Here is a 70,794-nt window from a genome sequence, read left to right as displayed (position 1 = left end):
TAGCAGAAACTAAAACTGAGTCAAAGAGAAAATGGCAACCTTCTTTAACTGGTTTATTCATGACAATGGAAACAAAATGACAAAGGTTCACTTACAGTAATTAAACTGAATCCGACTGAAATCACCGTGGCACATAAAGATATTGCACCCATTGATAGACACATTTTTACTCACCTCAGAACAAGCTAGATGCCTGAAGTTGTTGAACCAGTCCACATGGGCCCGGCAGTGATCAAAGGCGTGGATGAGCTCGTGTGTGACCACTCGATTCATATGGGACTGCTGGTGGATGTTGTTCTGACACAAAACAATCTGCAAGCGAAAGCAAATATCTAACTGCTGACAAGACAAATTATCTTAATCCAGCTCAATCTGCAATATCTTTTTTTTATACTACCATTATCTTTCTTACTTGAGAAGAAGCTGCATCGAAGCCACCGCTGACGGTCCCGTCACAATCTTCACAGGAGAAATGTCGCTCTTTAAATACTTTGCTGTGTTGAGTAGAAAGTAAAAAGTCTTCTTGGTGCAATTTAATCTTTTTACATTGCTGCAACAATAATAATAGTTTTAAGTATCCAAAAAAAAAAAAAAAAATCCAGCTCAAATTTGAATTACTTTTAAACTGTCAAAAGTGTCAAAAGGTCCCAATGTAGTTTTAACACACTGAAATCACACATAAAAGAATAAATTGCAATTCAGATGGCACATAAATATTAAGGTAATATTAACTGCACATGGTGATTTTTAAAGGGACCACTGAAACCGGAAGTAGACATGTTATTTGGAGTATGTAGTTTCAGTTAAGTTTTTAAAACTGTTCATTCAGGTATCACGAAAATTATTATTATTGTTAATTAATAATAGAAGTAGTGTTAGCAGTAGTAACATTTGCACAATAATTTTCGGCCAAACTGTGAAAATTAAAGTAAAAGGTATAAAAATGACAGTACAGGTACCATTTGTTTTACACACATACTAACCATCCTGAACTTTTCATGGCACTGAGAAGGAGTTTGGCATAAGGACCTAAAGGGGACAAAGACCGGTTAGAGCTTAATGTAGTCAGCATTCACTGACAGAAACAACTGCTAGCTAACCCTGAGCAAGCTAACGTTAGCTGCTTGTCAGACAGCGGCTTAAACAGTATCGTTGCACTGGTATTTTAATCACAACCACACGGAAAGAAACTTCTGTATTATACAATGTATCCGCTGTTCACTGTTGCCCTTATGTCAGTCTCTTTAAAATGGTTAACTAGAAAACTCACTAGTTTCCATTGCGAACTGTAACATGACCTGACACTTGTGGTTGAAAGTGAACAGGCTCTCCGCGATGGATCCCTTCTTGTACTTCCCCATGTTCCTCTCCGGGAATAAGTCGTATCCATATTCCCCCTCTTGCTTAGTCTGGTCCATTGTGAGAAATGTTGCGCACAATTTAGAAATGTTAGCATTAATTCCCACTGGTTAGCTACCACTAGCTCGCAAGAGAGGTCATAATTGTTTTGCAGATCACGTGGTAGCTATACGTCAAAGGTAATAAATACATAAAATAAATCATAAATAAATATAAAACTCAAGAAATGCATTATTTTAATGAAATATTAAAAAGTAATAAAATCTTATCTGTTTACAATTAAGTTTAGTTAAAGACTAATATACGGTATAGATCGTCTATTCAGAACGTGCAGACAAGTTGTCAACTTGAAGCGGGTTGTGTTGACCAAAACCAGTCTATGACCAAATCAAACCGAACACCGACCCACAAAACCTGGAGAAGACAGTTCCCAGTACAATTACAACAGTTTTCAACTCGACAAGGTAAATAAGCCTACCAGGGGCCATCTTTTATGCGGACATTTTTTGTTTGAATTTTGTGTTTCGAGGGCTAGCCTGCCCTATAAACACAGCCCGTAGGCTGTACAACGTAATAAAGACATTACAGACTCAGGAAAATGCAATTATACATAGTCCTAGAATAAAATCGATGCTTCTTTAATGTATGGCTTCTTTTGTTGTTTGCAAACATCTTTTACAAACTGACAAGTGAGTTAAAGGCTTTTAAAGTAATATCGACTGTTGCATAGACGATCTTTGATTACGCCCAGCGTAGGATCAGCAGCGCCAAGGCTACCGTCATGGTTCTGAACATATAGAGGAAACAGTGAATAACGACACATTTTGTTCTAGTACTTATCCAAAGTATCTACAGCTACACTTTGTAACGGTCTTTATCAGTCGGGAAGAGAAGTGACAGGTACGTTAAAAGGGTTGGGTAAGTACAGAGTCCCTTTTATTAACTTTATTCTCTCTTAACGTTTGGCGTTTCTACTAGTGAGCTAGCTGCTAGCCGCAAACGCACGACAGTGTGATTCTTGTGTTTTCCTCTTGGCTGCAATACGGACTCCAAGACAACAACGACAGCAACAAGTGTTAAGAATTTATCCAAAAACAAATGTCTTTTTTACAGGGAATAACATGTCAGGGGGAAACAAAGCCATTGAGTTACAGCTTCAGATGCGGCAAAATGCGGAGGACCTGCACAGCTTCATGAAGGAGCTGGAGACCTGGGAGACAGACATGAAGAAGAAGGATGAGGCGTTGAGGACAGGAAGACTCCAGGAGGTTCAGGTTTGTTCTTGCTGTATATGTTCGTCCACTTCAGGAGCAGGTAATGTTCTGGATATTCTTCAGGTGTCAGCATCTTTCTGTAATGGGTTGTAGAGGAAACTCCCACCTGTGCGCAACAAAGACTACAAAACAAAGATAAGGGAAAAGAAGAAGAAGATGGAGCCTACTGGAAATGGTGACATCAAAGCACAAGACCCCAAACAAGCATCAAGGATAAAAGCATACGACTATCGATCATGGGACAAGTTTGACGTGGTACCAAACGCATTCTTATAAAATATACTAAACATGATCGGTGAAGTTGTGGAGTAGCTGACTAAAGATTTTATGCTTCTGTGTGCGCAGGACAAGGCTCTGGCAGAGATGGATAAAGAGGAAAGTCCAGCAGAGTCAAATGATTCGGATTCAGAGGAAGCTGCAGTTGATAGGGAGAAAGCGCTTGCAGAGAAGGAAAAAGTAAATACTGCATGAGAAGTACCGAAATAAATTAAAAACAAAGTGAAAATGATTCCTTTTTCCTAAAATATTTTATTTATTTTCAGGGTAATAAGTTTTTCAAAGATGGGAAGTATGACGATGCCATTGAATGTTACACCAGAGGGATGAGTGCGGATCCTTACAGCCCTGTGCTGCCCACCAACCGAGCCACTTCCTTCTTCAGACTCAAAAAGTAAAGCACAGATCATGTGGCTGCTGTATTGTGCTGGTACCATGTTGGGGACATTTTTTGTTTTCTTCCCCATTTAAATTAATGCAACTTTGCTCTTGTAGGTATGCTGTGGCAGAGTCTGACTGCAACTTGGCGATCGCTTTGAACAGCAATTACTTCAAAGCGTATGCACGAAGAGGAGCAGCACGGTTTGCACTGAAGAAATATGAATCTGCATTAGACGGTGACAAACAGATTGGAAAAAAGATTAGATTGTCTCAATCTTAAATGCATTGAGGTAATAACATGAATCTGTTTCTGGATAGATTATGAGATGGTTCTCAAGCTCGACCCCGGGAACATGGAAGCAAAGACTGAAGTGAAGAAAATTAAGGAGGTGAATTTGAAATGATCATTTTGGGTCAGCCTAATTTCTCAAATCTTCTTGTCTTTTTGATCTTTTCCACTTGATGGTTTCAGGCCCTCGGACATGAGGCACCGACTGCCCAAAGTGAAGCCACACAGCCACAGGAGGCTCCCACAGTCGACCCTGAGCAGCAGAGACTGATTGACGAACAACAGAGGAGGCAGGAAGCAGTTCTACAAAAAGACAGGGTAAGCTTTGCTGTGTTTTTTGCCACTTATGCTGCAGTGTCCCAGTTGGACTCATCAGCTCGCATGTCAGAGGCTGGTAAATTTAAAATGTGCCACTATCAAGAGTAATTTTAATGTTCTGAGAATGAGAATTTGTTGTCTTGTATTAAGTCTCAGTTTGTCCACAGAATCACTTAGTTTGTGAGGCGTTAGTTAGTTAGTTAGTTAGTTAGTTAGTTGCTTGTGCAGTGAGTTTGTAATTCATCATGTAGAGGCTCACTGCATTTCAACATCCGCCAAAGATAGATTTCAGCACTGTATGGGGACAAAGGGAAATGTTCAGATCCTGATATTCCTCAAATAATCTGTTTATTTGCATACACTCTTCCCAGGTGTTTTATGTTTTCTGAATGTGCCTTTCAGGGGAATGCGTATTTCAAAGAGGGGAAGTACGAAGCAGCTGTAGAGTGCTACAGGCGAGGCATGGAGGTAGACAGCATGAATGTCCTTCTTCCCGCCAACAGAGCCATGGCCTTCCTCAAGCTGGAGAAGTAAAAACAATACCATCATTTTTGTCTTTACTAGAAAATAAAACATCATTTCAGGTTTTCTTTTTGTTCCTCTATAGAAGCAATATTTCTGGCACCTTTAAAATCCGACTCTTCAAAAGTGGTCAATATCTGCCCTGTCTTTTTTTCTAACTCTTATTACAGTAACAAACCAAAAAGAAACTTATTTTTAATTGCAGAAATATTGTTTTACTCTTAAAAAACAGTAGGATACTTATTACAGACCTTCTCCTTTTACTTTTTCTATTTGTTGCAGGTATAAGGAGGCGGAGGAGGACTGCACTAAAGCCATTTATCTGGACACTACTTACTCCAAGGCTTTTGCCCGCAGAGGCACAGCCAGAGTGGCTTTAGGGAAACTGGAAGAGGCCAAACAAGGTGCTGTACAGAACAACACTGTCGTCTAAAGGCAAACAGCAGCAACAGCATTGTATCTTTTTATTTTAACTGATAGAGGTCTAGAAAGCTGTACCAGATCTAGCTGTCTTCTTCCTTATAGCTGTCTTCTGTTGGTTTCATTTTCATCTTTTATTTTGTTGAAAAATTGGTTGTAGTCAGGTCACAATTCTGTATATTTTCTAATTTATCTCGAACTAGACAAGGAAATATTCAAAAAGAGTTGAATTGCAGTAAAATAATGAGAACAAGAGCTATTGTTTTTATGTATTAACTGTTTTCTTGCAAAAAAAAAGTCTTTTTGTGTGTGCCTCAGATTTTCAGGAGGTCTTGAAACTGGAGCCAGGGAACAAACAGGCCTTGAATGAACTCCAGAAGCTCCAGATTGTACGTTTCAAGATCCAGTTATTAGTTCAAGTGCACATAGTTCAGTAAATGAAAAATATCAGCCTGGAAAACAAAACAGGAAAGTAATTATAGAAGAAGAAACATTGTTTACAAAGCGCTCTGTTCATAAGATTCACTTCTGCGTTATACAAATACTTTTTAAAACTCTTTTTACTTTAACCTTTGCATTCTTTGCTGTTGGTTGTTTGTAATGTTGTGACCTAGAGAAATAAGTTTATTCCTCTACTGTGTGTTTAGTCCCTCTGGTTAAAAGAATCTGCCTTTTTATAATAAATTAAATTCCAATCTAATGTCTGGATGACCTGCACACACATCAGACTTTATATGGTTTGATCTTCTAGACTTCACATCTCTTTCTTCTTGTGTTGTTAGGACCTGGGTTTCAGCGGAATTCTTCAAACAGAGGACAACTCACAGAGGAGAACAGTTCAGCCGATTGACAAACCAACACATCTGCGTTCAACTGTGAGTTGCTCGTTTTCTTTACAGATAAGGGCTTAAAAAAAGCGCCTCTGCATTTTGCTACACCAAAGGCATTAAAAGTAAAGAGTAGGCGTCTGATAGTAAAAACATCGACATGATCTGACTGCATTCCAGGTGAAAAGTTTCAGGTAGAAGCAAGATATCGATAAATGGAAGAACGCAGTTTCCAGCGAATTGGGGAATTTTGGTCGAAAATCAACTTGTCAATCCATAGCCTTATGGACAATCTCTTAGTCTAATTTGTCTTTTAAGTAAAAATACAAACACACAAAATACCGACTTCCTAAATTTAAACCTTTGCTTGCTTTTCTTCATTTCATTTTGTAAACTGAAAATTATTTGTTTTTTTGGAATGCATGTTGGAGAAAATGAGCAACTCGAAAACATTACTTTTGTAATTAGCACTTGTCCTTATATTTGACTAAGGCTGCAACTAACGATTATTTTTAGGAATGATTAATCTGCCGAACATTTTCTCGATTGTTTGGTTTAAAAAAACAGCTTTTACATTAAAAAACAGCTAAAGACTTCCCATCTAATATTTTAATTAATATTGGGCGGCTGTTGCTCAGGAGGCTAGAGCAGGTCGTCCACTAACCAGAGAGTCAGTGGTTCGATCCCCGGCTCCTCCATTTTGCATATCGATGTGTCCTTGGGCAAGATACTGAACCCCAAATTGCTGGATGTATCATCGGTGTGTGAATGTGTGTTTATAGAAAGCGCTGTTTGTATAGAAAAGCGCTGTATGTGTGTGAATGGATGAATGTGGGGAGTAGTGTAAAGCACTTTGAGTGGTCAGAAAGTAAGACTAGAAATGCACTACATAAGTGCAGTCCATTTACCATTTACCATAATGTCCTACAGCCCAAAGTGACCTCAACGATCATCTTGTTTTGTACTACCAATAGTCCTAAACCCAAAAATCAAAGTGAGTCAGCAGTGAGTTTTGTCTTTATAAAACTTTACTTGTAAATAACAGATAAATTAAAGTAACATAAAAATTGTCTCCCCCTCTTTACAAGCTTGAGTATTATTTGTCCAGCTGGTGGCAGGAGGGACATCAATGTAGATTGAAGATAAAGATTGATAAACAGTGTGTTTCTTGAAAAATATTTTTTAAAAACTGAATCATCATGTTGTCTGATTCTGAGCATCTGATACTCTTCAGAAACCTCTGAGGAGGATTAACATTCAGGAGGTCAGTGGAAAGGCAACGTCACCTGAATTGGAGTCAGGTGGGGCCAAGTCCTTTGTCCGGGAAGTGGTGAAGGAGACCGAGGATGGATCCTCTCCACTGTCGACGTCACCCAGCGCCAAGATGATCAAAATCGAGGTGATAGCAGATGCCCCCTTGCACGCATCAGATCAGTAAGTGCCACTGTCTGATTATTGGTTAAAACCATTTGACAATATTAATCATTACCTTTTCCATTTCATAATTTTGATTATTGTATTTGTTAGTGCTTTGCAGACATGTTAAGAACACAAATTGTGGCCTTGTATTGTGAAATTTGGTATTGATTATTCCCACCCAGTAAACAGATTAAACTTCTGTTCACCAGACTTTTTCCCAGCAGACAGACAGAACAACCAGCGCAGGAGGATACCACTTATCCGCCTGAACCGTCAACCAGCTCCTCCTCAGCAGTAACAGACCTGCCTTCTCCACCCACCAATAGCTTCCAGATGGAGACTGACCTCCGCAAGATCGGAAAGCAGCCTGAAGTGATTTACAGATATCTGAGAGTGAGCTTTGTGTTAGAAGATAACAGTAACAGACAGTGTTAATTATAGTATAATTATATGTTGCCATCACCACATTGATTGTCATATTAAAAGTGTGGGAGTGGATATGCAAAGTAAGGGGACATTTTCTATCCTGGGCAGTAGACTGGATGTTTATCACAATTTTTTAGAAATATAATCTTCATGTGTTTCCCAATTACCATGTTATTCCAGTCTGATTTTCAGATTTGATTCAAATAAACAGCAAATATGGCTTGAATCTGAAATCATAAATTTAATGGATAAGATTTAAAGACAAATTGTAATACTTATTATAGAAGTATAGAATTCTCAGCCTTTTTGTGTTTTGTTTTGCAGCAAATCAAGCCTGAGACATACATAAAGATTTTTCAACACTCCCTTGAACCTGACATTCTCAATCAGATCCTGAAGACACTGCATAAGTTCTACATAAAGTAAGTTTTTCATAAAAATGCCCATAGAAAAAATATGTATATCTGAACTGGTTTGGTTAAGTAAAAATTGTACATTTTTTTTGAAGAAATACATTTTTTTAGTTGTATTTCAGCACTGCCAAATTTACGGTTAAAGGAAAAGGCAAACCAAGTGCTTAAAAAATACAGGCAGGAATTAAAAAAGGCATTTTTCCTGATGAAAATGTGTAGTATTACACTGTATATATTAAGATCAGCTCTTGTGTAGGAATGAAGCGTCGGCGGTTACACTGGAAATCCTCAGCAGTCTAGCAAGCGTGAGGCGCTTCAACATGGCTGTCATGCTAATGTCGCCCCCAGAGAAGAAAGGTGGAGTTTCTTTGATGTACTGTTACAGATGACTCACACTTTCATTGTATCTTTTCCCCCCACACATTACATTGTGTTGATAATTCCTGTACTTTTCCATTCTCTAGTGCTTAAAGAACTGTTTGACTTCCTTCACAATGCTGAGCTGGAAGAATCCTCTGTTACAGCCTTACAGAAGAAGTACTGCATGTGACTCTCATTTTAGGCAACAGACTTAAACCTCAAACATTGAGAACTACTTTGGTTTTAAAGCAAATTAAACAATTTAGTTATATTCAATACTGTATAAACTTTGATTAACGTCACTTCCATAAAAATAGCAGTGCCACAAAAAAAGAAAGGCATCCTATTAAATCCTTACAAGGCACTGAATTGTGTGGAAGCTGGAACTTGGTACGCAGACAGTGTTGTACTGATGCTCTAATGATCCTCTATGAACCTATCATGTTACAAACATACTGGTTTGTTAACATGGAGCCAGATACCTACATCTTATAAGGGAATATACCCCAACTAGGAGGCATGTCCTATCAACAGAAGTGTGTAAGTATGGATTGGTCTCTGTGAGTACTCTACCCAATGTGAATGTTCCTCTCATTCCTAACCCTGTCAAAAAAAACCTGACACTGCATTGGCTAAACCTGTTTAGACTATAGAAAACACTTTCAGTGATAGAGGGGTTCAGTTTGAGATATAACTGTTCAGATACAGATTCTGGAAAACTGAACTACAAATAAAGGTGTATTTTGTAATTTTTGTGTGGGCTGTTAGTGAGTCAGTAACTACAAAAGTAAACATTGTTTTGAATTTAGCATTACTTAATTTTAGATGTATCACATGGATGATAATTTAACACTGGGTAATCAGAAACAGTACAATACTTCATTATTCACTATAATAGTGCATATCATTTGGCAAGACAAATGGCCATACATTATGGAAGAAAATGAGATTAACCTTGTGTACTTAAAACCCAGTAATTTGTTACTCAAAAACACAATCCACACATCCCTTTTCTATGCCGATCTAATTTTGTTCAGGGTCAGAAAGAGGTTGGAACCTGTCCCAGCATGCATTGTGCTAAAGGCAGGGTAATACCCAGGTTAGGCCCCCAGTCCATCACACTCCGAATACCAAATGCTTTGGGAAATATAGCCATCTGCAAGAGAAGAGCCGCTTACAGAAATACAAGCAACATCACCAAACCATGGCCTTTTTTTCTGGACTTTGATATTCCTGCATCTGTACAGGTTAAAGTTGCACAAAATAGGACTTTTATTTAGAGGTGAATTAAAACATACGTCTACTTCTCAAACAGGTACTGACATGCAAAAAAGCTAGTAAGCATTTGAAAGATGTGTTATTTCTAACTAACATCCCTGATATTAGCTTACCAGGCACCACCACAATAGTCTCAGCTGTTCTATTTTTCTTTTTCACAGAGTTAAATGCCACACAGGTGAGAGCAGCCTTGTATGGAGAAGTGACATGAGTGAAGAGTAATGAGGAATTTTTGGACAGCAGTATGTCATGGTAAAACCAGGTGAGGGAGCAGACAGGGAAGCAGTTAGTTGAACACTGCAGCTCTGTTGTGGATCCAGTCAGGACAGATCACCTCCTCACCCACCGGCCCTATGTTTTGTTTCAAAATTAGTATATCGACTGTCCCATCTGGCAAATGTAACACACAGTTGTCAATACCCTATTTTTGACTGGGCAATCAACACCTTCAGTCTCAGTACCATAGGGACTGTATGAAAATTATTGGGGTAGTGGGGGGGGGTTGAAACTCATGTTTCACTTTGTAAAAATGCAAGGCCCTCCCCAGGTTTAGTAATGCTTCTTTTGAAAACTCATCTCAACTTAGAAATAACTTCCACAACCTCCTTATAATATGTCAAAAGAATATGGTTATGATAACTTGGTAGGACTTCTTTAATCATGTACCCCAGTTTCAATCTTAATATCTTGATGGAGCTTATAATATGCACCACCAATGAACACATTAATAAAAGCTTGATACAGAGACAAACTTTCCAACTCTACTAATGGCGAAGTGTACCTGTATGAACCAGGCACAGGTAAAAATTGTATCTAAGTATCTATGTAACTATTTACTCCATTACAAAGGTAGGCCGAAATAAAATGTAGGCTGAGAAAAAAGTCATACTATGCTACCTTCAGCCAAATTAAAAATTACAATACCCTGCCCCTTTTCTGACCCCTCTGAATCACTAATAATTTCTGTAAAGTCCCTTAACGAAAAAGTTTAAGCTTTTGGGAAATACATTTTCTTGCTGAAAGTTAGATAATTAGCTTAGCTTAGCATAAAAACTGTAAGCAGGGGGAAAAATCTTGCCTGGCTCTGTCTAAAGGTAAAACAAATAAATTGCCTACAAGCACCTCAAAATCACTAATGAAATTGTTATTTCTTGTCTGTTTAAAATGTTGTTTAATCAGTACAAATACCAAAGTTTAAAAATGAAGATTTGTTTTTTTAAGACAAGACACCAGGAATTCTGTGCCCCCCTTCCTGGTCAAGAAATAACAGTGCATGGGGTGAAGTGCATTGAGTCAGTTTTTACATTTTGTGTTAGCTTAACTTTCTTTTACTCCAAGTGTGTTCCCTTTCAGCACCATCCTGCTTCAGTCATATATTACAAGCATATACACTCTCTTTGGACAGTTACACATTCTTTGTTCTTCATGCTCTAAACTTCAACACATTTAATTTTGAAATAAAATAATAGGTACTACATTAAAGTGCCAAGTCTCAGCTTTAATTTAAGTGGGTTTATATTAATATAGAAAGAAATGTGTGGGAAATATAGCCCCTTAAACACATTGTGCCCAGATTTCAGGGGTTGAAAAGTAAAAAATAATCATATTTAATATTTAGCGGAAAATCCTTTGCAGTCACTGATTGCTTCAAGTGTTTAACCCACAGGTATCAGCCGACACAGTATCTTCCCTGGTGATGCTCTCTCAGAGCTTAACTTCAGCCACCCTCAGCTCTTGCTTGTTTTGGGGTCTCTCTGCCTTTATTCTGGTCTTCACCAAGTGGAATACTGCTCAGTCAGACTGAGATCAGATGACTGACTTTGCCAGTCGAGGATATTCCACCTCTTCTCCCTGAAAAGCTCTATGGCGTTGGTTTGGCCATATGTTTAGGATCATTGTCTTGCTGAATAATGAAATGTTGTCCCATGATTTTTTGATACATTTGGCGGAATCACAGAATGCTCCTATATACCTCTGCATTCATCCTGTTGCTTCATCAGCAGTGAAATCATCAATAAATGCTAGTGTGCCAGTTCCAGTGGCAGCCATACATGGCAGCTTCAGGTAATGAGCTGTTACTTTTTTCTCCGTTAAAAATCGTCTTTCTATCATTTTGACAGAGGTTGATTTTTGTTTCATCAGTCCATAGAACTTTGTTCCAGAACTTTACCAGTTTCTTTTTGTATTTTTTAATTGCAGCCTTGCCTTTCTGTTTTTGAGGTTTACCAGGGGTTTGCATCTTGATGAATCCTCTGCGGTTATGGTCATGAAGTGTTCTCCTGATTGTGGACAAGGAAAAATGTCACATCCTGGAGAGCGTTATCATCTTGCTGTGCAGTCATAAAGGTTTTTTTCTTCACCATGGAAATTATTTTCAGCTCATCCATAAGACTTGTGCTCCTTGGTGTACCAGGTCATTTTTCCCATTTTCTAGTTTACCTGTACACACCTGTTTTTTTAGAGTGCAACCAAATTTTGATTTTGGCAAACCAACTACTTTTGATATACCTCTGATGGATCTTTGCATTTCTTGAGTCATTATCATTAGTATCTTTGTCACTTGCATGGTCACCTCTTTACTCCTCATATTGACAGACAACTCCATCTCAATCTAAATGGCAACTTTCAATCAACTCGGAGCCACTTGTGAGCTTTTTGTGCATTAACTACCGCTGAAACGACACAAAGCTGCTAAAGAAACATATAGAAGGGCTATGTCTGCCACACAGTTAAAGCTGAGACTTATTATAATATCGTATCCCTTATTTTATTTAAAATTTAATGTGCTGAAGAACAGAGACTGAAGAAGAAAAAAACTGCAACTGTCCAAATACCTACATTCTGGACTGTATACTTAGAAAACTCACTGCAGCCTGGTGGCAGCTGACCACCAAATTTAATGCCTTGCTCCAGGGCACTTCAGTATTAGCTTATAATGAAGAACACTTTTCATTCTCTTCCCAGTTGCAATATTTTAAAATCATTAATTAGCTCTGGGGATTCAAAGGTAATTAATTTCTTGAATATTTTGGACACCACTGCATAATGATGTGATTGGTATACTCACAGTTTACATGTATCGCGTTGCCAACAGACAGGATAGGGGTTTCAGACTCTACATCCAATACTTTGTGATTGAGGTTTCCAGTCTCTAGTAACAAACACTGGTATAGACCTCCATTTGCTCGCAGGAGAGGACTGAAACTCATTGTGGTGTTGTCAGGGTAGAAGTGTACTGTTTCTGATGCTAGCATTGGGTGTTTGTTCTTCAGCTGTGTAATGGAGGCTGGCATTTGTAGGCCAACACAACGCAGAGAGAAAAACTCACCTGCAACCGGCAGGGCCTGAGAGGAGGGACACACTGAAAATGGATCTGCACAGAGAAAACATTTAAAAAATCACATGACATCAAAACTGATACTAGTTTATTATACATATATATATTACAAGGTTCCTACACCGAAACATGTAACTCGAACTACTATATTATATGTTGAACGTCAGGTGGGAGCAATATCACACTCACCAATGACAGTGAGGTTCTTAGTGGCAGTGAAAGTGGCCTGAGATGCCATGTTTGTGGCCTCATGTCATAGGTTTAGTTATAAAGTTGTCATTTAATGTGATCTCCAGCTGATTGACATAGCTTGGTTTGTCTCCGCCAGGCAAGATGGGTATTTATATTTGGTCACCCTGGAAAGACTTCCTGATGTACTTCCGTGTAAAGTTGCAGGACGGAATGCATGTGGCCGGGCATGTGTACATGTACTGTTTTCCTATTGCCAATGTGCTGTCACCAGTGATGGTAATGTAAGATAAGCTTAAAGAACAAGAATTAAAAATATGTTTGAATATTTTGTGCTCATTTTACCGATAAAGTATATCACCTGACTGTAGTCAAAATGCAATTACTGGTTAATACAAGGGCTAATAATGCCTTCTGAAGTTTTTTTTAAGTTGGTTTATATTCAAATGTAGAGCAAATTTTAACCGAATTTTGAGATAATCAGCAAAATAGAATCAAAAACCAATCTCCTTCTGTTTCCTTAATGCAAATATTAGGACTGTGTTCATAGAAATAAACAACTGGTGGAGCTAATTCTCCAGTCGGATGCCATTAAAATATTGCAGAGGAAGAGATGATAATTAAAAGAGCGTCAGTACAACTTCAAATGGTGAAAAACAATGTAGAAAACATAATGGGAATGTGTGTAAAAACAGGTGGATGGAAACCCATCTTTTGATTGTTAATTCTTACAGCTAATTTCTCTCACATACCTGCCACCACAGGCACATGGTCGTAGAAATGTAGAGATTTGAGACCGTGTCCTGAGCTTTACAGATGGGAGTTTCAGAGACAACAGTATTGGCAGGAATGACAATGCCTTGTGCAGTACTGAACGTCTCATCTTCAAAGACAACAGTCCAGGTCTACCTGCAGAAAGGGTAGCAGGCAGCTGAAAAGGTAAAGTTAGTTAAAACTCCTGCAGTCAAAAAGGCTGGACTGCTGGTCTGTATATTTGATGATCCAGCTGAAAAGTTGGAAATACATTTGGTTGAAGGTATTCCTCCTAAGAAAACTCTTAAGTCCAAAATCAATTTTGTTATTACTGTCATTTGCAGCATATTTTGGGCAGTTACTGACATTCCCGAGCAGGATTAACTACTGTGCAGGTCAGGTTTTGTGTCGGATGCAGTTCCCCAAACTGCAAACTCAGCTCCAGCCTCTGAGAGGTCATATTACCACAGGTCCAAGTAAACTGGCAGGTCGAGTAGCGGCTGGCTGAGCAGTAGAAAACACAATTTTTCCACTGTCACTTATGTCAACGCCACTGATCATCACTGAAGATGGCCCGTCTTCGGTTGGAGATAGAACATACAAGATAGGCCTCTTTATAGATGTCATTAATTGACATTACAATTTTTGTTTGTTGATTCAACAAGGAAAATTGTTTTGCCAATAAAGAAGTTATATGCATTTAACTCATATGAAAGTTATAAAGAAAATATGAATATGTGTACATCGATCACATGTAAATTTAGACTATGATTCAGATAAAATACAGATGACAGAACCTTTGCACCTACAGAAAGATTTCATACTTACTTTCAGACATTTTAGTTATTGCATGAATTAATTTAATTGTGGAATAGGTATTTTGGCATTATTTTGTGTAGTATGATTTTGTTATAAGCTGACCACTGAAAAGGATCGGTGGTACATCAGGGTCTGGTGGAATGTCAGGCAACTTCAGAAGCTTTGGCAGATGTGGAATTGGCCTGTCTTGATGAAGAGGAGTTAGAGCTAGTGTGGGGGGTCAGTATAAAAAGTTGGACTCAGCTCCATGCACAGCAATGCCTGTGTAACCAAACTCCCAAATAGGGGCTGGAGTCTTTTCTTGTTTCCAGAGCTCTCCATGCTGAAAGGAACCGGATAGACAGATGTAGGGATACTCATAAGACCCTGAGTTCTGCTTGTGCTAAGACATTCCCCTAGAGAAAATGCAAGTCGCTGGGGGGTTGTGACTGTTGTCTTTGTCTTTGTGCCAAACAACAGCTCATAGCATCTGGCCTTTTGGAGTCTCTGGATGCAGTCCTGGAAAGAGTTCCACCACCACCACCATTGTTCTGCAAAAAACTACAATGTTCACACAGGCAGTGACAGAGAAATCTGGAGCAGGTTGATTGATGGGAACAGTCTAACTTCTCTGAATCCAATTCATGCTATGTCATTGGACTTTGGTGCTAGTCATGGCCTGTCCATAACAAAGACCATGTTTAAGCATATGGTACCAGACTACTTGGTACCAGAACACCGTAGCTCAAAGATCAATGATCGATTTCATTATTGTACTCAGATCTGTAGCTATGTCTGTCAGCTGATCAACACCTCGCTCCTTGGCATTGGGTTAGATCATATGCTGGCAAATGCTGCTGGATAGACCTCTCTAACCAAAACTGGTAATGTCCTGAAGAGGTCCCTGTCCAAAAGAAATTTTCTTTGGCCACAGAGTTGTCTGTGCCTGCCATGACAGCAACCCAAGAACTCACTGGTGGACACCAGTGTGGAACGAATCCAGAATTAGGCCTTGTCCTTCCTAGAGAACTTCTGCATCAGTAATTCAATTAAAATCAATTTTATTTATATAGCACCAAATCACAACAGAGGTTACCTCAGGGCACTTTTCATGTAGAGCAGGTCTAGACCGTACTCTTTATAGTTATAGTTACAGAGACCCAACATTCCCCCATGAGCAAGCACTTGGCAACAGCGGCAAGTGCTTGCCGCTGTTGCCTATGGCTACGTAACAGGTAGAAACCTTGAACAGAATCCCGCTCATGGTGGGCAGCTGTCTTCCCCGACCGGCTGGGTTAAGAGAAAAAGAGAGAGAGAGAGGTGGGGGGGCATAGCACAGTAGACGTATAACATGAAGATGTGTAACAATAATGAGACTAATAATAAAACTAATAATTATAATAATAGGGTGAATAACAGTACTAATATGACATATGCCATATGAATGCATACAGATGGAGAGGAAGAGGAGGAGAAAGGAACTCGGTAAATCATGGGAAGTCACCCGGCAGTCTAGGCCTATAGCAGCATAACTAGGTGGTGGTTCAAGCCAAGCGTGAGCCAGCCCTAACCTTAAGCTTTATCAAAAAGGAAGGTTTTAAGCCTACTCTTAGATGTGGAGAGGGTGTCTGCCTCCCTGACAAAAACTGGAAGATGGTTCCACAGTAGAGGAGCCTGATAACTAAAGGCTCTGCTTCCCATTCTACTTTTGGAGACTCTAGGAACCACAAGTAATCCTGCATTCTGGGAGCGCAGTGTTTTAGTGGGGTAATAGGGTACTATAAGGTCTTTCAGATATGATGGTGCCTGACCATTAAGGGCTTTGTAGGTGAGGAGGAGGATTTTAAATTCTATTCTGAATTTTACAGGGAGCCAATGCAGAGAAGCTAACACGAGAAATGTGATCTCTTTTCATAGTTCCTGTCAGTACTTGTGCTGCAGTGTTCTGGATCAGATGGGCTTAAACATCTGTTAGGACAGCCTGATAATAAGGAATTAAATTAATCCAGCCTAGAATTAACAAAAGTTTGGACTAGTTTTTCTTCTCTTTTTGAGAAAGGCTGTGCCTGATTTTTGGGCAGCTCTTGAAGTTTGTTTCATGTAAGAGTTAAAGGACATTCCCTATCAAGGAGAACTCTGAAATTCTTAACAGTAGCGCTGGAGGTCAGGGCAATGCCATCTAGAGTAACTATATAATTAAATAATGTGTTTCTGAGGTGTTGGGTGCCAAGTACAATAACTTTAGTTTTTTCTGAGTTTAACAGCAGAAATTTGCTGGTCATCCAGGTTTTTATGTCCTTAAGGCATGCTTGAAGTTTAGCTAACTGATTGGTTAGATCAGGCTTCATTGACAAATGCATTTGGGTATCATCAGCATAAAAATGGTTTATGGAATTTTTCCTATTAATATTGCCTAAAGGAAGCATATATAAGGTGAATAGAACTGGTCCAAGCACAGAACCTTGTAGAACTCCGTGACTAACTTTTGAGTTAATGGAGAATTTATCGTTAACTTGCACAAAATGATAAATAGGACTCAAACTAACTTAGAGCGGTTCCTTTAATGCCAATTAAATGTTCCAGTCTCTGTAATAGGATATGATGGTCAATGGTTTCAAATGCAGCACTAAGATCAAACCAGACAAGTACAGAGACAAGTCCTTTGTCCGATGCAATTGAAGGTCATTTGTAACTTTCACCAGTGCTGTCTCTGTGCCATGATGCACTCTAAATCCTGACTGAAAAGGATTACCTAAACTATTATCATTTAAAAAGTCACACAACTGGTTGGCAACAGCTTTCTCAAGGACCTTAAAAAGAAAGGGAGGGATAGATATGGTTCTATAATTGGCTAAAACATCTGGATCAAGAGTAGGCTTTCTAAGAAGAGGTTTAATTACAGCTGTTTTAAAGGACTGCGGTACATAGCCTGTTAATAAAGACATATTGATTATATCTAGTAAAGAGGTGCTAACTAAGGGTAAAACTTCCTTAAGCAGCCTAGTTGGGATGGGGTCTAAGAGACAAGTTGATGGTTTAGATGAAGACATTGTTGAAGTCAGTTGGCAAAGGTCGATGGGAGAGAAACTGTCTAAATATATATCAGGTGTTACAGCTGTCTCTAAGGTGCCTGTGTTTGAAGATAAATCAGTGCCATTCAGGGCACTATAATACTAGTATTAAAGGGCCAGAAGACTAGTATTAAAGGGCCAGAAGGATTGCAGCTTCTGTGCAGTGCTTCAGACAATCATTACAGCAAATAAACTTAACAGAGTGACTCAGCACTGCATCATATACAGTGACATTTTGTGTTACTTTAATATTCTATGATATCAAGCATGCACCATTTAAGCACCATCTTGCTACACATCTTTACAACATTTTGTTTCTACTCTGAGCAGCAGGGCCTTGCTTAAGGGAACTTCCATGTAAGCGTATGAAGATAAAAGTATTTCTTATTCTCCTTCCCCTAGTATACTCACAGTTTACTTGCATCTTGTAGCCAACAGACTGGATGACTGGATGCCCCCCCCCATTGCTCTTCGGCAATGTAATGGAGGCTGGCTTCTGAGAGCCAACACAGAGACAAACGCTCGCCCGCCACTGGCTGGGCCTGAGAGGTGGGACGCATTGAGATGGGGTCTGTGCACAGACAATATTCATAACACCAAACATGAATATGAATTGCATGACATAATTAGTTTCTTGTACCTCATACAAAATTAGGAGGAAGCAATATAACAGACTCAACAATGACACTTAGGTTTGTAGTGACATGTGGCCTCACATGTCAGAGGCTCAATTTTTGAGTAGTCAATTACAGTGGTCTCCAGCTGACTGGCAAATTCTGTTTTGTCCCCATATTGCAAGATGGGTATCAGGGTGTGGTCACCCGGGAAAGTTTCCCCATGTACTTCCATGTAAAGATGCAGGATGGGATGCATGTGACCAAGCATGTGAATGTGTACTGTATTCCCATCGTCACTGTGCTATCACCTGCAATGTTGATATGAGATAAGCCTGAAGAAGGAATTATAGAGAAGAATACGTTTGAATTTATCGTGCTAATTTCACAAAGTTACATCAGAACTTGAATGCAATCAAAGAGTCATCTAATAAAAATCTGATAAGTTTAGGTATTTTACACATGATTTGAAGCTAGACTATGTAACTTTTGCTGAACAGCAGCCTCTGTGGCCACAAGGGGCAACTACGGGATAATGGCACATTGAATTTCCCTTCATTTCCCAGGAGTTAGTTGCTTTAAAAACATCATAAGATGATCTGACTGAGAGTAAGTGGAATGAGACCATGGATTAGGTATTAACTTTTTGTTTTAGCTTTGTGATTAAAAAACAATGAAATGTTTATCTTTTTCATGCTAAAACATTGTGCAACAGTAACATTGGTCTTACCAGGACCAAGTGCAGCAAAATCCCTCAGTATACTGTAACTGAGAAAGGATGCATTTTATTGCTTTTTAGTAGAGTTTTTCATTTGTGAGAAGAATATTATGTAATTTAGTCTTCAAAAATAACATAGTCAGGCTTTAATCTTTAATCTTGTAATTCAAATGTAATCTACAGGTGATACAAGAGCTTTGGAGTATTATGAAATGGAACATAGTGGTAAGTAAAACAGAAATGTAATCCAAGTGTAATTAGAGGTAACTCCCCAGAGAATCCAATCAATGACTAATGACTTCAATCATGTACAATTTAACTGCCCAAAGACTAAACACACATTTTTGCCATGCGACATACCCAGTGTATTTGTTACTATTTATTAAAATCATTGATTTGAATTCTCATTTAAAGGTTAGATTCTTTCACATACTTGCCATCCACAGCTTTGGAATTGTAGAGATTTGGGACGGTGTCCGTAGCCTCACAGATGAGAGTTTCAGAGTTAACAGTACTGGGAGGTGGAATAACAGAAATGGTGTTGCCTTGTGTAGGTAAAGATGGTTGCAACACCAATAGTCAGCATGGGAGTACTGCTGATCTGTATGTCTGATCATCCATCTGAAAAGTTTGGAAAAAGATTGGTAGATGTTAATGGTTTTCTTTATTATCTGATAAAATTTGATTTTAGATGTAATTTTTTTTTTTCTCTTTTTAGGTGAGTTGTCTTCATAAGTTCTAACGAAACTCAATAACTTTCATCTTCAGTTTGGTCATTAATTCCTGTCACTTGAAGTTTCTTTTGAGTGACTTCCCTGTTGTAGGGTTTATCACTTTGCATTTCAGGATCTGTGTTGGCACTACCTGCAGGAGCTGCAGCGTCAGCTCTGGCCCCGGAGAGGTCACGGTTTCCAGCCAACTGCTACCCAGCAGTTGGCTGGAAACCAAAGGGGAAACCAAAGGGGAAACCAAAGGGGAAACCAAAGGGGAAACCAAAGGGGATTCCCACTGTCACAATGCTAAGCCCACTGATCTCCACCGCGGAAAGCACATCTGCAGGGGGAGGTTGAACAGACGAGACTGGACTCTTTAAAAAATTCATTGGTACAGTCTGTAACTATACCAAAACTTTTCAGCACAAAAGTTTGTTTTAATGCTGTTTTCAAACATTTGACAATGGTAATTATGGGTAAGAAGAAGAATTTAGAGGATCTTACATGAGATGTCCACAATGGTTCCACCCTGCTCAGCTTCACTGGTAGAAAGGCCTTTGATATAAGAAATAACATAATTTGCGTTAACATAATTAATTTTCTGGCAGCTCATACCAAACCAAAGAAAACCTAATCAAATCTTTAAATACAAATATTTAATGACAGGATTTTTATCAGTACAATAAAGAATATCAGAAATAAAGGGCATTTAACCGATAATTATGTTAAAATAATGATTGATGAGAGCAGATGATGAGCCACCAGGGCAGCCTCTTACCTTTCAGGCAGGTGAGCAGCAGCAGCATGCAGGCTGTGTGATGAACCATGGTGCCTGAAGCCAGTCTGAAACCATCCACACTCTTATAATACATGGAAAAAAAGGCCTTGCCCACTGTTATCAACCACTCATAAGAAACACACACAACAAATTACCTAATGTTCCTGACAAAGGGGTGCAACATGTTGGTTATCGCTAGGTTTATTCTCTGCAGACGGTTTGCAGGGTAGTAGCCGACGTAGCCATAGCTTGGTTTTGTCCTGTGGGTTGGGGTTGTTTCTTTTGTATCTGCAGACTTAATCCATGATACATAATGTGACTGTCTCTGTGACTGTCACTTTTCATATCTGCCCTTTGTGGAAGATGTAAAGACTGTAAACTCAGTTTATCACAGCAATTTGATAGAATACAACTCCAGCTGTCTTCAAGATCTGATTCATTTTAGTGTTTTCTTTATGGCTCTAAGTGTATTTACATTTTACTAATACTTGTCATGTATGTTGTAACTGTGCAAATCAAACATGCACTACTCATAATTTTGGTGTAAAATTCACGTGTGTTGCCAACCTAAATCAAAAGGAGCAGCAAGCACTCTTCCCTCTTCTCAACCACTGAGAAATTAATTTAGTTTACTGATGTTACAGCAAACAAAAGTCTGTTTTCAAACTGTCTTCTCTGATTGACATGTTGGGTCCATCAACATGTCAGCTTTAGATTTTTCATAAAATACTGAATTCATCAAAAGCTTTCGACACCTTGGATCATGATATATTTTTTTCTATCACATTATGGTTAGAATGGACTGACCTACACAAGGCTCTCTAATTATATTACTAATCTGAGACAATTTGCAAATGTAAATAAAGAGACTTCTGATATAGCGCAAGTTACTTGGTTTCCCACAAGGGTCCATTCTTCAACCCCTTTTGTTCCTGATCTATATTACATTTTTGTTTTTGTTTTTGATTTTTACAACTGATAACCTACATTTCTCTAAACTGAGTTCACTTTTTCAAAACTCTTAACACAGTTCTCTTTACCAACATACAGCTTGGCACAACAGTTAATCTCACATCCAAAATGTGGTAATGCAACCAAAACACTTCATGCACCAGATATCTGATATTTGTCTCCCAACTGGAAACCTTCAATCAGCTTTATTTATTGATTGATTGCCATTTTTGCATAGAGTAATTCCAAGTGCACAAAATTAAACTAAAGTAATTCCAGTAATGCAATACAAAACTATACATATCTACTATACATACATTTAAAGGATAATCACTGATCTAGAAACACAGCACTAAGACAGCTCTGTTGTCAACTCTGTCTTCTGCATTTAGCCACAACTTCTCACCCACATCATACCTTCTGTCCTTTCTTCAATAGACTTGGGAGAGAATCTTTTTATAGACTGATCCATCCCTGGCAGTCCTCTGCATGATGGACATCCAGCATTCATTATGTCCAAGAGGGACATTTGATCATGTGGCTGGTGGTCATAAACTTTCCACCTCCATGAGGCAAAGAATTCCTCTGTGAGATTGAGGAATGGAGAGTAAGGTGGAAGGAAAAGTCACACCATCCTGCAATGGACTGTAAAATGCTATGTGACCGGGAACATGGAATGTGGTGAAACAACACATCTTGGATTCACCTGCCCCCTTTCCTCAACTGGCAAAAGTCTTTAACATAGGTCATAAAGGATTAAAAATAGGTGCTCATTGTTGGATGTCCCAGTTCATGCATTTGTAATTCTGTAATTTCCTTTAAGAAGCAGAGTGTATAGCAAATATTAATTAATTAATTAATTAATTCTGTGTTATGTTAGGTTTTGAATATAAATTTAACAATTTTTCCGATAAAGTTTTGGTGATGGTTGAGTTTAAGTGAAAAAAACTTTTGAAAGATGTGGTCACCGAACACTTTTTGTGTCAAAGTAAAGAAATGTGATCCACAGTGAAGTCCACACTGATGTCTGTTGTGCTGACTGAGTGAAGAGTTTAGAGAAAGGTAACTCAGTATAGAGAAATATGTTAGCAATTGTAAAAAAACTGTAATGGATTGGTCACTGCATCTTCAGCTATGTTTCCATTACTTTTTGCTGATGATACTAGTTGTTTCTTTCATATAAACATTTTCCACATTTATATCTTGGGCAAATTCTGAATTAGCAGTTGCATATGTATATATCTCGTGTTCATTTTATTGTTGGCACATACTGTATAACTATTTGTAACTGTATTCTATTTTGTCTTTTTTTGTTTGCTTCTTTATGTTGTGTTAATGGTTTTCTTTATTATCTGATAAAATTTGATTTTAGATGTAATTGGGTTTTTTTTCTCTTTTTAGGTGAGTTGTCTTCATAAGTTCTTTTGTTTTTATTTGTAATCTCACCATCACAATCCTTTTTACAAATTTAATGCATTATTACTTTTTATTAGGTCAAATAAATAAATTAAACTAAAAATAAACTAAATGTGATATATTTTCTTTTGAAACCAGAATTTCAGTTTAGACAAATTGCATATAAATGAAGGAATCATGCAAAAACACTGAGGTATTAGGGATGGAGAGAGGGACAACTGATTGATGGGACAGGTGAAAGGGAATGGTTTTATTTCTTGTTTTCCAGTAAGTAATCTGGGGGCCTAAAATGCCAAATGTGTGGTATGATTGGAAAGTTGTACTGAAATTATTTAATTCGGGAAATGACATGAGACATGAGAATAACCATCCATTAAATGCCCACACCATCTAGGATATAAGAGCAGTCAATTGTTTTAACTGTGATTTCTAATGACTGTAAACTTTGACAAGTGACTCCCAAATTGTTCTTCAGGGTCTCTTTGTGATCAAAGGAAACTTGAGCCCTTATTAATTTTTCAATTACTGTCACAATGAGAAGAATTTCCTTACTGTCCCTTCCCCTTCTCTCCTATCATCTTCCCACCAAAAGTAATGTAAGTGATGCATGAGCAAATTAAATCTTGGAATTAAATTGTTGATGTTGGATTGATTGACAGGTTTTTTTGTTTTGTTTTGTTTTTAATAATCGAAGCAAAAATGAGTACAAGCCACAGTGAACCCTGGGCATTAACTCCTTACTGCTGTTCGCCAGCAAATATAGACAGTTTTTAATTGGGAACAATTTTCAATTTTTCTAATATAGTCTTTACATTACACATCTGAACGGAAGTTCCCCTGATTTTTACAAAACTTTTTTGGTGTGCGGTCACCATTCAGCCTGCCGATGGAGCCAAGGCTAAACCCGACCAATGTGATATACTGACAAGAGTTCCAGAGTAGAAAAAGCCTCTACACACACCCACACACGTGTTTTCACTTATTTTGCCTGCCTGAACCTCTTGTCAGTGCTGTGTAGTGTGTACGGACTATCAGAGCTTGGCCCTTATTTTTCCTCAAGGAGCACATGTGCCCCTAAATTGCAAAATTTAGAAACTCATAAAGAACTTTGGGGCCACAATGAAATTTATCACATCGTGTTTTTCCCTTAATACAGGGATCCAAGGAGACATTTACAAGAGAAATTATTTAATTTATTTGAATTTTGAAAAGTACATAGGGTTTTTAATTATTTCTGCTTCCAACTGTATTTATTAGTGATCATGTTTTTTTTTTTCCTAAACCCGATCTGAGTCATTAAATGATGGGTATCTGCTGAGTTCTATCCAATACTTATATTTACGTTACTAAAACGTTGATTAAATAGCCTATGTATCTGACACATTGAAATAACACATCTGTAGACTACTTGATGTCACACACCTTATTCTTATGAGCTTCTTGATCCCAAAACTTAAGGTCATGGTTCAAAAATATTAAGTTTATAAGCTTAAATCATTGATATGATATGAATGAAAGTTCAGTTGGGAGAATGCGATCCCTGATCATGATGTGACGCGATCCACTAGAAATAGGACGTATCACTCTGTTGGATTTGTTGGAACTGCAGAAACACTCGGTTCAATCGTGGTCTTACAGTGGTGTTACACAGTGGCGGTTCTTTTCTCACGAACTATCTTTGTTTGATGTTTATAATTTTAACCGGCGACAGCGACGCTCTGAAACGGCAGTAAATGACAAGCTGCAGCTGAATGTTTTCTACACGGCGTTGCTAATGATTATCAGCACTGGAGCTGAGTGAATCTGTATTTTTCCACCAAGTGACTGAACTCCGAGTCACTAGAGGTGTTACGGTGTAAACACCTCTATAACTACACGGGCACTCAGTAGAGCGCATATCTCTGCTAAAGCCAATATCAAAGAACATTAACCAGAGAGAAAAAAATTAAAACCATAGTAAATCATCCAGATCTGCCCCCAAATTTAATGGGTTCTTCCCTGGCCCATGCCCCATCCTTCCACCATTAAACTTCCACCGAGCAAATCGGCTCGGTACTTATAGTGTAATCCTGCTGATAAACAAACCCAACAAACACACGAGTGAAAACACGCCACAAGGCTAGTTGACGGTGGGGTTTCTATGCCGCTGTGTGTGTACTTCAAATAATGGCAACGGAAACCTAGCAGATCATGCTGGATACAAGAATTACTTTTATTGAGATTACTGCAACATAGACAAGAGAGACGACTTCGGCGATGAGGGTGAGTTCTTTATGTTTTCCGGCCATTGAGAGACATGGACGAGACATATAACCAAGCGGACCCATCAGCGTCAGAGATCAGCGTCGTAGCGAAGTTCACTTACATTTCCAGGGAGGTGCACGTTAGGCTATGCCGTAGGGTACGTGGCCAAACCATAAGTAAGCCGTACCTACAGCGTTGATTCAATGTATAAGTATAAATTGGTCCTTAGAGTGGAAATAATTACACCTTTATGATTTTTATTGGTTCATTAAGTTTAGTGACCTTTCGTAATTTCCAGCATAGCTCCACCCAACAGTCTGAGCAGAAATATAACTGAGAACACCTCTCTGTCTCTCAAGTATGGAAACAACTACAATGATATGTTGGATTTATTTAAGATTTAATTTCAAGTAGGAGACAGATTGTTTTGTACATAGGATTATAACTAAAGAAAAAGTGTCTGACTTTTGTTGTGTAAGTTATCAGTTTTATTTATGCACAGACATACATTTTTCAACATTTCAACTGTATCAGTGCAGAAGAATCTTACAAATAAATTCACAGATCAACTAATTCTGACATAAAATGTGTTCACTCCCTTCTCCATGCTTTGATATTTAAGTAACTTTCCACTTCACTTACTACAAAGTGCAAACAGGGTTAAGCCCACTGTCAACATATGAGACAATTGTAAAATAAAAATATGCAGAGTAAGATTGTCGGTGTGTGAGTCATTAATTCCCCACAATTCAACTGCCTTTCTTCGTCACAAATCACAGAACCACAGTAATTCAAAGAACCTAAAGATCTGACAGAGACTAACACAGAGAGACAAAGAGAGAAATTATTTTTATGATGGTAAGAACAACAAGTTAGTACCTACTACCACACCTAAATTTTGGTTAAAAAAATAATAAAAAATTAGACTTTCAGTTAATAACAATTACGATAGTATTAATAAGTAAAATGTTAGTGAATTAATATGGTGGGATCCACTAAACAGACAAATTAACAATAAAATAATAAAGCACCCAAGCAAATCATATTGCTGGGATCATAGTTCTCCCATGCTACTGTAAGAGCCTCACCTGCATTAGATAGATAGGATAAAGGCAGCAGGAATAATGAAGGCCAACAGCAGCACTCTTGAAGCCTCAACACGATTGGACAGGTTCCGATCTGGCCCCGAACAGAAGAAAAAAGAAGAAAATGCCGGTCGGCAGTAACTGTTAATATGATGTAAGATTATGTACATTAAAGCATATTATAGCTTATCTACCTTTTATTTGTACAGTTTTTAATGTTGTGGCTGTCCTCCTTGAAGCAGCATTTTGTGCTTCACACATGAGAGTGACAGATTTAAGAGGATGATCCACTGTTATCTCAATCACATTGCCTTTCAGGGCCTGACTGTCCACGGATGACACGTATCGACAAGATGGCAGACATTCAGCGGTACATATAAACTTATACACTTCTGCGATTTCTATAATGTCTATAATGGCCTTTGATCTGAACCTCTGATGGACCAGCTGAAAGAAAAAGATAGTGAGGATAGATCATTACTAAGAAAAAGCTCATGAAATGTACTTGATTAAAAAATGCAAATATAACAGACTACTTTACACTGTGTGTTGTCCTTAAATTAGTGCTAACCACGGAAACCCAGAAGTTGTTAGGAAAACACAGTACATTTAAAACTGATAGCTCAGTTGTGTGTAAATGCTTTCAGATGATCCAGTGCGCATTCAGGAAGCCATTCTGGGGATCCAGTATTTTTGGGGAGCAACAGCTAGTTGTGTTTATAAATATACAAATTGTCTGTCTTAGGAAAAACAAAGAGACATTGTTAATTTCAATCAGTTGCTGACCAAAAGTAATAATTTTTTCATTGATTAACCTGATTGATTTTGTGTGTGAGTGGTAGCTTATTAGCTACTTGTAGCTAATAACTTGTAACAGGTTGTCTAATTAGTTTAATGTGCTTCTTTGCTTTATTGCTGAGAGTTTGATGAGAAGATTGATACGTCACTCATGTCAGTACGGTAAATGAAGCTACAGCTGGGTGGCTTAGCTTAGAATAAAGACTGGAAGCATGGGGACACAGCTAGCCTAGCTGAGTCCAAAAGATGATAAGAAATAAATAATAAATCTGACTACCAGTACCTTAGGATAATAAACAGTAATAATCAAGCACATAACCCCCCTTAAAACTTCAGTTTTTTTTTCAGATTAAATGATATAGCTGTTTCTCCCTATTTTCAGTGTTTATGCTTAGCTAAAGTAATCGTGTCCTAGCTGTAGCATCATATTCACTGTACAGACGTAGCTTTGTATTTACCATACAGACATGTGAGTGGTCAGTGTTCTCATCCAGCTCTTGGCATAAAAACTAATAAGCATATTTCTCCAAATGTCAAACTATTTCTCAATGCTCAATACTGGACGCTAACATCAACATGCAGGGGCATACCCAGGAATCTCGGCCCCACTTACTCTTACTGGAAAGAGGCGGTCTCTCCAGGTTTGGGACCTTTCATCCCACCAATAAATATAGGGAAACTCTTGACTTACATATTACAGTTATGTTTCGAGTAGCAGTGACAAACAGCCAAGACACACTGTTGGTGGCTTTGCAGATGAGAAGTTTGGAATTTTCCATCTCCTGAGTAGTGACAGAAATCACGTTCCCTTGTCCACTAATCCATGGGCCACTATTTGTTTTCCAGGCGTAGGTACAAGTTGGCAGACAGTAGGCATGGCAGCTGTAGGTGTGACTCACTGTTGGATTCATTAAATCAGGGCCTGTGATGGAAATGTTGGCAGGTCCAGCTAAGGTGAGAAAGACAAATATGAACCATTACAAAGGCAAGATACAAGCAATTATTCCAAAGGGCTTCATGTGGCAATCAAAACAGTTTCCAGTTTTCAACAACCACATACCTAACACCTGCAATTGCTTTGTTGTCGTGGCAGTCATCTCTGTGTCTTCATTTGTGGCATTACATGTCACTGTTAAAGACTCCACCCAACTATTTACAGTGAAGGCTAGTACATTGCCCTGACCCTGGGCACTCTGTACATCCAAAGACATAGAATAGGTACACGCAGGGCAGTTGGCATCACACTCAACGCTGCTAGGCACACCCACTGTCACGTAGTCCAGACCAATAATTGATACTTTCACTCCTTCTGAAAATGTCACCAGTCACAATTACAACTATAATTTAGAGGGACATTAGTGTATAGTAGTATATTAGTATATAGTATTTCTATATTTAAGATGATACAGAAAGCACCTTTAGAATAAGATTTATTGTTTGATTGAATGCAAAATCACTTACCCTTATCATCATCATCTAGTTCGGGCTGCTCTCCATCTGAAGACTGTACTGGCTGAAGCCCTAACAGCCAGTGAAAAAATACTTCATAAACATCTAGTACTAAGCTTGAAAGTTCACTAGAAAAAGTAGTTTGAGAAAGAATGTGTGATGTGGTTGAGATTACAGGAAAAAGTACCCTGATTTGATTTTTTTTTGTCAAATATCTGGAAATTGAGTAATTCAGCGGTAGTGGAAGAAATGCCACATCTTTTACTTAAAGTCGGACTATATTACTTTTCCAAGAAGATATAACACATTTGTTCTGTTACTAGTGAAAAGTTAATTTCATAAGTAATGAAACAAAACTGTACTCAGTTTTATAAACTCAGGTATTAAGCTGCTACAGTCATAATTGGTCTGGTTTGACTAGTAGCTTATTTTGACTAAACTTAACATGCTAAGTAAAATGCTGTAAAATCTTAATATATATAGTAACTACTGACTATAGCTTTCAAATATATATATATACATATAAAATGTAAAAAGTACACTTTTCACTTCTGAAATACAGAGGACTAAAAGAATAAAGTAACTTGAAAAGTAAAAATCAAGGAAAGTACAAGTTCTGTAAAGTTGCACTATAGTTCATGATCTATCATATTCACAACAGGTGATATACAGAGTAAGCGATTTTCATAATAAAAACAAGGTAAAAAGCTAGAATGGCCCTCAGTAAAACACATACCTCCACCAAGGCCAAACAATCTTACACTTCTGTCTAGCTCTTATAATAGAAAAATAAAAGGATAACGGAAGTAGTCTTATAACAGAAATAATTTATTTGCCATAAAATATTCTAAGTACAACTAATCTAATAAGATTTCCCAACAGTCATAAAAGTCAGTATTGCAGCTCTATTGTACACTGTGCCAAAGGACCAAATTATCACAGGTAAAATTCGACTCCCCTACTGATATTTTTGTCAACAGGAAAATCCTAGTGTTACCTGCCAGAAGCAGCAGCAGCAAAAGTCTGCTGAGATTTGAGTGTCCTCCGTTTTGTTTAGATTTGTAGGTATTATCCATCCTCCCGTAAGAATCTAAAGTGTCGGGCCACCATGAAATAGACAACTGGCAATGCACAGTCAATCAGCCAACATCAGCAGGCAAACAGCTCTTATCGGAGAGCGCTGAGAAGAAACAAATCTGTCTTCTTAGTCACTCAATGAAAATCCATTGCTTGGATTGTGACCAAAAGTGGATATAAAAAAGTTTCACTATTCTTTTTCCAAATTTTCTTCAGCAACAAAAAACCAATTTAGATATATTAGTGAATAATTCCTCAGTTGTCTTGATGAGATAGGAGCCCTTGGAAAAGCTCAGTTGTAAGAATGAAGGATTATGGAGCAGCAGTGTTCCTGTCTTTGGGTTTCTGGGTCAGAACCAGCTTGAGGAAGTGATTTGGATATTGTAATGATTTGGAGAATGAGCTCAAAAGTGAAATGTTACAGGTCTGATCAATGTAAAAGGGAATATTAAAATTATGTTTTTATATTACAAAATAGACATATCACTCTGAATATACAAATATGCGCTACAGAGGAAACACCTAAAATAAAATTAGAGAAGTAGTGCTGCAGTAGAACTACAGAGGTTGATATGATGTGTGTGTGACAGTATCGTTCACTTCTTCCTTCCCAGCATTTACCTTTGTACAATTGGTAACCGTAGTTCCAGAGATAATGCCCATTATCAGAATATATTATCAAAATGCAAACAGATGAAAAAACTGTTACATAATGGTCAGACTGAGTATAAGGAAGCATAAGCAGTTAGCACAAATTCAAATGTGTCTATGGATGACAAAATAATCTATCACACGTACAAAAATATGACAACTCAGCTTTTAAACAATTGAGCAAATCACATTTATTGAAAGCAAAAATTAAAAAAAAAAAAAAAAAACATGCATTATTCCTACACAAATATGAAAAAGAAAAAAATATTTTTGGGTGCAGGTTTGTAATGTTAGCGTGTGCAATTTGAGTCTGAGAATGTGTGTGCAGAGGTATGTGTGCAGAATGTGTGCATGTGTGCTCTTAAAGTGACGTCTCCTTTGAGTCCCTGGGTGGCCTGAAGGTGAGTATCTCTGTGAAAGTGTGACCTGTGCAAACACAAAGGAAAGGATTATGCATCAGCTATTCTAAATCATTTCTGTGTCCAGAGTCAAGTTCAATACTTTTACCTTTCGTTTTATGAAACTGTATTTTTTTCTTGTTATTGTGTAACGCTTTTCTAGTCTTCTCAATCACTCAAAGCACTTTACACTAAATGCCACATTCGCCCATTCACACACACATTCATACATCGCATTCACATACACACTCACACATACTGATGGCAAAGCCATCAGGGAAAATTTGGGGTTCAGTAGCTTGCCCAAGGACACTTAGACATGCCTACTGGAGGAGCTGGGGATCAAACCACCCACCTTCCAGTTAGTGGACGACCCGCCCTACCTCCTGAGCCATAGCGAAGCATCAAATAAGATCTAAGACCATTAGTGACCTCTTCTGGCCGTAGGTTCTGTAACAACACTAAAAGAATTCATTTCTTGCTACATAACTGCTCCCCTCTGAATTTGGCCTGGCATTAAACCTGCATTATAATTTTTTTATTTTTTTGGCAACATTGGGCAGTGTAACAACACAACACTGACATACTGTTGCCTTACAAACTTCATACGGCAAATTTGTGCCAACACTTGCCTATTTACACATCTAGCCAAAACAGCTCAACATTAAGATTAATCTGGAGTAGTGTTTCAGGTGACTTGATAAATGTAAGTCCTTTATTCATTCTCCCTTTCCATTAACTCCTAGAGTTAGAGAAATATCTGGCTCTTTAGCTATTAAATGGTACACAATGTTCACCAGCTAGACACTAACTTTGCTGTTTAGTGGGGGTCAGGTTGTGTTCAGTGCATTTATCAGAGCTTTTCCACTGAAAACAAATGCTAGCTGCTGCTGGCATTAAGGCTAAAAAGAATTGTGAGACTGGCCCAAAGCAGTAAAGTTGTCGGCCTTAAAACCAAAACGAGCTGAAAGATGGTTAAAAAAAACTATGGAGCTGAGATGAACTGCAGACTTTGGTGACACTTTTCTGCTGGTTTGTCACACAAATAACAAATTTCCCATTACACAGTCCTTTGACTCTTTGTTGAGATAAAAATATTGATTAATGCAGCTCTAAATCCAGATAATCCTCCCCCCTCTCTCTTACGTTTCTGCTGGTCCAGCGGAAGGTCTGTGTCATCCATGGTCTGCTCATACGGTAGCGCCTCAGTCTCCTCCTCTGCATCTCTGAACTCACTAAAGAAAGGCAGGTCCAGTGCCTCCGAGGCACCGACTCTCCGCTCAGGGTCCAGAAGCAGCATCTTTTCAAGTACACACACTGCTGCAGTGCACATTAACATTTCAAAGTCAGCATGATGGAATTTAGTAGAACCAACAGGTAGATTAACTGGAGATCAGAGATCTTCACATACCATTTGAGCTAGCTTTGGAGAAAACAGAGTGCAAATCTTTTTTTGGCACTTTTGGTAGACTTCTGATGTAGTTTTTGGCCTGTTAATAGAGGAAGTAAAGAGAGAAAGGTTACAGAAGATCATAGGTTTAGGCAATTCGAACATATCATATTTGTATTTAACAGTTTTATTGAAAAACAAGTGGTATTCACACCATCATGGGGGGACACTGAAACTATTCACTGACATATGATAAAGTTCTTAAAATTTTTTCTATCTCTTTATAGGAAAGTAACTCTTACCACAATGGGTTAGTGGTAGTAAGACACTGGGATACAATGCCCTTTGGGTTCAAATAAATTTATATACAATTTTGTTGGTGAAAAACAAATGTAATGGTTTCCAGACTGTTGAGGTGGCATAGCAGAATGAGTCAGTTTAAAATATATCACTTGAGTATCAAACACTCACCTGCTTTAGGCTTAAAAAGTACCTATAAAAAGCTAGTTTTCTCGATGATTGATAATAGCAGCTGAGGTTAGCTTGAATTCAGTCAGCAACAATGGGTTTCAACAGAGGAAAAAAAAATATATACTGTAAAAACCACTCCTGCAGCAATCACAAATAGAAGGTTATGGTGCAGGAGTGGTTTGACAATTTTCTGTGGATATTCTAATGCTTCTTTGATGATGAAAACTATGAAAATGCAGTGAAGCTCAGTATTGGAATCCATTATAACCACTATGAATCCAAGCAATCCACAGCTGCTGTTGTCTTTGAGGTTTTTAAGGGAGAAAACTACAAACTTTTTACAACGCCATTCAACTAGCTCAACTCAGCCAATGAGTGTTTCGTGCTCAAAAGGACGGATTTTGCATCAGGTGTTTTTGATGTCTTACATCTTGGCTCTGTAGTTTCACAACAAAGTCAGTAGTTGGGGTTCCTGTAATCTTCATGATTTCTCTGAGTTGGTCCAGGTCTGACAGTAGCTATGGTCAAGTATCATCTGTTGCAAGCATTCTTACTGTTCAAATATTAACTTTCTATTTGTCTTTACTATTTAAAGGATTTCATTACTTAATTTCAAAGTATAACTGGCCAGGATCTGAAACATTTTTAGCCAAGTACATCAGACCTAGGAGGAAGTTGACTCATTTCTGTCATGCTGACACATTACAAAACTGTTACATCCTACAGGTTTGACACAGTTTGCGAAAGGTGAAATCAAGCTGATTTCGAGGACATTTAAGGATACGATCGTTTCCCTTAAACAGCGGCTTTCCCAGCAGCATCTCTGCCGTGATACAACCTGCAGACCAGATATCCACTGCAACAGAGAGCAAACATTAGCTTTCTCAATGAATCTTGTTCTTTTTCTGCACTCCTGTTGAAACATATTGTGACATATAAAAGTTTACCAGTTTGTGTGTAGTGCATCCAGTTGAGGATAACCTCAGGTGCTCTGTACCACCGTGTCACAACGTAGCCCATCATTTCTGTGTCTGCCTGCCTCGCCAGGCCAAAGTCAAGAATCTAAATCAGAGAGAAGATAAATACAACTGTAAATGTGTAAGTGTATGGAAAGTACGTCTCAAGATTGCTGTATGTTTAGTTGGAGTACCTTTAACTCACAGTCCTGGTTAATGACTAAATTTCCAGGTTTATGGTCCTGTGGGATACAGAGGTGTGAGACAGAGTAAATAATGAAAATATTAATCCAATAAATGATAGGTGTCGTCAGAAGAAATTTTTTTTGTCATTTTTTCATGTTTAAAGGACAGAATTTGTTAAATTTACACTCCCTGGTTAATTACAGTTAGCAAAGTATTTTCAAAATGGATGTATAAATATCATTTTGGAATGAAATTTTTCATTTTTAGTTACGGTAATTTATATTTAAAGGCATATACAAAGGCACACAGGAACTTTGGATCCCTTAACATTGACTAGAATTTTCCTGCCTCCTTCAGGGCTGGCAACAATGAACTAAATCCAGCTGTTCAGTGTGAACATGACAAATTCAGATCTCCAAAATTCATTCTTACAATTTCTATTGGTACTAAATGAGGGGTAAAGTCAAAGAAAGGTTCTTAGATATCTGGGACATTTCAATAACAAAATTTAACAGAGAGCGTATCATTCTGTGTTGAGTTTGGAAAGACATGAATACAAAAGCACACACTCACACAAACAAAAACACACAGCAAAACTCGCTTTATGGGAACCAGAATGAATGGGATTGGGTGTAAAAAAGAGCAAAAACCCTACCCCCAAAGCTCATAGTCTGATAGTTCACAATTCACGCACCCTGTGGATGATCCCTGCAGAGTGGATATACTGAGGAGAGAGAAGATACAGACAACATCAGCAACTTCAGCTCAACTCACTGAAACCAAGACAAAACCTTTACTTTGTTCACATAATTATTAACAATGGTGGGGGGAAACATGTAACATTACTTTTTCTTTTAACTGAGTAAAGTAAGATAACTGTTACCATATTTGCACTTATTCAGGTTGGTCGAACAGATACTGTGTGGATGCCAGTAAAAGTAAATGTGTTGGTAAAGGTGTTCACCTTAAGTCCTTTCAGCATCTGATAGACGAGGAATTGCACTCTGTCCTCTGATAATCTCTCCAGCTTCATCAGCTTGCCGAGGTCAGTGCCCATGAACGGCATCACCAGGTAAATGCAGAGGAGAGGAGAAGAGAGGAGTCAAATCTTGCAAATGCACAAACTGCTTTTATGAGTGTTTAGGAGGCACAAGAACTTACAAATCACGAAACCGGTCCAATGAAATTTCAGCAGTGAAAACATTTAGCAGTCCAATCACCTGCTCAGAACCAATGAGAAGAAATATTATAAAAAATTAAATCTGATCAATATAATATTTATTCATGAGTGCAAGAAATCTCAAACAGTTCTTTTGTAATAAAATGTTGTAATTTCCCTTTTTTCCTCTTCAACCTGTCTTATCTGCTCCTACATTGTGCTACAATGTGATTTCCCTCTTTTTTAAAGGCATTAAATGTGTTTCAGAGAATATTTTTTTCATTAGCTGTGCCTTGCAAACTATTAATTTCAGTAAAAAAAATCACAGACTAAAAATGCATTGTGCAGCTTTAAAGTTATCCCTCCTTTGTCATTTCTTCAAAGAGTATTCTTACATTTTCATGCTTCATGTGTTTGAGGAGTCGCAGTTCTCTGTACGCCCTTTTTGCAAAAAGTTTGGACTGGGATGGCCGGTGGAGTTTTTTGATGGCCATCTGAGTCCCTGTCCGGCAGTCCCATGCTGAACTGAAATTTACAGATTCATATAATGTAGGTATATTTCAAAAGAAAGGTTGAACTGGTTGAAAAGTTTTACTCTGAAAAAAATCCTAATTTTAGAGCAAAACTTAAGTAACCACAGCCCATTTTCATTTTGGTGTCTATAAGGAAATCCACGGGTGTAATTAATAACATCTGAGACATCTAAATGGAGCCATCATTAATGTTATAAATTATACATGTGGCTTCCCTGGTATGACAAGTCACAATGTCTGCGAAAAAAGGCCCATATGTGATTGAAGACAAAATAATTGTGCATTCTATGCACTTAACTCAGGGTCATTGACTTCTCCAAACAACGAGCCTAGGGGTCGTTTTCTTTGTTCACCCTCATCCACACAACACAATGCAAAGAGAGGGCCTACAGAGCCAGCTTTGGAGAGACTTACTGACCAAAATATCCTTCACAAGCAGTAGTGCTGCGGCAGGAGTATTATAATTAAGTAGACCTATTTTAAGTACCGAGGTTAAAGTCTACTTGAGTAAAATAAAGTAAAACTGGCACATGCAAAATGTAGTGCTTACTGTTTTTAGTTTAGGTGTATTGTTTGTTTCTAAACCAACAGGAAAAGGTCAGGGGAATCAAATTAAAACATAAATTATAAAAAGAAGTACATGTTTGTTTCTCATAGTCGATGGCTGCAACAAGAGTAGATCTCATCCGTTATTTACGCACTGTGCTTTGAACTGATTATCTCTCAGGGGTCAAGAAGAGTTGGTTTTCGAGGAGAATGCATTTGGTAAATACTACGTTCCTGTGTGATTCTAGAGTCCGAAATTAAAGCCTGGCTCCCAAATAGCTGATACAAATAAAATTCAATCAATATTTCTCTGAGCAGTAAAAGTGATGTTTTCTTCCCAGACTTACCACACTGTCCCATAGGCCCCTGTCCCAACCTGCTTCAAGTCCTGGTACCTCTCCAGAACCTCCCACACAGTTCTGTTTACCTCCTGCCGGTAGAATCCCGTCCTGGATCGCACAGCCATACCCTACTGACTCAACAAGGCGGAGGTCATGATGTGGGTCCGCTCGCTTCTCGGGACGGGTCCGCTCATGTGAAAAAATAAAATTTTTATTTCAAACACCCAAGACATGCAGTCCGTCCCACAGTGAGGAGTTTGGTGGGGTGCAAAATCCCCCCAGGTGAGCCAGCCGACCACTTGTGCGCCTTGGTTGCCAGTTACACCCCCAACACCCACACAAACACACACACATACATGTTGTTAGTCATGGGTCCCGGTCGCCCAGGGCAGTCTATGGCTGTGTCTACAATGTGGGGGAAAAAAACAAACCAAACATCTGCTCCACAAAAGGTTACACCCCACAATGCCCCTGGAATATTCTTTGTAATATGTTATTATGTTGTAATGTTTATATAATATTCCTATAAAGTTAATTTAGCACTGATCATCACGGATTATTATAAAAAAAAAGTTATAACTGCAAAGTTTTAGAAAGGTGTTAGGATTTAGATTAGTTTGATATTTTTTATTTTATTAACAAAGGTTTGTGAATATGTTTCTAAAGTGAATATGTGGAGCAATACTGTATTTATAGTGTATTTATATGTATTTATGTTGATCTTAATGACAATCATGTACTTTTTTTTTACTGCCCTCTGGTGTTCTTACACTATACTTTACTTTAGTATACTATACTATAATATACAATACTAAACAATGATATTTATTATCATATACAATTACTACTATGCAATTATTTACTAGACTACTAGACTGTGCTATAGGCTACTATACTACTGTATGGTATACTATATTATACTGTGATGCAGAATACAATACTATACTAAATACATTGCTATACTATTCTGTACTACACTATGCTATGCTTGCTATAGTATACTATACTATACAATAGGGTATGTGAAACTATACTATAGATTGTTTTTCTTCTTATCACAGATTCAATCTGTCTGACACACAGTTGATTGACAGTATGAATTTCATGGGAATGGCCCAGTAAACACACAATATGGCTAAAAGTATGTGGACACCCGGGCTTATGATAAATGATTATTGAGCATTTTATTCAAAACAATTTTTCTTTACTACACTGCTATAATGGCAGCAGATGTCCATGCACTATAGAAATCTTCTGAAAAGGCTTTTCAGAATATTTTACCTACCTGCAGGGAGGGCTCCCTTTCAACCCCAAGAAGTGAATCCTAGCTGACACTCAGCAGGAGGTGGGGTACACCCTGGAGAGGTTGCCAGTCTATCACAGGGTTATGTTGGAAGCACACTGCTGTCTAAAACACCCCTGTATGCAGTAGCATTGAGATTTCCTTTAACTTGAAATAATGGGCCTAACCCAAAATGTCAAAAAACGTACCAAAATCTGGACATCCCTGTTCACATACCTTTAACCATAAAGTGAATAAAAAGGATGAACGAATGTTATATAGACATGTAAGACAAAAAAACTTAATGACAATCAGAAATTAAGGTCTTTATTCTGTTGAAGCCAAGACTTGCCAAGTCATATTACCTATTGAATGAGAAAATCGTGAATTATTTGATAATCAAGAGCTGACACTCCGTTCAGTGATTTGAAACTCATGGCTACAGTGGAATCACATGCCACCATGTATTCAAAAGACACTTCTAACTTGTAACATATATACAGTATACATATACATTTGGATTGCAGTTTGCTATTCAAATCCTCCACATGTACAACATCCACATAAGCACATAACACTTTAACATTCGGAGCTCTAACACACGTTGACTGAGACAGACAGTTTCAATTCATTTAGAGTATAAATTCAACATTTTGCATCCAGTTTTAATGGACGATTTGCACGAAAGGCTACATGTACCAATACAGTGTGAACCATTACTGGAAAAAAAAAAAAAGTTTAGAATATGTTTCCTTTCTTGTGTTTCTCAAAAATGATTCCAAAATCGTAATTTGATATTTTAGTTGTCCTAATGTTTCTTTGAGGTAGAAATAATATACTTAATTGAGTTAAACTTGAGTGTGAGCCAAAGAACCACAGTTTTCCTTGCTGGACAATAAAGTAACATACCAAAATAGCACACAGATTAAGTTTAAGAATGCATCTGAGGCAGCCAGATATAAACCCGAGCAAAGAACCAAAGTTTACCTTGCATGACTTTGAAGGAACACACCAAGCTATACATTAACATACAACAGATTTTTACCGAGCTAGATTTTAACCTAACTAACTAGGTTATGATCAAATCTAGCTAGCTATTTAACTAACCTAAACAGCTACTAGTGTTGCTACTTGGTATTGGAAGATCAGTTAGGCAAACTAGCTAACCTAGAATATCCACTTTACACCTGCCATTAGTATCAAACTTGTATCTAGATAGTATACAGATTTAGTGTAAGAATGGTCTGGAGCAGATATAAACCTGATTTATGAACTTTTTCTCTCCTAAAACTGGTATATGGCAAGTATCTGTGAAATTCCCTTAAACTGACTTCTTATTGCGTTGTTCATCTCATATCTGCAGCAAAATGAACCTCAAACTTGACTGCCAACCATGTGTATAACCATGTAGTTATACTAGTACATGGTATTACAACTGATTTCAACCGAGCTAGCTAGGTTATAATCAGAGCTAGCTTTTAGCAAACCTAAAGAGATGCAACTTTGCTGCAACTTGTCATTAGAAGGTCAGTTAGGCTAAGAAATTAACCTAGAAAACATCCATATCAAGTACCCTGTCTAGTCTGATGCATTTAACTTCAGATGCATTTAACTTTGACAATAATTTGGGGTAGAATATATTTTAAACCACCACATTGGAGTTGTTTTGAGGAAATGTATCACTATCTTTTATAAATGCATGGATGCATCTTATGTGTGATCATCAGTTGATTTAGAATGTATCCTATTAAACACGATCAGATGTTTAACACGATACATACAGTGTGTCTGACTAAACTGAAGATGCATGGTCAGACAGATGCCAGACTATTTTTTTTCTGTTCTTATCAGAACACGAGAATGCATAATATTTGCTTTGTCCTTTGTCTTCATCTTGACATTTTCACTGACCTTCACTATTTAGCTATAAAACATGTGGTTCATTTGTTCTGTGCAGTGTGGTTTAAAACAACCAGATTATTTCTACATCAGCAAAAAGTTCGAAGAACTAAAACTCAAGTCTGTTGCAAGATGAATGACGCAGTGTCAGTGAGGAAGTCAGCCATTTGATATAATAACCTGTATATGCATTGAGCTCATGTTGCTTGTACAAATGTCACCTGTGAGGGTGTTCCTTATATGATTGTTGGTATTAATGTTGTAATAAGATATGAACTGCAGCAACATTGAAATACTCACAAATGAGGTAAAGAAAATCCCCAATGCTTTAATACTGTGTTCACTAATGGATATGTACATCTGGATAATATCCTTTATAATACTCAAGCATCATGAAAACTGAAAATAAGCTGAGAAAACATGACAGATCAATAATGAGCTCAGTGAGCTCACAAACAGGCAAATAATTCTGCTTTATGTGAATCATCAGTCAGAGTGTGTGACCAGTCTTTGCTTGTATAATAGATTTTTATCCAGCACTGTCATACACAGTCTTGGAACTGTTTCTAACAGTTTACAAAATGCCTATAATCTTAATTATTGTCAACATAAACCATGGATGTAAAAGACACAGCAGAGAACTGTGGAAACCTGATGGCATTGTGCCAAAGCCAACAGGTGATTAGAACTCAGCCATCCGCAGAAACTGTATATGAGAAGCGAGGTCACACTGTAAACACAGACCTACAGCACAGTCATTCTGTTCCAGCTTTGGCATATATTAGTTACCTTGCTAATTAATAGCACAGTTGGTGTTTACTATTTTGTAAGCAGGAGAAGATGATTTTCATCTCAGGAAGAACATCTTTTTTTTTGTTTGCTTTTGTATTATATTTTTTACTGTGAGGAAATGATAAAGATAAACAGGTTTAAAGTCGGTCACATGTCTGGTAATGCATGTCTCTGGCACTAAAACTGATTTAATAAGAGTGTGGCAGATGCAGTAAGCAGTCTTAATTATTATAGTTTCTGTATAGTTACTGTATAGTATTACAGTACCAGTAATATGCTGTAATAAAAATTGCACAAAAATCATGCAGTAGTATGCAGGCTAAAGCTGTTCTGTAACATGACGTGGCTGCAATCCTTTAAACATGAATTCCAAATATGTAAGCAGTGACTGCTTATGGTATTTGTCATGATGAGGGACCAGATGGTGTTCCTGTCGTTGCTTTGGAAATCCTAGTGTGCACTTTTTTCCTTGATACCCTTCTATCAGTCCGTAAACAAAGTTCAGTTCCTTAAAGTTACTCCCTCACATGAATCCTCACGTCCTCTTTGATCCCTGACGTCGTCGAGTTGAACTGTTCCTCATTTTACCCTTACTGAGTGGAAACATAAGAAGAAGCAACTTTATGCAATGGAGAGATCCTTATATATTATTCCAAAATGCTCTCTGTAATTGTAATGTGTGTATCTGATCCCATGGAGACCGTCCTGCCCCGCTGCTCAAATACACTCATGACAGGCAATCAAACACAGTCACACTGAGCAGGGGAATGCAGAGTTTTCTTGCAACAGTCCTTCTCCCACTTACTGAGTACGTGGTCCTTCTCCAGGTAGAGGCAGAGCAGAAGGAGGCTTACTGCTCCACCTGAAGGCTGTCAGTCTTGCTGCCGGGTGCTTTGAAGCTGTTCACCTCTTCGAATACCAACTCTATACATATACATGTGAGAGAATTAAGGAAAAAGAAGCTATGTTAGGCGTCGAAACAGTCACAGTTTAACAGTGAAATTGCAAAAGCACTACCTTGACACTTCATTGTCAAAACAGAAGTTAATTTTAATGTGGATTAATGTGAAAACCAAGATATTTCTGGTGCAAGTTTATTCAGTGCTTTTAAATTTGCGCATGTTCAGCAAGGTATACCAGTGTATCAAAGAAATGCAAAATTAAGAAGCAAACGATGCAAAATTATCTATCATGAGATATAATCTCTGGGGCATTTCACAAAACATAAAACTCCCTGCTTAACTGAAACATAATCATATTTATGATGTCATAAATGGCATCCCTGAATCTTTCAAAACCCATATTACTTTGGTGGTGCAGTCAGCATTCCTACAGCACCCATGCAATCTTAAACTCATCATTCCATAATTCCTAATATGAAAAGCTCTGCAGCTTGAAGTTCACTTTGAATCTTTGGTGTCAGTTTGTGTAACTTCTTCCTCTGCAAATCAAAAACTGCCCTACTAAAACAGTTTGTAAAAAGGTAGTGAGAGTATTAATTTGTAGGAAATTTAGAAGTAGATAATATTTGGACATTTAAAAATGCCATGGATATGGTCCAATCATCTCATGTCTTTAATTTGGTCTTCCGTCAAGGCCTGTAGCGGAAATATGTGTTCTGTTGTACTATCCAGTGTGAGCTGTTTTAAACCATATATTGTGTTACTTTCAAATTAAAGCTTCACCTTTCCATTCTTCTAGAGTTCGGTCTTTGCTCTCCAGTGTTTGATCATAAGGCGCGGCCTCTGGCTCGTCGTCTGGATCATGGTACTGTGAGAAGTAGGGGTGTGACAGAGCCTCACTGGCCGAGATCCTCCCATCACAGTCCAGAACCAGCATACGCTTCAACAAATCAACAGCTAACAGAGAGACAGACACAGACATAATGGTGGAAGAGGGCTGGGATATGGTTAAAAACATGGTTTAACAATATTTAAACCCGAAGGACCAAACCTGCCTATCTAAATTTCTAATTTACAATATGGATAGAGCAACTCGTGCTTTAACAGGCTGTAATAAGCCTTGTGATTGAATTTAAAAGTTTGATAGTCTAATTTGTGGAGCAACACCCACCTAGTGGATTTGCTCCTCTAAAGATCTTTTCCAGGTCCTGCTGGGGCATGAAGGGCAGAGACTGGATGTACTTCTGCGCCTGAAAATAGAGACCAGCTTTCAACTCGTGGCATGTAACAATGTGGATCATTTGGTGTCAAACAGTCAGTGATCAATCACTCAACACTCACACATATTGACTATTCAATCAACAGCCCTGTCAGTTGAATGACTAATTAATTAGAACATGTTGCTTTCATCAGTGGAGGCTTATCGTGGTTGCATTCTTTTTCACATTCTTGTTTAACCGAAGTTACTGTTGCTGTTACCAATCATCCCTCTATTCGTTCTTCCCTCCCTTACATGTTCAGAGCAGATCTTCTTTAACAACTCAGGTGTTGGAGTCCCAACCACCTCCATGATTCTCTTCAGCTGGTCAATATCTCAGAGAAGGAGGGGTCAAGGGCCATCAAGAGTGAAAGGTCATTGTGAAAAGTCAATGACCTGCAGGATTTGTCTCATCATATTCTCTTGTCACATAGGAAGTCATCTAAGACAGAAACTTTACTTGCTGAACACAGCAGAAAGTCAGCTGGTCTTCTCTAGACAGCACAAGTACCACAACACACAAAAATCAAATTCGATTTAGCTCTGCTCTTAGACACAGGATACAACAACCTAGATAAAGTAGCCTTTTGTGATCATCCCTATTCATACCCCAGTTTTCTCCATTGAATCACCACCCTTCAGAAAGCCCTGTGATTGTAAGGCAAATCCACAAGAAGTCTGGATCCACAGGGCACTTTAAAGAGGTAATGGAAGGGTTATGCTAAGAGGGGAAAAAGCTGCAAATTTCGGTGGACCCATGCCATGCTGATAAAGGATACAGTCAGTGCCCGGAAAAAGGACTTTTCCCTTCAGTAGCTCTCCCATAATGCATCCCACAGACCAAATATCAACTGCAACAGAAACACCAGAGGTTTAATCATTAAGCTAACATTCAATGAGTTTATCTCTGAAAAAAGATATTTTAAAAACTTGAAAATTTCTATAGTTTGATGGCATCTTACCATTCTGATTGTAGTGCATCCAATTCAGCATGATTTCCGGCGCACGATACCAGCGAGTTGCCACATACCCTGTCATCTCGTCATCTGTCTGTCTGGCCAATCCAAAGTCAAGAATCTGTAGAGCAGGTATGGGTGTTTCTAAGGGATTGGGTTCATACTCTAGGTTGGATTGAAGGATTTGCAAGTCTTACCCTCAGCTCGCAGTCCTCATTTACTGCCACATTACTTGGCTTGAGGTCCTGGAAAAGAAAGCAAAGCAGACAAAAAAGGAGAGAAGCATGATTAGAATAAATATGTATCTGCCGTGAGAGGGATGGATATAAACACAAAACTGCATAAACCACTCAGCCTCTGTTTGTTATTCATTCTGGCTATTTTCATTGCATTTATACATAGCATACTCCTAGAAAGTAAAATAGTAAAACAATATTTCAGTCTAGACATCACATATATTTAATGAAGAGTCAGAACAGAACTGTCAGATAGATGTTTTTTCCAACCTTAAAGCTATTTTAGAGGAAATACAAGGGGAAAGCTGTGTTTTAAGAGGTTAAAAGACATTAATCTTCTCATTTAAATTGGGTAAGTGCTGCAACAGTCTCTGAGACTTGATGGTTAAAATGAAAAGAAGGGCAAAGAGAAGGCACTTACTCTGTGGATCAATCCTGCTGAATGGATGTACTGTTCAAAGGCAAAGGGGTGGGGCAGGAGGAAGGGGGGAGGAAAGAGGACAGAGACGACATAAAGGGATACAGGGGTCAACAGACCAGTTCACCATATTAGCCCCTGCCTAAGGAAATACTGCTTTTGTCTGTCCCATGGTAAGTGGGAATGCCGAACAGCCGGCAAGCTCTGCTGGTGTTAACAATGTTAGCAGGCAAACACTGGACAAAATTCACAAAGAACAACATAATGTCATTTTCAGTATACTTTAAATGTCATGTGTAAGTATTTGTGCAACATTGATGGTTTCCAAATTCTGACATGCTGCATTCACATGAAGCATGGTATACTACAGGGATTTCCAACCAGGGGATCTTGTTCCCTAGGGGTTGCTTAAGCTGCCAGGGGACGAGAAAAAATGTAGCAAAAAATGTAGTAAATTGGGAAATTGTGAGCTAAAAGTAATGGATAAGCAGTTAAAATACTTTGCTAAAAGTAACAAATAAAAAGTTCAAATAGTTAGGTAACAATACCAAATAATTGAAATAGTTTGCTAAAAGTAATGGGTAAATGGTTCAAATCATTAACTAAGCACAATGGAAACAGTGGTTCAATCACATAGCTAAAAGTAATGGATAACCAGTTAAAATAGTTATAGTTAATAATGGTTATAGTTAATAATGAATAAATGTTGAGATAGCTGTCTAAAAGTAATGGATAAATTGAATTAGACAGCTGAAAAGTAATGGACGAATGGTTTAAATGTCAAACTTCTGCCACTTCAAGTTAGTTGTACAAAGGCAAACTCCACAAATCAAGCTAAACTTTGACAGTTAAATTGTATGAAAAAAATATTGTCACGTAATAATCAATAAGTAATCAGTGAGGTTAAATAACATCTAGTTTGAAATCAGTTCACAATAATACATTTTGTACATGATGGTGGTGTTAATGAAGGGGTACTTGAGTTCATCTGAGAGGGCTGTTGGGGTAAATTAGACAAACAAAACTGAGAACCACTGATATACTATCTGCATACTAACGCATACTGTATACTACGCTGCATTTAGTATGGCATACAGCAGGTGTTTCATGGTGGAGTTAATTACCTTGAGGCCGCGGAGGAGCTGGTAAATTAAGAACTGCACATGCTCATCTGACAACCTCTGAAATTTAACGATGTTATTGAGGTCTGCACCCATCAGGTTAGTCACCAGGTAGCTGGAAAAGGGGAGAGTGTATGTATCAGTGAATGGGTGGGTTCAGTTAGAGGTGAACATGTTTACACTGCCATGGCAACTATCAGACATCTCTACAAGTCTAAAGTCCCAGGATTCCCACCATGACCTTGCTCTTTAATAACAGAATCATTGCATTTATGGTGAAAAGTGGACAGCTGTATAGCTTGTAGTAAACATCAAGTGATAAAAAACTTACAGTTCATTGAAGTCTTCTAATGTAGCAGCAGGTGTGAAGACATCCAGCAGCCCTATTACCTGCAGAAAAAGAAACAGACAATCAGAGCAGATCAATAACAGAACAGACACATGCAGAGACCTGCGTCTGTCTGTCTCAGGGTATTTTTATAAGGAGCACTAACATTCTCGTGTTTCATGTGCTTGAGCAGCCTGAGTTCCCGGTATGAACGGCGGCTGTGGATCAGAGACTGAAAAGGCCTGGACAGTTTCTTCACTGCAACCTTCTGCCTTAAAACCACATCATACGCCGAACTGGAGAGAGAAAACAGAGAGAAATAAATATTAAAAACTTGTCTGTACATACATAAACTTTTCTGAATTGTTGTTTACTGTATCCAGCGACATTAATAAGTTGACATTACATTGCAAAGGTGAGTATTTTTCTTTATTAAAACCATACTGCTTTAAGTGGCCCTATGTAATGCCAAAATTACATTTTAAAACAATGGTTAAACATTTTGGGAAGTACGCTTATTTGCTCTCTTGCTGTGAGTCAGATGAGAAGATTGATGCCACTCTCATGTCTTTAAACTAAATATTAAGATACAGTCAGAAGACGGTTAGCTTAGCTTAGCATAAATCTGCTACTCTGCCTGTAACAATGTCTGAAAAAGCCTACATTTTACCCGCAGGATGATAGCTTGGCTGGGTACAATGACTTCCCTCAGATTTTTAGGAAGAGAACTGAGGATGTCAGATATTTTAAAAGTGCAGCGGTTCATTTCATCTCCCTCCTTTGAAATATAAATGTCATTCCACATATCGACCGCTGAGCTCTGCTGCTGCTGATGATGCGACTGACTTTGTGGTGCAAAAGTCTTTTCAGCCCTGCCAGCTTTTCAACACTTGCAGTAATAATAATCCAGCCATCGGAGAGTGAAACAGACAAACAAGAAGGAAATATGGGTGAGAATTGAGAAATGTGGAGCATGGCGGAAATAGAGCAAGAAGCAAGAAGTGAAACACTGACTGGAAAACGTGGACATTTAAAGTAGAGTAAGAGTGAACAGTGAAAAGATTTATACTGTACATGTAGAACTGACTCAACGTATGGTATCAAACTCTAATATGACATATACCCTAGTTTATTTGAGTGATTTCTGATCACTTTAAGGGAAAATGAGGCATACTTTTGGTGAAGCCACAACCTACCTCATCATCTCTTTCAAAGATCTGTGATTTCCTACATTTCACATTATTTGACAGCTGATAAAATGCTGCAGATAAAAATAAATGTAAAGGTTTGACCTTTTAGAAAAAAAACAGCAATGGCTACATCAAAAGTAAGGCAAAAATGGCAAAGGGAACCACGTGATATTTTGGATTAGGAGTGGGTGATAAGGATAAAATCTTATCTCAGACTATATGCAATTTTCTATCGCAATGTTGCTAGATATATCATTAAAAATATGAAATTTATTTTGAATTTAGAAACATTAGTGGATAAAATAACCAGATCTGTTAGTTTTGGGCTAATCCCATAAATTAAATACCTGACAAATCAAATTACTTTAGTACATTTACGCAACAATCATATAAAAATATAATAATGAAACAAAGCAAGCAATTCAGCAAATTTATTTGCAACATTGCCCTCAACCAAAGATATTAAAAGGACAGATACCTTTTAACAGTATTACAAAATCTCTGACAGTAGACAGATTCGCTTCACAGTGTAATTTCATATTCCACAACCCTAATTTGGACTAATCTGACCCTCAAAAAGCCACAAAGTAATAGTTCGACATTTTGGGAAATGATGAGAAGATCAATACCACTATCTGAAGCTACAGCTAGTAGCCAGTTAGCTTAGTTTACCTACCAAAACGCTCACAAATTATCATGTTATATCTGGTATGTTTAATCCCTACAAAAAATAAATGCTTCCAGTCTTTATGCTAACCTAAACTAACCATCTCCTGGCTGTACCTTACTATTCAGCGTACAGACATTAAACTAAAAGCATAAAATAGTCCCATATAGGCCCAGAAACACAACTTAGCCATTATGCAATAATTTTGTCATAACAGTTTCTGGTCTGACTGTAACTGGGGCCCTTTTTCAACTCTGTCTGTACTTTCTAAAATGTATCCAAACTATCCTGTAAATAAGGGAACTGATTTAAAGTTCTGTGAGGGGCTAGGTACATTTTTCCATGGGGTCCCTAGCAGCTTAATAAATGTGTCCTGCAAAAATTCAGTTCACAATAGGTATAGTATAGTACCCACCAAATGATGCATGTCTTTTTTTTTCCACAGTATAAAACTCACTGTAAATATTACTGTATAATTTCATGGTGACCTGTAATGCTTACATGCTTGAGTAAACTACACTATTGCAGGTTTCAGTGCAACCACGTGGCTCTCCATCTTAAAATCAACTGATGCCAGTCCGGATATCACCGCTGGGCTTCAGCCAGGACACCAGCCAGTCTCCTCCGTCTTTGACATCAACCAGGCCTCACCGCCTCACACATACTTTACTCCCTGCCATCTTCCATACATGGGTCTGAACACACCGCTCTCAACACACACAGTTGAAACAAGGCGTTGGTTTCTTTCCTCTTTTTTTGTCTCAGTATTTTTAATGCACCTCCATTTTCAAGCAAGGGGGGGGGGGGCAACTAATATCTAATGTGAGATGATTCAATTACACAGTTTATCCACCAAGGAAAACTTTTGATCTTAAAATTTGATGTTCATGTTATTTGCATATATTTGGAATGGGAAAAGGGCAGATACTGTACATTTCCAGTCATTATGCTAAACTACAACCAGCAGCCCATTAGCCCAGATCCATAGTGATCTTAACTCTCAACAAGAAAGCCAATAACTGTATTTCACAAAATTTGGGCTGCAACCAATTAATTTTTCATTATTGATTGCTCTGCAGATACTTTTCTTGATTATTTGATTAATCATTTGGTGATTAACACACACACACGCGCGCGCACACACATAATAGCCCACATGCACTGCTGTCAAATGATCAGCCCTCTATCCAAGTTTAGTGTAGTTTAGTTTATTAAATTTCTAGTTGACAATCTGACAAGCAGTGATATAACACTTCTGACAGGAGAAAATGAAGCAGTCATGTTTTATTCATAGTCCCCCAAAAGAAAGGTTTCACTCCAAATTTCTGGATTACCAAAAAGATGTTACATATGCAGACATGAGATGAAAGCAGCCTTGATCATCTTGGTGCATATTCTCTGTTGATATTTGGTCTTGACCAGTCCAAAACTGGCCCAATTTTTGTCTAAAGAAACAGAAGCAGAAATAGAATATTCACTGGGATTTGGGCTTCATGGCAGGATACTAAGGAGACAATAAATCTAGATTATGCTAGGGAACTGAAGTGTTCAAACTTTTTGTCTCATGAATTATCAAAATTCAAGAGGCACTGCATGTTAAATTATTAAATTAGTTTTATATTTATGATGCTTCTCTCTCTTATGTCAGTGCTTTGCATCTCTAAAATTTCTCCATAGTCATCCCTTACTAGCCAATATATTATATTACATCCACCTTATTATTTTCATTCAAAACTCTGTTTCTGTCTATTTTTCTTCTCCCTCTCCCACGAATGATGGGAGTACAAGTTCTTCAGCTCTAACTATAATGGATTATTTGAACTTGTCAGATCCTTGACCTTAGGCTTGCAGTCTCCAGAGGTTTGCCAAAATAACAAGTAGTCATTTGAGTTAAACGATGAGAGCTGTTACTGTGCAGCTCAAGATGTAGACTATGAGACCACTACATACTCTAAACCCCCTTCCCCCTGCCATTTATTAACCAAGTCTTGCCATGAGAAAGTCGGTGACAAAGGCTTGAGATCAACATTAACAATGCAGGGCAGTGCTGGGTGGTGTGTGGGGGAATGTCCTTTGTGTGTGTATAATTTAAGAAAGAGTTTGAGTAACTCTAGGAATTTCACCAGTTCCAGCATTCACCCTTATGGGCTGTTCATATATATGATGCCTTGAGAACAGTTGCGAAGTCCATAAAACAGGAGAAAAAAGCTGCTAATGCCGAAATCTTTGTCTGCAGTTTAATGTTTTATTCATTATTCCAAACAAACCAGACCATTTGAATTAATCTGAAAAAATAGAAATTACAATTAGATTTTTAAAAATATATCCATATATTGAGTCAGCTGTAACACCTGAACACCATGTGTTCCAAGTGCATGAAAACTAGTAACCAGGCAGATATTTAAATAGTTTAAATAGTTACCTAAAAGTAATGGATAAATGGTTGAAACAGTCAGCTAAAAGCAATGGATAATTTATTGAAACATCCAGCTTCTGCCATTCCAAGTGATGATAGTTTTATATAATTAACAGTGTTAAAAGCCACCACTTTAAAATAAATTAAATGAACACATATTTTGAATATGAGAGTTGGGGTCTATGAAGGAGTAATGGGGCACAAATAGAAAGCTCTTATACAAATTTAGTTGTATATTACACTCAACACTAATTTGTCATCAAGGGGAATTAAGAGACTCCTCTCTGAACTCTTGCCCTAACTTCACACTCAGTATAGTCCTATTCATAATCCTATTATGAAACCAGAGAAGTTTCAGAAAGTGCTATTCGAAGCAATAGATGGACATGGAATTTTATTGCTATAATCAGAACTCTGACTTGTGCATTGAGTTTTCCATTACAAAAATGTATAGAACCTTTACAGACCATGAGTAACAACTGTGAATGCCACATCACTTAAGCCAAAAACGTTCTCTTGACAAAGTCAAACTTTGTGTAACACTGAATGGATGCTTTGAAAATACAACACATGCATTTGTAGCCTTGGTGTCCAAAACTCTAACCTTGGCAGTATTGTGCTCCAAAATGTCCATGTGCATATAAAGTCATGATCCAGCTCTCTAAATTTTTGCTTTTGTGCTATACTGAGCAGAGCATTAAAGCTGCAATATAGGAAAGCTGTTTATGCACAAAATACTTATGTGAGAGCCTGAATCATCAAGTGGCGCTCCAACAGAGAAGCACATCTCACCTGCTACTAATTCAGAAAGTGTCTTTAATAACAGTTGTGACTTTCAGCTGTGACGGCTCTTGTTCAATTCTACCGTCAGTGAAGTGTGCACCACCTTTCTGCTGTTTCTGATAATCCCTGTTGTGACTGCAGAACTCATTCAGCTCAGCGTTTGCAATCTTGGAGGAGTGCAGTGAGACCAGAGAGGCTGAGTGGACTGCTTATATTTTGCAATGAGCATGAACTAGCACACGCAGTAATTCCTGAATTGTAACCTATGCTTACATACTGTTTGATTTTATTTAATGAGTAAATGAGTGAGAGGAGGGTAGGGGATACGGAAACAGGAGGCGTTAAGAAGATAAGGAGGACTAAAGGAGAAGATAAAAGTTGGAAACTGATGACCTTAGACTGCCTTATCTGAATTATGTTCCTATTCTTAGACTTAGATCTATTTTGTTTCTTTTATTTAGTATATACACTTTTATTTTATCTTTGTCCATTTTTATTTTATTTTATTTTATTATTTATTTATTTTGCTTTACTTCTGTGAATGTACACAGATATAATTCTATAATTTTTTCATATGATAGAAAATGAGAATTTACATAATGACATATTATATGTATGTTCTTTGGCTCTATAAAAATATCTGAAGAGAATGAACAAGCAGAGAAATAGGATTTAGAGCAGATTGTGGAGGACTCTTAGCAAACGTCAAGTCGAGTCAAGTCAGTTTTATTTATATAGCACCAAATCATAACAGAAGTTATCTCAGGGCACTGAGTCACAGAGTAACATTCAGACAGGTGAGTGCAACGAATTACTGATTACTGTTACTCACTGTAAAGAGGAGTGCATCAACAGCTACTGTGTTGCCTAGCAACGTAGCATTTTGTTTGTGTTTGTCGTCTCTCAACATTTTCTGCTGCTTTATTCCACTATTAATTCCATAAGAAGTGGCAGGCTATTTGATTAATTTAGCTTAAAATTGCTACATAAAGTCTATGGACACCCACCATGGTGTCCTATCAGTTGTATGCACAGGCTGCAAAGTGCCTGACTAGACTTTATTTTTAGCTTTCAGTGTGGTTCTCACCTGCGAACGCCATATATGCATTGAAATACCAAAGCATATAAACCTGGTAGCCTAATTATATTTTTTAATATAATAGTTTTATCATATATTATTATTATTAGCACCATATAAAATGTTTTACCCCTCCCCTTCCCCCTTTTAAAAATGTAACACAGTAACATTTACTCAACATTTTAACTGACTGGAATTCATACTTTTATCTGAGTACATTTTTACACAAGTATTTTAATTTAATTTGAGTAAAATTTCTTCTACATAAGAGTACTTTTACTTGAGTACAATTTTTCAGTAATCTTTCCACCCCTGCTAATGACCATGTACCAACTAAAATCTGATGTTTTAAAATACAATTTAACTTAAACTCATGTCCATAAACACATTGCCTCAGAGCATGGTGGGAAGTTCAACGCAGCTACCTACTCCCAACACACTACAATAATATAAATTATAATATTACATATTTGCATGGCTTGCACTGCCGCCATGAACAATATTGGGACATGGAAGTCACAGAGGTTTCCTGTGCATTGCTATAATCAGTACATTATAGTGTAAGACAAAATATATCTGCATTTTGTAATTTGTCCAATCACCAATCCGGTAGCTCTTATGTTGTTGTTATTTAACCTCTCTGAAGCTATTGCACATATTCATCCTGGCGCCAGGCCTGTATTTGTTAGGATTCTGCATCGCGGAGCTTTCCAGCTAGGAAGCTATCCAGCACCTTGGAGAGCGCCACGGCGCACAGTCCTGACAGTAGTATTTCTGTCAGAATGCAATGAGGATAAATGCATAAGGCCCTTCTCTGTATTATGTGGAATGAAATTCTTTTGAAGTTCCATAGAATAATTTGAGAACTTTAAATCTTCTTCCTCTCTCAACCTTTTGGTTCACAGGACAGTGAATGGAATTCTTTTACCTGGATATCCAGGTACTTCTCACTGCCATTATGGAGGTGCCAACATGCAAGGTTGCATAAAGCAGCTTTAACACTTTATTCATGTCTTAAAAATTTGATTATTCCACTGGGATCAGTCACATGAAAACACAAACCAGTCTCTCTGTAGTTCCTTGGGTAATCATCAGCCTGCTATTAACAACTTAATTAATATTGACTCTTGGAGGTGGTTAGCACCACAGCACATCACCATGACAATGGCATCCCACCAGTTGATTGGTCCAAAATTAAAGCAACTGCATGTTGCAAAGTTGGTTATGTCTACATCCATACAGAGGGGCATACAGAGAGAAGGGTGGGTGTGCAGGTATATGTTACCTACTCTAGGCTTCAAAGTGTCAGACTTACATTATGAAATCCACCAAAAACCGTCGTGTCCCGGATTTCCCTCTCCAGATTTGGCATGCATCTTTAGGGATTCCACTAGACAAGCCTCTGCAGAGTTGCTCTTCATATTTAATGAGTAAAGAGATTGTATATGTGTGTTTGCAGAGGCTGGGTGGGGTGGGGGTAGGGGGTATTTGGGAAATTCCTGTACTGAGGCTGTCTCATTCTTTAATTCCCTGCCAACCATATTGGAGCAGCAGACAGTTAGCTGTAGGTTAAAAACAAGTCCTGCAGACCTGTTCTGTCTTTCTATATGTCTGACATCAGCTCACATAAAGAAATCTTGCTCATCTGCATACTGAAACGTAGAAATAAAACTATTATTTTATGTTTTTCCCCAAATATTGACACCGTAGCTGCAAAAGCAATGGGGTAATAATAACAGGCCGGTCATAACAACAATGACAACGATAAAACCCAATAATCCACATGCAGCTTCATCCTGACATAGCCGACATGTACGTGCTATGCTGATGCATCATCACCGATATTCGGTAAATGTTGGGGCTGTGCAGCCTCGCCCCTCCATCCGTCCTGCAGACACACAAACACAAACACTCACCACACCGATCCATAGGCTCCTGAGCCCACCGGCGTCAGGTTCTGATATCGTTCCGGAACCTCCCACACAGTCTTGTTCAGCTCCTGCCGATAAAATCCCGGTCTGGACATTTCTCCGAGCCGTCTGAAGGGGAGAAAGTAATGAGACGGCGAATGGAAATGAAGGGAGTAAAACGGTAGATGGGACCGAAGGCGCGGTCCTGCTGCGGGTGCACACGCCGGTCTCTCTGTCTCTCTCTCCCTCTGTCTGTCTGTCTCTCTCTCTGTGTCTGTTTCTCTCACCCCCAAACCACCTCCTCCCTGTTGTTATATTGTCGAAAAGTTGACATTATAGACTATCATTGGTAATAGCTATATCAAAACATAATATAATATAATATAATATAATATAATATAATATAATATAATATAATATAATATAATATAATATAATATAATTTTGAAATCAACGATATGTGTATATGCACAAGAGCTAAACATACCCAAACAACTCCATCTGCTTCCAAAAGTTAAGCAAAGGTTATTGATTAAAGCGGCATTAATAGATTTCTGGCCACTAGGGGGCAGAAGAACTCCAAACAAACTGACCAACACACAGTGGGATTACCTATCTTGTAATGCTACATTTTCCAAGCCATAATAGTGAAACAAGCTAAAAGAGTAGGGTGTGGGTTTGATATGACATCAAACTCGTGAGAAACCCCTTTCACATTGGAAATTTAAATGATGTAAATTTACATTGATTAATTGTCAACGTAAAAATACTAACTAATAGAGCTTTAAATGATATGTTCACCATTTTTCAAGTCTTTGTAAAAACAATAAAAAGCCAGGTGCCCATATGAACAATATCATAAAGTTTTTAATATATTTTTGCACAAAACAAGAACTGTGGATTTTATCCCCCAAGAAACTGAATTTTAATGTGCACTTTGAACAGGAGGAATGATTAAATCAAGGACACACTGTTTCACTTTAAGACGGACTGGTTTAAGGCGGACTTGAAAAATTTTGAACCCATCCTTTAAAGTGTTTGTTTGCATTTCAGTATACTGTGTTCATTGAAATTATCAATCAGAGGATTATGTTTGAGGCCCGAATGTTTAGCAATATGTAACATAAATAAGTTGATGAGATACTATTCATATTCAGGCAATGTATAATTACATGTTTTCCCCAGGGATTTGTACAAAAAAGACACAAAAGTAAACAAAAGATAAAAAACATGACTGAACCGAATCAACACAAAGACATTCATATGTTAGGAACTGATTAACAAAAATAATCTGTAACAATCTACTTATGCTGAGTAACTAATTTAAATCTCTTATGGCAACTACTGGTGAATATCTGGGAGTGAGAGGTGTCAAAAACAGCATCAATTAGAGCTCTATAAATTAATCTCTCATATTTTGTCTTAAGATGCTGCTCTGTCCATCAGAGAATGCATTTTGTTAATACAAAATACTGTTTTAAGGGAGATAATTATATGCTACAGGAAAATTTAATTGTTTTTTATATTAACCATAACATGTTCGTGTAACATAGCGCCCTGGCTCTTTATTTAGACAGACATTTTGGCCCAATACATAATGATGGATGTTGGTTTTTTTTGCAGTTACTGTAGGTGATGGCTTTGCTTACTTTGGTTTAGAGGTACTAGGGTTGCACTCATCTTACAAAGTCAGGATGGCCGAGCTGTGTAAGGCGCTGCGTTCAGGTTGTTGTGCAGACCAGAATAGATACCAGTAATGATATATTAGGAAAAAAATATTGACAAGCACTTGAGAGAGTAACTACAATGTTTGTCTCAGTTTCATCCACATGTGTCAATTTGGTACTTCATTATCTCTGCTCTCATTGAAAAGGTAGTACAGTTTTAACAGTATAATCCTTTCGATTTGGGAAAAATAACCCACCTTTTGTCAGCACCTGGATGCAGTGGGGCAGCAGAAAATAAGAAATGGCGTAATGGTTAGCACTCCTGCCTCTGAATTCAATGATCTGAGTTCAAATTTTGGTGTGACCTGATATTTAAGGGGTAGAACAGTTAAAAAACTATAACCTGCCCAGTTTGGGAAAATCATTCACCTTTCAGCAACACGTGGAAGTTACCCATTACTATTAATTTACTCTGTGTTACATACATGATAAGATGTGTTCTTTAAATCCTCTGGTTTTATTTCACCTTAGCTCTTTGTTTAAAGAGACATTTAGGCCCAATGCATTGTGATTGATGCAATTTATGTGCAGTTTCTGGAGGTGATGTCGTTGCTCGCTTTGGATTAGATTTAATGGGCTCATTTTCATTTTAGCCAGTAAGGATGGCCAAGTGGTCTATGGCGCTGCATTCATGCGTGGTAACATTCGTCCATCAAAGCAGGGGAAGAACGGGGAGGGGGAAGAAGAAAAGAAAAATGTGGATTTTTTTGTATCCATATCCTTTTGATGAATGTAGTTATAGCAGCCGGAGCAAAAGTAGGAAACTTTTAATGTTTTTGGACACACCACGGGCAGGATTCAACCTGGGGAATATGGAAATGCTGAGTTTCTATCTGTATGCAGAGAGTGTTTGTTGGCATTTCACTATTTCTTGTTAAGAAATTAGTTCATATACATATTTCTTCATAATTCATATACATACTTCTTATTTATGAGAATAATTTCTTATTTGTAATAATTCTTTTTTGGCCGGATCGCATTACTTTCCATTGAAAGGCATATATACTAGGTTTTGACATAGTCTTGTTTCTTCATCCAACAACCTGAAACATGGCAAGGTCTCATGACATGATTGGGTAGCAGATCTCTACATTGCTGGCCCTCATTGTGAAAGTTCTCTTCGTGTATTTCAGAGACCTACTCCTATATTTACCAGAACTGGAAATTTCTCCTCTAAAATTTTTTTCTTTTTCTCTGTTTCATCGTGTGGTGTTTTTTTCAAGTTAATTAACTTGTAAATAACATCTTTATAATCATCGTTATTATTATTATTGTTGTTGTTGTTGCTGTTGTTGTTGTTGAGCTGCATCGTGCAAAATGTCATTCAAAGCATTCACTTGTGCATTGCTGTACACCAGTTTTATTTGTTCATAGAAAAAAGACACAAGACCATAAAAAGTACAACGAATTCAATGAAGATATTAAGTTTTCATACAACTATTTACAGTAAAAACAGAATAATATATCAATATTTTAAGTTGTTTGCAATAAAACTGTTATTTACAAATATTAACTATTTACAATACATTTTACATTATTATTTGGGGAACTTTTTCCTCATTTTGACCAACCACTGAGCGATACACACTGCCATGATACTGGCTGTGTCCATTGTCAGCAGTGCAGAACTGGCCAAACTTTTACAAGTATTTGCTTCCACAGTTTGAAACGGGCCACACTTTTACAAATATTTGGTTCCACAATTTGAATATATGGCCTCTTTTTTTTCTCTCTCTCTTTTATTATCACATAGGAGTCTTGCATATTCACATACTATTTACAGGACAGATTGGTGCATAAGTATTTACAGTTCTGTACAGAAACAAACATTTGCCCTCAAATATAAAAAATACCCGAACCAAGCAGTGGACACAAAAATGGTCGAAACGAGACAGAAGTGTAACAAACTTAAAAGTAAAATAAATCAAAAGTGAAGTAAAGTAAAATGAAATGAAATAAAATGAAATAAAATAAAATAGTCAAACTAAACTACAAAACTAATCAAAAAAAATATAGATCAAACAGAACCCCTCATTATTTTAAATTGCAAATCCTAAGTCATTGTTTTCCATTATTTTCACCATCCTTGCTCCATTTACAAATTTTTTTTTCAAAAAGTCTTCTGTTGGCGGTGTATATGGTCCTTGTGGCCTCTTTGGGGTGGTTCCAGATTCCACTGTTGTGGTAGATCGACCGGTTTGTGAGTTGGTGCCCTGAAGTACTGGTACAGGAAGGGCTCCTTGTATTAGTCCTGCTGGTGTGAAGATCTGAGGTGTTAAAATGGGTCCTCGTGCAGGGGGTGTGGCAATCAGCTGCCATTTCACTGGCTCCTTTGGCATTATGGAACGTGGGAGCTGACAAGACGCCGTCTACCTCTGTTTTGCCTGATTGTACACTCACAGAGGTGTGGATGTTACCGTTGTGTTGGCATGGGTTCAGCAAGGAGTACTCTTGCCTTCTTGAGAGGCTCTTCAGACAGGGAGAGCTGGAGGCAATGCAGTGCCCTGGAGCAACACAGAGAGCTCCTGCCTCTTTTGCCTGTTGTTGTACCACTGGATGAGGGTGTTCTGGTTCACTTCCACCAGCTGAATGTCTGTTCCCTGCATCACCTAGGAGTTACAAACTACAAGCTGCCTAATCTTACGATAGTCTCTCAGAATTAAGGACCACCTTGAACTGGCCCTCTTAGCTTTCTTTACTGGACACGGGTAAAGCTTGCAGAGTCTTATGAAAATGTTTTTGACCAACCGACAGCAGTCAGGCCACTGGGAAGGTGCACTGCTCACACCTAACATGTAACGGGTGGTGCTCTCCACACCAGGCGTTTTGTTAGGGCTTCTTTGGTGTTCTGAACTGTCCACTCAAAAGTTTCTCCTGATATTGTGCTGCATAAACCATCCATTGCTTGTCACCTTCATTCAGGTTCTCCCACATTGATTTAGTTGTGCTTGCCTGTTGGTTGTTTAGACGGAAAGAGGTCTGATCCTGAAGCTCCACCAAGTAGTCAGCAAAGTCTGTCCACATGCTGGTATCATGGGACATTTTGATCATCCAAAAACTATGCAAATGATTACACAGTTTAGAAAATAGCTGACACTGTCCATTAATTACACTTTATTGATGCTGTGGATTTAATAAAATATGTGATCATATGTACCGAAAAAAAAGAGCTAAGCTTATATCTATATGGCTACATATTATAAAATGGACACACTTGATACTTACTATATATTAATCTTCAGCCTGAATATCAACTCCAGCAGAGGACAAACCAGAGGGCAGAGTGCTGGGAGCCAGGGTGGATGTGCCAGGAGACCATGGTGGATCTGCCCGGAGCCAGGTGGATGTGCCAGGAGCAAGGGTGGATGTGCTGGGAGAGCAAGGGTGGAGACGCTGGAGGCCAGACTGGAACCAAGACCAGATGTGATAGTGGAGGGATCAGGAGTCTGAGAGGCTGGTGCCTGAAGGACCTCTAAGTCCAGCACTGTGAGATCATCTGTGTTGTCAGAGAAGCCCTCATCTTTCTCTGCATCATCTTCCATGTCATGCTCTTCAATTAACTGAGCAGTCTTCTCCGAAACAGGATGCACATCCTGCGTCCCTGACCAATCTGCCGGAACAGATATTGAACCCCTATAAGCTCTCCTGAGATAGTAGAAGTAAAGTGGACAATTTTCCAAAGTTAAAAAAGTTAGTAAAAGATTTTAAAACTGATTTAAATTATGCATGTTTTCACAAATGCTTACCAGTGTAACGTGAGGGTGGACAGAACTCTGGTACCACCTTCCAGTTGAGCAGATTCTCATAATTTTTGTTCACACAGTGAAGCAGGTCATCTGAGTAGCTGTGTAAAGCAGGGGGTCTAGTAGACAGGGCAGCAACGCCACGGTCTCTGTTCCATCTATGCAGTCCTTCCAGCAGGTATACCTGAAAATTCAGGCTGTTGGCACTGTTCCCTAGAATTACTTTATTAAATATCAAATTATGAAATATGCTTGGACTATACAACACATGAATCAACATGTCTGAAAGACACAAACCTGGTATGAAGCTTCTTAGGTGTAAATGAAAAGATTCTTATAATGTAGAGCCTCTGGTACATCTATACAGGGGTAACTGCACAACTTCCTTTGTGAGTTCCCCTGTTTTGGTGAATAGGGCAACACCTGGTGGGTCTCGGATGCATTTGCTTTCTCTGGAAATGCCAGAAATGCTCCATCCTCTCGCGATCAAACAGGGGAACTCCAAGGGAGTCGCTGCCACTGCTCCCCATGAACAACTGTAGCAGCTGAGTGGTTTTCTCCACAGCACGGGTCCTCCTCTGGCAATGGAGATCAAGCTTCTCCCTGGATAGATGTTTATACAAATACCCTTTGATACAGCTCGTACCACTTCTCCCTGGGAGCTGGCTTGTTTCGCTCACCTGCAGGCCAGACCCCAGTGTTGGCTAACCTCCTTGACCACCACTCAGAGTCTGCCATTGCCTTGTGTGATTTTGAATTTTGAAGACATTGCCTTTTTTAAATGCATAAAAAAACATTAGTGCTGGAACATGAGAGCCAGATTATTGGCCTTGAAGTATTGTAATAATCCTATGAAAAACCCAGTGGTGGCATAAAAGTATTATACAGATGAAAACTGAAAATTGTGACAGTGTAGAGATAGATAAATAGATCGATAAATTACATAACAACAAGGGAAACGCTGGCTGACTTGAAAGATTCCATTAAGATAACGGAGACTGTAATGTAGACTGCCAAATAAATCTATATGACAATATGACAAAACAGGTGTTAATTACTCCTATACTTACAGTTATGTCATATAGCACTGTAAGTGCTGCATGAGATAACATAAATGGAAATACTCACCATGTCAATGATCAGCTTCTTCAGTAGATTTGAATGGCTTGTTAGCTTTAGCATCCAGCTTAATGCATTCACTCTTTGGAGAACGCCCCCTTCAGGGAAACGCTCATTCAAACACTTACCGTATGGGTACAGCATTTCTCCAACATGATTGGTCAAATGTTGGAAATATTGGAGATATAGGAAGAATTCACCATGACGATTTGTTGGCAAAATGTTGGATCTGCAAATGTGATTGGCCTTCATGTCCAAAATTCTCCAACATTTCCAATATTTCCTCAGACACTCAGTCGCAAGGTGGGGCTCTCCTGGGGATAGGGGGTTGAATCCCATTTCTGACCGCCTGTGTTTTTCAATGAAAAAGATTTCTGTAACATGATATTGGGAAAGGAAATAACGATAAGCATTTACGAGTCTTCAGTTTCAACCACAAGTGGCAATTTGGTTGTTCTCTCACTCCCACTGCTCTCAATGAACTGTAGTGACCAAATTCTGAAGATTATCCTGAAGAATCCTGAAGATTAACATGAAATTTCCTACATCCCCTTTTATCTGTGAATTCAGCATTAGCTAGCTGAGCCCAGTTTGTTTGTGCTCACCTGGTCACTTGGTCACAATGTTTTTCAATCCAACCCAAAGACTTGTCTTAAGGTAAGAAAAGCTCATGTTTGTACTATATTGAACTAGATATATTTTTATTATTGTCTCCAGGTACCATTGGTCCTAACAGTCTGATAACTTGGGCTAAAATACTGTTCTACCACTCTCTGATACAAAATGTGTGTAGTGACTCCATGTTATAATGGTTAGCACTCAGACCCTGATGTTACAATTCGATTGCAATGTTATGTATCTTATACGACTTGCAAGTGACTAAATCCTTTGTGGTAACTGTTTTACTGTTGGCTTTAACTGACATTGTTCTATGCAGGCAACAGACAATATGATAGACACAGGCGATCTGAGTTAGTACTCATTTACTCTGTATTACATATATGATAAGATATGCTTTGAAATCATTCTTATATTACTGGTAATATGTTTATAGCATGCCATTGTTCTACAACTCTCTGACACAAAATGTGTGTAGCGGCTCCATCTTGTAATGGTTATTAACTGATATTACAATTCGATTTCAATGTTATACATCCCATATGGCTTGCAAAAGACTGAATCCTTTGTGGTAACTGTTTCACTCTTGGCTTTAAATGACATTGTTCTATGCAGTCGAGCAACAGACGATATGATAGACAAAGGGAATCTGAGTTCAAATCTCAGTGGGACCTGATTTTAAGAGGTTAGTTCAGCTTTAATGGTCTAACTTGTATATTGTGGGAAAATCATCCAACTTTCATCAGCACTATGTATTACATACATGATGAGAAGTGTTCTTTGAATCATCTGGTTTCCTTTCACCTTAGCTCTTAATTTGGAGAGACATTTAGGCCCAATGCATTGTGATTGATGCAATTTTTGTCCACTTACTAGAGTGAATGTCTTTGCTTGCTTTGGATTAGATGTAATGGGCTCGTTGTCATTTTCAATTCCAATTTAAACTTTCAATTTTATTTATATAGCTCATAACAGAGGTTATCTCAGGGCACTTTTCATTTAGAGCAGGTCTAAACCATATTCTTTATAGTTATATTTACAGAGACCAAACATTCCCCCATGAGCAAGCACTTGGCGACGGCGGCAAGGAAAAACTCCCTTTTAACAGGTAGAAACCTTGAACAGAACCCGGCTCATGGTGCACGGCCGTCTGCCCCGACCGGCTGGGTTGAGAGAGAAGGGGGGATCATCCAGGTCTTTATGTCTCTAAGCCATGCTTGAAGTTTTGCTAACTAATTGGTTTCACCAGGCTTCATTGACAAATACAATAGGGTATCGTCAGCATGGCAATGGTAGTTTATGGAGTGTTTCCTAATAATATTGCCTAAAGGAAGAATATGTAAAAGGCAAACAGAACTAGTCAGGATGACAGAGCGGTCTAAGGCACTTTGTTCAGGTTGCAGTCTCCCCTGGAGGCATGGGTTTGAATCCCACTTCTGACAGCCTGTGTTTTTCACTGAAATAGATGCCTGTAACATGATATTGGGAAAAAAAATCTAAATGAGCACTTGAGTGATTACTTGCAATCTTTGTCTTCAGTTTCAACTATATGTGGCAATGTAGCAATTCTCTTGCTCTCCCTTCTCTCAATGAACTGTTTGTAGGACCTCAATTCTTGAACAGCAACCTGAAATTTTCTAAATCCCCTCTTATCTGTGAATGCAGCATTAGCTAGCTATGCCCAGTTGTTGTGTGCTCACCTGATCACAATGTTTTACAATCCACCACAGAGCCTCACCAGGCTACAGGTAAGAAAAGGTCATGTTTATACTATATTGAAATATATATATTTTATTGTTGTCTCCAGGTAACCATCGTTCCTGAAAATCTGATAACTTGGGCTAAAATACTGATGTTCATGTTACAAAGAAGTGCTAGCTAACGCTAAAGTTAGAAAAAATACCTTAACCAGCTAAAGTTGCTTTTTCACAACTTTGTCCTCAATAACACTATGATGTCCTATCCCCCTCATATGCTTTGTAACGTATCTTATATTACTACTAAAATCATTATAGCATGCCAATGTTCTACAACTATCTGACACAAAATGTGTGTAGTGACTCCATGTTGTAATGGTTAGCACTCAGACCCCGATGTTATAATTTGATTGCAATGTTATGTATCTTATACAACTTGCAAGTGACTAAATCCTTTGTGTTAACTGTTTTACTGTTGGCTTTAAATTACATTGTTCTACGCAGTCGGGCAACAAACGACATGATGGACACAGGCCATCTGAGTTCAAATCTCAATTGATTTTAAGAGGTAGTTCAGCTTTAACGGTCTAACCTTTATGTTGTGGGAAACTCATCCACCTTTCATCAGCACCTAGAAATGAACCATGATCAAAGATGCTCACGGTCACTTTTGGCATTTAAATGGCATATAAAATAATAATATATATAAAATGGCTTATAAATATAAAATGGCATTTAAATGACGTGCCATGCACCAGGTCAAAAAAACTAATCTTTAAACTATATTGAATTACACATATTGTCATCATGCACTTACTGGAGTTGATGTCTTTGCTTTTTTTGGATTAGATATAATGGGCTTGTTGTCATTTTACACAGTCAAGATGGACGAGCAGCATAAGGCGTTCTCCCCTGGAGGCGTGGATTAAAATCCCACTTCTGAAGGCCTGTGTTTTTCACTGAAATAGATGCCTGTAACATGATATTGGGAAAGAAAATCTAAGTGAGCACTTGAGAGATTAAATGCAATGTTTGTCTTCAGTTTCAACTACACTTGGCAATGTGGCAGTTCTCTTGCTCTTCCTTCTCTCGATGGACTGTTTGTAGGAACTCAATTTTTGAACAGCAATGTGAAATTTTCTACATCCCCTCTTGTCTGTGAATGCAGCATTATCTAGCTATGCCCTGTTTGTGTCAGGTCACTAAGTCACAATGTTTTCCAATCCACCTGAAAAACCTGCTAGGCTCCATGCAGGAAATGCTCATGTTTATACTATAACGAACTACATACATTTTTATTATTGTCAAACTTGCAAAAGCAGTACTATATTTTTTATATTGTGGTTGTTATTGTTTGTTATTATACAGTTCCCCTCTCCAGGCCTCCCTGGGCTTCACAAGTAGAGGCTATAGTACAACCATAAAAAAAAAATACAAACAAAGAAACAAGATGCCTGGAGACAGTAGGGTTCTATAAGATATAAGTACAGCTTTAAGAGTATAACCAGTGTGGGAAAATCACCCACATTTTGTCAAAACCTGGTTGCGGTGGGGCAACAGAAATGCTCAGTGGTTCCCCGGTGTAATGCTTTACACTCTGAACTCTGAATCCAGTGATCCGAGTTCAAATTTTGCCTGAATCTGAATTAAAGAGCTTTATAGACAGAAGAATTGTGATTTAGACCATAAATGCTAAGGTTGTGTAGTAAAAGGTACCATGAAGTTAAAGAAATTTGATCTAGAAATTCCAAATTCCAGTTGGAGTAACAGATCAACAGATAATCATCGAAAAACTATGTAATGCTTTATGATACTCAGACACAATGTTTTACAACTCTGGAACATTATCACGCCAGCAACTGTCTTATCTTCCATCATGATGGATTGAAGGTTGCGAAGTATCTACCAGTAACATGTGATGTATGTTACTAGGCAGCGTAGCTTATGGGATTCAAACCGACACCTCTCGGGGAGACTGTAACCTGAACACAGGACCTTAAACCACCTGGCCATCCTGCCTGTTTTAATCACCTGTTTCTAATCCAAAGCAGTCAGCAAAAAACACTTTGAGTATGAGTATAAATACTGTAAATAAAAAAATGCTAATGCTAGCCTTGTCTTTCAGTCTCTCCCTCCCTCAGGTCAATGTTGGAACTGTTTGGTGTTTTAATGATATGTCAAGCAGAACCTGAGCTGTTTGATAATCCCACTGTGTGTCTGTCAGTTTGTTTTGGAGATCTTCTGCCAGTGGCCAGAAATCGATGAACGCAGCTTTAACAATTATTTCAGGAGTATCTCCTGAAATAGTGCCCCCACAGCGGAAGGTGTACCAGACCTTCGTCGTCTTTGTCACTATAATAAACACGCAGTTAAGATTGTGGAACGGTCGTGGATAAAACAAACAAAGATGAGTGGGTTCTGAATATTTTAAATGTTTTTTGCATCAATGGGGTGAAGTACTTTGACTTGTAGAGTACTGCATTTGCTGGATTAATCAAAAACAGACATTGCCATTTGGTTATTCTATTATTCTAACAATCAAACTTGTCTTGATTGATTTTCCTGAAAATTTACACTAAAAATAACTTGGTTTAGTGCATTATAGTACACTATGCCATGATATATCACGGCTCAACTTTTAACACGTTGTCTGGTAAGGCGCTGTTTTGGCCAATCACAGACTTGCAAGTGCTCAGTACTAGTAGATTCATGGATGCAAACAATTCACTTTTTTAATGACATTTTGGGTTACTTGGTGAATCGTCCAGTCCAAGGAGGGTTTTTTTTTAAGGTCGAAGGAGGGGAATAAAACCTACGAAGAAATCTGAATAATAATAACAATGCTAAATGAGCTCCAAAAAAGATTATAAACATTAGCTCATCCCCATAAGAAAGGAGGTAAAAAGTGTGTCCACCTGTTCTGAAAACAAAATGATGAAAAACTGGCCTGTGCCTGTCCTATTTTATTGTCCATTTATTGGTCTTTTTAAAATGTCACAACATAGAAACAGTTAACTAAAATTATGACATTTTGCGAGCAGAAAATCTGAATCCTAACTATCTGAAGAGGCTTATTAATGGATGGCAATACTATGAAATAAATTAGGAGCATTTATAGTACATTAAGGTCAAAAGCAGAGAAATTTAAGAGAGAAGACTTCAGAGGACTGTTTCATTTGATCCACTTTTCTGAAAATGGCTCTCCAAAAAAATTGCACCTGAGAAAAAAGGGTAAATAAATAAGATTATTGGTGATGAGTTTATGCATTAATGTCAAAAACTGGTCACAAGGTCTTCACCAGCTACAATCTGCAAACTGAGTGTTTCATGTAAGAAACTGTTCCACTACTATCTGGGAAACCTATGCGCTGGTTCCATCGTGTAATGGTTAGCACTCTTAACTCCGAACTGAAATTTAGCGATCCAAGTTCAGCTCTCGGTGGGACATGATTTTAAAAAGTTGTGTGGGCCTGTGTTTCCATTATCTTGTACTAACAATATCTAGAGGGTGGAAAAAATCCTGTGTATACATGTAGTCTAGCCAAATTTTATAAATCTGATGACATTGACTGGTCTATTAAGAATATGCTTACATTTTTGAATATTATCTCAAAATTAGTCCTGAGATAAAAAGTTGACTAGTTTTAGTCATATTTAATCAACCGCACCCTTTTTGGTTTTAGTCAATTTTTAATTGACTAAAACTATGGACATTTTAGTCTCGTCTTCGTCCACAAAAGCACCTGACACTCTAGACCAAGAATGAGCGAGTCAGTCAAACTTCAGCAAACTGCTATAAAATAAGATTTCATCCAACTGATTTTAACAATTAAGTCTTGAGGGATGTAACAGCATTAGCAAATCCAATGCAATCCAACTCTTGCAATATGAGTCAATTAGAAAGTGACCAGAAAAAAGAAAACCCTTATAATGTCCAGTTCTGTCAGCACTGTGCCAGAAAGGTGTTGATTTTCTTCTGTATTCTGTAATTTTGTAGGTCTTAGTGGTAGTGTTGTACAAGATTGTGTATATACAGTAAGTGTTTATAATAGGTTGTACACTACCTTTTAAACAAATTTGTAAAGAAAATATTTGGAACCTCTTTGTACACATAGCAAGCTAAGTACTACAGCTAACTACTATCCAACAGACCTTATTCAAGCCCAAACCAGTTCTTCTACATTATATGCTGTGCATTTTAATAACCAGCAGAGGTCTTAAATAGACTACATTTAGCTGAGACCTTAAATGTGTATGGCAATTAAGTTGTGTGTGCTTTAACATGGATAGCATTTTTAATACACCAAAACAAACAAACTTGTCTTAAGCAAAAGGTTAACCAATTTTGCTGACTGGGCTACTGACTTTAATGTGATACTAAATCCCCATATGCAAGCAATGTAGCAATGTCTAACTGTTGTGAGATGCTAATAAATAATGTTACACCGTTGTGGTTTTCTTCCCAGTGATTTTGTAGCCACAGGGCTTCTTTCCTGAAGATTAGACACTCCCTTTTTTTCTCAGCAGCATTATATTTGAAGTGGACCTAAATGTCAACAAGCTTTGTTTACACACACACACACATATATATATATATTTATATATATATATATTGACTATATACACCATAAAACTGGTAACCGGTTTTAGTGTTGTGGCTGATCTGTGTATCAGGTGCACTGGTGCACTGCTTGTGTGCAGAATCACCAGAAAGATTATTCAAGCGCACAGGAACAGAGATTTGCATTGCAGCAGTTCAAAGAAGGTAATTTAGATTGTGTCATTGTTTGAAAAAACACTATATAATTTTGTCTCCTCTTTTCCATCAATGAAAATATAGAGGATTTTAGTAAAGTTTTTATTTTAATTTAAATAATGTACTTTTTTATTTAATTACACAAACTTGCAAAAGCAGTACTAAAATTACATTAAAATTTAAAAAGCATTTAATGACTTTTACTGGCACACTCGTCACCACCAGAAGAGCTATTTCACAACCAACACGGAAATCCAAACTCAAAACTTTGATATTGGAGTATTCATTTAAGTTCTTTATCAAGTAAAAATACATTAGGTTGTTACAGACTCACAAATGCTAAGAATGACTTGCTTTTTTTGTATTTATAACCTTTGGGGTTTTTTAGCTGCTCGTCAGGAAGTTATCTGAAGACATTTTTACATTTTATAGACAAAATTATGAAGAAATTCATCATACAACAAAAATATCTGCAATGACAGCCATTCTCACTTTGAATTTTCTCACATTCTCATTCTCACATTCCATTCCATCACTGTTCTCTAGCTGCTGAGGAAATCCACAAAGAAAAACATTTTTCTTCATGATGCTACTCATATCAGCGCCGCCAACACAAATAGTTCTGTCAGCATTCAAGTGACTGAATTGTTGCCAAGCAACACAAACAACTGCAAACAGACTTACTACTTTTATGTAGTACTACAAATTAATTGTTTTACATGTATTACATGATTGGGGGTGTTCATTATCAACTTGTGATGGCCCAAGGTATTGGCTTACAGGAAAGATTACTGAAAAAGGGCAGCTAAAAATATCCTGAGGGCTGGACCTGGCTTTGGCCTAAGATAGAATGTTTTTCTGCTATGCTGAGTGAGGGGCTAAACAACTCCACTGTATGTTATACTGCTGCATCCACGGGTCAGCTGATAGATCAGCTCATTACTAACTCGCTATCCCAATTGCTGTCAGCATTCATCAGGATATGACAAAAACAGAAAACAGGATATACAGTTAGATACATAAGTATTTGGACAGTAACACAATTTTTGTAATTTTGCCTCTGTGCGACATTACAATGGATTTGATGAAAATCCTTTGCAGTCAATGACTGCCAAAAGTCTGGAACCCATGGATATCACCAAATGCTAAGTTTCCTCCCTTAAGATGCTTTGCCAGGCCTTTACTGCAGCCATCTTCAGCTACTGCTTGCTTGTGGGTCTTTTTGCCTTCAGTTTTTTCTTCAATAAGTGCAAAGCATACTAAATTGGGTTGAGGTCAGGTGACCAATTTGGCCATTGAAGAATATTCCATTTATTTGCCTTGAGAAGCTCTTGGGTTGCTTCGGAGTATCATAGTTAAGGCAATATTTTTGTTAAACGCCTTGAATTAAAGCTGAAAGTCTAAACCCTAAATCACATCTTGGTGGCTTAATTTCAAATCCATTGCAGTGGTATACTGAGTTAAAATTACAAAAAAATGTGTCACTGTCTACAGACTTATGTACCTAACTGTATATCGTGAATATAGCACACTAGAAAAACGTTAGTCGATAAGATGCAGAACCATTAACTGATTATAATTGTCATTTTGTGTGCTTTATTGTATGTAGGCTCCTATCCTATTTAGACTTTTCTCATGATCTTTATAGGTTGACTGTGAGGTTCTCAAAATGTATGTATTGGACCAGTGTTCAGTGTTTATGAATTTATGTGTAATCATTTTCTATGAGAAAGGCCAGTGAGAAAATACAGATGATATTTTCTCTTTATGATTATAGTTACAGAGACCCAACATTCCCCCATGAGCAAGCACGGGATGACAGCAGCAAGGAAACACCCGGCTCATGATGGGTGGCTGTCTGCCTCGACCGGCTGGGTTGAGAGAGAAAGAGGGATGGGCAGGAGAGGGGAAGGAGAACATAGCAGGGTACCACATAACGATGTATAATAATAACGAGACCAATAATAAAACTAATAATTATAATAATAGGGTGAATAATAATACTAATAAAACTAAATATAATAATAGTAATGAAAATCATAATAATTGAAGCAGTGGGTGTTGAGCAGGATCATGGGGGCAGTAGGTTGTCTGCAGTCACAGATCCAGACTTTGCAGCAGCAGGGGCAGAAATACCTGCAGAAAGCAACAGGAAGAGAGAGGAGAGAGACGAGAAAGCACAAAACCATGGGAAAGAGAAGAAGGCAAGTTAGTAACGAGTATTGATGGGATATGAATACGTACAGATGGAAAGGAAGAGGAGGAGAGAGGAGCTTGGTGCATCATGGGGAGTCCCCCAGCAGTCTAGGCCTATAGCAGCATAACTAGAGGATGATTCAAGCCAAGCCTGAGCCAGCCCAAGCTTTAAGCTTTATCAAAAAGGAAGGTTTTAAGCCTATTCTTAAACATGGAGAAGGTGTCTGCCTCCTGGACCCAAACTGGAAGATGGTTCCAAAGTAGAGGAGCCTGATAACTGAATGCTCTGCCTTCCATTCAACTTTAAGAGACTCTAGGAACCACAAGTCAGCCTGCTTTCTGGGAGTGCAGTGCTCTACTGGGGTAATAGGGTACTATGAGTTCTTTAAGATATGATGGTTTACATTCTATTCTGAATTTTACAGGGAGCCAATACAGAGAAGCTAACACGAGAAATGTGATCTCCTTTCCTAGTTCCTGCCAGTACTCATGCTGCAGCATTCTGGATCAGCTGGAGAGTATTTAAAGATTTGTTGGGGCAGCCTGATAATAAACAGTTGGAATAATACAGCCTAGAAGTAACAAAAGCATGGAGTAGTTTTTCTGCATCTTTTTGAAACATGATGTGCCTGATTTTTGCAATGTTACATAGGTGAAAAAAGGCAGTCCTTGAAGTTTGTTTTATGTGGGAGCTAAAGGACATATCCTAATCAAAGAGAACTCTGAGATTCCTCCCAGTTGTGCTGGAGGCCAGGGCAATGCCATCCAGAGTACTGATGTCATTAGATAATGTGTTTCTGAGGTGTTGGGGGCCAAGTACAATAACTTCAGTTTTGTCTGAGTTCAACAGCAGAGAGTTGCTGGTCATTCAGGTCTTTATGTCCTTAAGGAATGCTTGAAGTTTAGCTACCTTATAGGTTTAATCGGGCTTCGTTGAAAAATACAATTGGGTATCATCAGCAAACCAATAGACATTTATGGAGTGTTTCCTAATAATATTGCCTAAAGGAAGAATACATAAGGTGAATAGAACTGCTCCAAGTAAAGAAACCTGTGGAACTCCATGACTAACTTTTGAGTATATGGAAAATTTATCGTTAACTAGCACAAAATGATAAATAGGACTCAAACCAACTTAGAGCGTTTCCTTTAATGCCAATTAAATTTTCCAGTCTCTAAGAGGATATGATGGTCAATGTTATCAAATGCAGCACTAAGATCAAACAAGACAAGTACAGAGACAAGTCCTTTGTCCGATGCAATTAGAAGGTAATTTGTAACTTTCACCAGTGCTGTCTCTGTGCCATGATGCACTCTAAATCCTGACTGAAAATCCTTACATAAACTACTATCATGTAAAAAGTCACCCAACTGGTTGGTGACAGCTTTCTCGAGGGTCTTAGAGAGAAAGGGAAGGTTAGATATGGGTCTATAGCTGGCTAAAACATTTGGATCAAGACTAGGCTTTTTAAGAAGAGGTTTAATTACAGCTGTTTCAAAGGACTGTGGTACATAGCC

At 38.1% G+C, this 70,794-nt stretch overlaps 5 protein-coding genes across 10 annotated transcripts in view; 1 reads left to right on the top strand and 4 right to left on the bottom strand.

The window, feature by feature from the left end:
* atp23 (ATP23 metallopeptidase and ATP synthase assembly factor homolog) overlaps nt 1-1,690 on the bottom strand; it is a 3,327-nt gene extending 1,637 nt beyond the window's left edge. The window contains exons 1-4 of the mRNA XM_040146965.1: nt 1,271-1,690; nt 984-1,029; nt 413-494; nt 175-312 (exon numbers count right to left, since the gene is read on the bottom strand). Coding sequence (XP_040002899.1) covers nt 175-312; nt 413-494; nt 984-1,029; nt 1,271-1,418 — 414 coding nt within the window. The 5' untranslated portion in view covers nt 1,419-1,690. The remainder of the gene's footprint in view (nt 1-174; nt 313-412; nt 495-983; nt 1,030-1,270) is intronic.
* A 6-nt stretch (nt 1,691-1,696) lies between these two features.
* rpap3 (RNA polymerase II associated protein 3) lies at nt 1,697-9,033 on the top strand. 3 transcript variants are annotated; one of them, XM_040146935.1, is made up of 17 exons: nt 1,697-1,823; nt 2,473-2,633; nt 2,727-2,888; nt 2,979-3,089; nt 3,176-3,303; nt 3,405-3,526; nt 3,609-3,679; nt 3,763-3,897; nt 4,300-4,427; nt 4,702-4,823; nt 5,158-5,228; nt 5,622-5,714; nt 6,901-7,100; nt 7,295-7,478; nt 7,836-7,933; nt 8,181-8,281; nt 8,389-9,033. In XM_040146935.1, the coding sequence occupies exons 1-17, from the start codon at nt 1,739-1,741 to the stop codon at nt 8,472-8,474; spliced, it is 2,058 nt and encodes a 685-aa protein (XP_040002869.1). In that variant the 5' UTR covers nt 1,697-1,738; the 3' UTR covers nt 8,475-9,033. The 3 variants fall into 3 exon arrangements, with proteins under 3 accessions (XP_040002869.1, XP_040002886.1, XP_040002876.1); XM_040146952.1 differs by lacking the exon at nt 1,697-1,823 and adding an exon at nt 1,909-2,277; XM_040146942.1 differs by lacking the exon at nt 1,697-1,823 and adding an exon at nt 1,910-2,259.
* Nucleotides 9,034-25,145: 16,112 nt separating this feature from the next.
* On the bottom strand, nt 25,146-30,081 carry LOC120797661. 4 transcript variants are annotated; one of them, XM_040141526.1, is made up of 6 exons: nt 29,474-30,081; nt 28,489-28,548; nt 28,088-28,336; nt 27,719-27,976; nt 26,233-26,323; nt 25,146-25,331 (listed from the first exon to the last, which is right to left on the bottom strand). In XM_040141526.1, exons 1-5 carry the CDS (start codon nt 29,550-29,552, stop codon nt 26,238-26,240), a joined length of 732 nt encoding a protein of 243 aa, XP_039997460.1. In that variant the 5' UTR covers nt 29,553-30,081; the 3' UTR covers nt 25,146-25,331; nt 26,233-26,237. The 4 variants fall into 4 exon arrangements, with proteins under 4 accessions (XP_039997460.1, XP_039997455.1, XP_039997446.1 ...); XM_040141521.1 differs by lacking the exon at nt 25,146-25,331 and adding an exon at nt 25,366-25,962; XM_040141512.1 differs by lacking the exon at nt 25,146-25,331 and having other exon boundaries at nt 25,366-26,323.
* A 484-nt stretch (nt 30,082-30,565) lies between these two features.
* On the bottom strand, nt 30,566-36,309 carry LOC120800214 (mitogen-activated protein kinase 12-like). The gene is made up of 12 exons (XM_040146144.1): nt 36,191-36,309; nt 35,160-35,289; nt 34,770-34,825; nt 34,570-34,684; nt 34,300-34,329; nt 33,614-33,661; nt 33,411-33,525; nt 33,248-33,319; nt 32,892-32,971; nt 32,014-32,092; nt 31,749-31,922; nt 30,566-30,630 (listed from the first exon to the last, which is right to left on the bottom strand). Exons 1-12 carry the CDS (start codon nt 36,307-36,309, stop codon nt 30,566-30,568), a joined length of 1,083 nt encoding a protein of 360 aa, XP_040002078.1.
* Nucleotides 36,310-41,007: 4,698 nt separating this feature from the next.
* Nucleotides 41,008-53,539, bottom strand: mapk11 (mitogen-activated protein kinase 11). The gene is made up of 12 exons (XM_040143008.1): nt 53,427-53,539; nt 45,543-45,672; nt 45,380-45,438; nt 45,052-45,163; nt 43,931-43,960; nt 43,471-43,518; nt 43,280-43,394; nt 43,097-43,168; nt 42,573-42,652; nt 42,231-42,309; nt 41,843-42,016; nt 41,008-41,081 (listed from the first exon to the last, which is right to left on the bottom strand). The coding sequence occupies exons 1-12, from the start codon at nt 53,534-53,536 to the stop codon at nt 41,008-41,010; spliced, it is 1,083 nt and encodes a 360-aa protein (XP_039998942.1). The 5' UTR covers nt 53,537-53,539.
* Nucleotides 53,540-70,794: the final 17,255 nt, after the last annotated feature.

The sequence above is a fragment of the Xiphias gladius genome, chromosome 2 (assembly GCF_016859285.1).
Source record: "Xiphias gladius isolate SHS-SW01 ecotype Sanya breed wild chromosome 2, ASM1685928v1, whole genome shotgun sequence".
NCBI lineage: Eukaryota > Metazoa > Chordata > Actinopteri > Istiophoriformes > Xiphiidae > Xiphias > Xiphias gladius.
This window is presented reverse-complemented; position numbering and strand designations above follow the sequence as displayed.

What these genes read in the sequence shown, in the direction of transcription:
- rpap3 (XM_040146935.1), top strand. Translation starts at nt 1,739, where the DNA reads ATGACCAAATCAAACCGAACACCGACCCACAAAACCTGGAGAAGACAG. An exon ending in AAGTGAAGAAAATTAAGGAG is followed by an intron (nt 3,680 to 3,762) that starts GTGAATTTGAAA and finishes TGATGGTTTCAG; the next exon opens with GCCCTCGGACATGAGGCACC. An exon ending in GCCTTCCTCAAGCTGGAGAA is followed by an intron (nt 4,428 to 4,701) that starts GTAAAAACAATA and finishes TATTTGTTGCAG; the next exon opens with GTATAAGGAGGCGGAGGAGG.
- LOC120797661 (XM_040141526.1), bottom strand. Translation starts at nt 29,552, where the DNA reads ATGGATAATACCTACAAATCTAAACAAAACGGAGGACACTCAAATCTC. An exon ending in ACTAGATGATGATGATAAGG is followed by an intron (nt 28,337 to 28,488) that starts GTAAGTGATTTT and finishes TGACATTTTCAG; the next exon opens with AAGGAGTGAAAGTATCAATT. An exon ending in TCGAAACATAACTGTAATAT is followed by an intron (nt 26,324 to 27,718) that starts GTAAGTCAAGAG and finishes GTTCGGGGCCAG; the next exon opens with ATCGGAACCTGTCCAATCGT.
- LOC120800214 (XM_040146144.1), bottom strand. Translation starts at nt 36,309, where the DNA reads ATGGCTGTGCGATCCAGGACGGGATTCTACCGGCAGGAGGTAAACAGA. An exon ending in TCATTGGACCGGTTTCGTGA is followed by an intron (nt 34,685 to 34,769) that starts TTTGTAAGTTCT and finishes TCCTCTCCTCTG; the next exon opens with CATTTACCTGGTGATGCCGT. An exon ending in ACCAGGACTGTGAGTTAAAG is followed by an intron (nt 33,526 to 33,613) that starts GTACTCCAACTA and finishes TCTCTGATTTAG; the next exon opens with ATTCTTGACTTTGGCCTGGC.
- mapk11 (XM_040143008.1), bottom strand. Translation starts at nt 53,536, where the DNA reads ATGTCCAGACCGGGATTTTATCGGCAGGAGCTGAACAAGACTGTGTGG. An exon ending in TTAGAAGACTTCAATGAACT is followed by an intron (nt 45,164 to 45,379) that starts GTAAGTTTTTTA and finishes CCCCTTTTCCAG; the next exon opens with CTACCTGGTGACTAACCTGA. An exon ending in AGCTCCTCCGCGGCCTCAAG is followed by an intron (nt 43,961 to 45,051) that starts GTAATTAACTCC and finishes GCCTTTGAACAG; the next exon opens with TACATCCATTCAGCAGGATT.